Below are 72089 nucleotides of genomic sequence, written 5' to 3' on the forward strand. Positions count from 1 at the left end.
CTTTGGCCACCTTATGCAACGAGTTGACTCATTGGAAAAGACTCTGATGCTGGGAGGGATTGGGGGCAGGAGGAGAAGGGGATGACAGGATGAGATGGCTGGATGGCATCACTGACTTGATGGACGTTGAGTCTGAGTGAACTCCGGGAGTTGGTGATGGACAGGGAGGCCTGGTGTGCTGCAATTCATGGGGTCGCAAAGAGTCGGACACGACTGAGCAACTGAACTGAACTGAACAATTAGTTGACTAGTCGTGGCTCCTTATAAACTCTAAACAATGGCAAGGGTCTAATTTTCCTCATACAAATCTTGATTCCAGATGATTCAAATTAATTATTTAGTATAGATTATCTTCCACATGATTCTCATATTACCAGAAGCTTAGGACTCTGAATTGAAAGATTCCAAACCCTTGGCAACTTTTCTATTAGAACTGTAAACACATATTTGTTCCAAGTTCATTCCTTTCCCTTGCTACAATCTATATCACAGACAATTGATCTCTTCAAGGCTGTACCCTTTGCTCTGACATGGTTTGGAATTGTGTCACATCAGTAATCAGACTCCAATCATCCCAGCTCTTCGATGCTCTTGCTATTAGTGCATGTGCTCTTTGATCAAAACATTAATCAGTTCTCTCAATTCATCAGCCAACTCCTGACCTTCCTTCCTTCTTCTCTAGAGTCAGGATTCTGTGATGCATTATCTAGTCCCGTGGTACTCAAATGCTCTGTGGCCAGCAGCATGGGCATTGTCTGGGAGCTTGTTAGACATGCAGACTCTGAGGGCTCACCAGACTGGCATTTTAGAATCATCTTAACAAGATTCCTAATGATTCGTATGCAGATAAGGTGGGATTCCCTGGTGATTTAGACGGTAAAGAATCTGCCTGCAATGTAGGAGACCCAGGTTGGATCCCTGGATCTGGAAGGTCCCCTGGAGAAGAAAATGGCTACCTACTCCAGTATGCTTCCCTGGAGAATCCCATAGAGGAGCCTGGCAGGCTGCAGTCCATGGGGTCACAAAGATTTAGTGACTAAAAATAACAACTCTCTGAATTCAGTACTCCTAGTACTGAACTCAGTTATCTACAAATACAGATAGAAACCATAGGTCATAGGAGAAACTTGGACACGCTTGAAATTTGTGGAATAAGGGAAAGACTAGTTGGAAGGTGAACAGGAATATTTAAAAATATTTCCTTGTAATCAGTTGTCTCTTCCCCCATCTTCTTCACCAGACTGAGTTGTCAGGGTGGGGACGTGTCTCATGCACACAGAATCCTCCGCCAGACATCTTGCTTATAACATATATGCTTAATGAACTTGGGGAATAGAATGGTTTTAAAGCATTTCTCAGGTATGATTAAATAAAACGGCAGTCTGAAGCATATGAATTTTGCCAGCAGTTCAGATTATACCAGCAAGGGGGTGATGTTAATACCTGAATGCCAGATACTCAATCAAAATTAACCATCAACTTTCACTGTGAGCCGTTATCAGTCTTTCTCTGGTTACAGATACCTTTCTTAATACCCCAGCTCCATTAGAGAAGAGAAATTATGCAACTACTTTATAAACTGATTTATCAAGAGTCCCGCTTTTCTCTGCATAATGACTAAGTGCCTTACAAATACTTTCTCTGCCGCTTACTTGTAGAGTGATAGAACATTTGCTGCAGATTTAATGTCACCATGGTTGTGATTTGCATGTGGATGAAAAGTTAACATAATGTAGAAATGTGAAATTAAACTGGTCGACTATGAGCAGCAGTCCTGCTAAGATCCATTCATCTATCCTCATTATTTCACCTCGTGGCTTACTGTGTTTGCTGCTTTCTTCCATTACTCACAAAATTGTCAAATAAGTCCCAGAAGATTCACTGGCACATGGCTTCTTCTGGAAAACAGTGTTTGCAAAGCTTACATAATGGGACCAATGAAGCCAACATGTGAAAAAGCCCAGTGTTCTCTTGCCTTGTTAACTGACCCTCGGCTTCAGAAGGAAGAGGGTGAATCTGGATAGGAAACAGAATGAGAAAGCAAATTATCAGGGGACTGACTTGTACTTTTTCTTACTTTAAATGATGCCTGTAAGAGTCGAAAATACATGAGACTTTATGACACAGTCCACAGTGGGAACTATCTTGGGGAAAAAGAAATGACACAAAACTGGTTATTCTATTCAGAGAGTATGGGAAGCAGGGGGTCAAAGGCTTTTTCGAATGCAAAGTGTAGGAAAAAATAAACCACTGTGGCTAAGTTGGAGGAGATGAATTACTTCTTCAAGTTTTGTTTGCTCATGAGATTACAACTGTGGGTGCAACTGAAAGTGCTTATCATTGTTTTTCTTCTGGTAGGAAGATGAGCCAGGAAATGGTAAACCAGAGAACAAAGCTAGCTGCCTTACCAATTGAAATGTAATCTTGTGAAGAGGCAGGGGGAATGCTCCACACATAACTCTGGAGTCTCTGGGTGGCCTCTGCAAAGCACCATCCTCTCCACAGCCCTGTACCCACATCTCAAGATGGGTGCCCTCATCTCTACCTTCATTTGATCAAAGGAGCAAAATAAAAATAACTAAATTTAGCCTTAGTAATATAAGTCATTCAAATGATAGACAAGGGGAATGAAGGGCATTTTAATCAGAGGTACAGGGAACAAAATGTAACTTGGGGTTGGAAAAAAGTATTTTATAATTTGGCAAATTCTGGTGTGCTAAGTGACACTAAATGGCTGAGTCATGAAAGGAAGTAGTACAGTCATGCCAGGTGACTGACCAGAACTCCTTTCCAACCTCTGTACACACATTTTATAATTATGCCTCATTTAATCTCCCCCTCCATTCAAAGTGCCCTTCAGAACTGGTCAGCAGGGAAATCAATTTCTAGAATGAGACTTTTATTAACCACAGGGTGGATTCTCATACGTATGGGATCGTTAATATACTGCCCTGCTTGAAGCCTAGTAGATTCTTCTTAATTCTATTAATGATCAGATTTTAAAATGTTTTCCTCTTTATATTCATAAAGTACTTCAAATCTTGTTTGACTCAACAATGAAGAAAAAGTCAGCAGCAAGTCCTAGGGAATGAGTATAAAGAAAAAGCCATCATTTACCACTGAAAGAAAATATTTCTTAAGTTTAAACCAAAGTAAACAAGAAGCAGATGACAATGTATGGTCGTAATAAAATTTTATTGAGAAGCAGTACGATAAATCCTTTATAGAACATAGAAATACATACAATTCCAGCCCTTTCCAATAAATGGCAATGTAACATTGGCGTAGGATTCCTGAATATCCCAAATGCTTTGTTTTGTACCTGTTGGAGAGAAGCAGTTCTTCTACAGCTTAACAACACAGAAGTGGGGTGCTCTGACCTATTTAGGGTGGGCAGCACTGGAGACAGAACTCGGCATGAATAAAGGAGGACTACAGATGAGTTCAAGTGGCTGAAAGAGTAGATGAATAAATGTTCACTCTTCTCATCGTGTACTTCAAACTCAGTCAAGAGAAGGCAAGGCATTATAAAATCAGACACAAATTAACTCGAGGACATAAGAGCAAAGCATATCTCTCAATTAAGTTATACAGGGATGCTGTAATAAAAGAGAGAAAATAGCCACTTTTACCTAAAACTCTACCTACCGTGAAGGCTTTTGATGCCAAGTAATTGGAACTGACATCAAAGATGAAAAGGGAGTCAAATGACTCTAAGGATTAAAGACTGACTTCTTGATGGGACCACAGATCAATAGGATTGATGTAAATAATTGATGTGACACTCACAGAAACACACGAGAGGATAAATGAATACTGCCTGACACAGTTTTAAGGTTTTACTACCTAGTTTTTACATAGAGATAAAAGATACTACTGAGTTTTCTGGAAAGCAATTTTGAGAAGTTTTTCATTTTGTTTTGCTTTTTTAACAAGGAGAAAAATATCTGAGGGAAAAATGATATAACAGAAACAGAACTGAAATGATGCCTCTTCCTTTCAAAACTAAGAAAACTAGTATAAAATTTCAGTTTCTTCCATGCTGTTAGGTTATTAGTCTGAGTTTTATACCCTTTGCCTGAGTTTAAAATCCTATCAAACTTTCTGCGCTCATAAACATAAATAAAACAAACAATGGCACAAGTATAAAATCTTGCCTGTTTAATAACTGAAACTTAATGTCAATATTGATAAATTTGCTAATGGATGACAGTAGCTAAACTGCAATCGAAATACACATAAGAATCTTACTCAAAACGTTCTACTCCCTGCCTTGATGTCTTCCTGGAGTTAAACTAATTAAGATGTTTGGTGAAGCACTGTGATCACTGTCCTCTGGTTAGTAGAGAGTGTTTTTTGTTCTTTCTCCCTTGGTTAGTAAATACAGAAGCTGAAAGTGCAGGTAGCGTATAGTAAGACATGTAACTAAACCATACGGGCTCTGTTCTTTCAAGTTGGACACCCAGCCAAAGGCAAATTAGCTTTACGGTGAATGCTGACCCCTTTGATCTGAAATGCTCACGCTCAAGAGAACGGCAAAGCTGGCACATAGCTTACCAGCAGCACTTCAAAATCTGAGAAGCACAAGGTTGTCCTGACTAACACAAGTCACAGAGTAAGCTAATCCTGGGAACTGAGCCAGTGGACTGTGTCTTAGATCCCACTGTCATTAGCCTTTAAAGGGTCAGGCAGTTTCCAACAATATTAGCTATTTTGGTGCTACATGGAAAATAATAGGGGATTTCTACTCACAGGAATCAACATACACTCAGTGGGAATTTGGTTCGAAGTTCCAGTTAAAAATAGCATATTTTTGTGACCCAGAGAGCTGTGAAATAGGCACATTTAAAATTCTTAGACCCTGTTTTTTAAAGTGGCGAAATGTTTCAAAATCAGTGGATATACACAGAAAAGACGAAACAAGCCTGGGAAAATCAGCAATGGAAGGAGGAGGAATGGGAGCTGATAAGTCAAAACATTGGTATGGAATTTAAAGCACCAGGAATTCTTCACCTACCATATAAATAACCGATCCTGAGGGCTCAGAAACTGATGAGTGTTAAAGCCTAGAGTATGCAGAGACAAAAGCTATTTGTTCTAAGAACGATCACTGGGTAATACTGTCTCAATAAACAGCATTTCTATCAAAAGCTTAGCGATTCTGCCATATAGCATCCTGTCCTCCCTCTTTAAACAAGTAGAATGCTCTACTATCTAGTGAAAAGACCAACATCTAGATAGATAGGAAGGAAAATATCTGATGGCTTGTACCAAGCAGGCAACACTTTACAAAGCATAGTCTTTGCAAGATAAGTAGAACACAAGTTAAAGTTTAGAAGGTCAGTCAGAAAGGGTGGACTCAAATCCTGGGTCATAATATATTCACACATAGAAATCTCATTTCCTGATCTTACTAATTCCAAAGAAGGAACACATTTATATTAAGTAATTCCAAAACGTATTAGCTTATCTGGAAAAAACAAACTTTTTGTTAGTTTATCTTGAAATAACCATCAAATCATAATTTTCATATAACGACCATCCCATTTTAGAAGTTTTTGATAAAGGCGTTGGATTATAGAGCCTGAATGCTCCCTAAAAGGGGCAAATTTGAAAGTATGTTTAGGTAAAGATTGTGAATTTGAAAAATGGTGCTTAGGTCCCTAGCCCAGTTGACACTTTTCCAAATTTTGTCCCCTTTCATAATCAACCACTTAGAGAAAAGCAAAGTCATAAAACTGTTATTAAAATACTAAAGAGAAGAGGTGGAGGGCAATATCAAACAAGAAGCATGTCTTTATCTACATTTAGTTTCTTTTAAATATTTTTAGAACAGTAACAGATGATTATATTCATAAGCTTAAGTAAGAATACAATTGCCCCTAAGTTCTGAAATATATACAAATATGCCCTCAAAATACTATACATATCACCTACCTTCCCTTTAGAAGAAACTGAAGTTACTTAAGATTTCCTTGGATACTTTAAAATAAAAGTCAATAACAAAAAGGAACTGAACTAAAGACATATTCTGAAAAAACAGTCAACTAAATTACATACAGAGCCTGACTCTATTGTTGCTTTAGCCAAGGTTTGATAAGAGAGGTTCATGCAGTGAGGCGCAGAGGGGGAGCTTTCCTTTTACAGTTCAAATGCGGGGAACCTGGCTTTTGTGGGCACTAGGAGGTCAGCCAAGAAATATATTGTTCCAGCCATTCCTGAAGGAAAAGAAAGAGTCAGAAGTTATTACACCAAAAGATGGTATTTTTTATAGAGTGGCTTCATTTTGCACCATAAACAACATGACAACATAATTTATACGATTTGAATGAAGCAGGTGTCTGTTTTTATATGTTGCAGCTCATTAGAGGGGAACACTAGTAAGGTGCCCAGCCTCTCTATGCAGGTAGGAGACAGGAGGGGGAGTGGGGCCAGACTGGTTTAAGGCACGGCCCTACCATCTACCATATGTGAGCTCCTTCTTCATGGCCTGACTTCCCTGTTTGAGCCTCAGAGATCTCATCTATGACATGAGGATAATAATACATATTTCTGATGAGATGATTTATGATGACATCTACAAAATGCCTAGCATGTGCCTGGCTCCATAAACAGCAGTCATCATAATTACTACTATTGGATCCACAGTGGTCTGGGTGCTAATGGATTTTTAATACTGAGCTATCATATTAGGAAATAAAGAAGTAGTTTAAAAATAACTATAAAATTAACTTGATAAAATGCAACATATTACTAAGGAGAGAAGTGGATGCTGATATTATAAGTCAAATAAGTGATGTGTGGAAAATACCTTCAAAGAGGGAGAAGGGGGTGTCTGGTGTCCGGCATCCGTGTTCTCCATAATCTAAGCACCATTCAGCAAACTAAAAACGAGACCAAGTTAAATTATTGAAATGACTTCTTCTAGAGACTCCTAAAAGTTGACAGAGGTTGTCTCTAAGATTTACTCTGAAAAGTCAAAAACTATTCTCAAGGCAGGGAAAGGGTTTAATCCAGAGAAATGGATGGTCTAAAAAGAAACTACAAAGCATGGGAGGAATTTAATGAGCTTCTGAGTCACGTCTCCAGGGCTATCAAAGAAGAAAGGAACAAAACCACCTTACAGCTTCCAGCAAAACAACATCCCCCACCAATGCTGTTGAGTAGAATTATATCCTTTAAAAAAAACAAAAACAAACACCTAATTCAATTGAATGGTTTTTCTTAAACTGTGTCTGTTCTATAGACTTATGGTTTAAAAAAATAAATGAATTAAATCAGATTAACCAGAGCCATTTCTGCAAAGGTGTGCTGTGTTTGGCGGTCCTGAATCCTACCTTACAGGCCCTGTACAGGTACTTCGCATCCTGCGTGAGGCTGTACAGCGACAGGAAGGCGTAGGCATTCCCTGCAGTGCCGTGGCACAGCCCATACCCCTTCTTCAGCAAGCCGTACTGCCAGATCACGTCCGCACACTGATAGGCATCATTGAGATACCGTTCTTCTTTGAACACCTGCAGAGTCAAGGGACAGAGTTTAGTATAAGGGATATAAAAGACACTTCTATTGACCTTCCTTCCTGATAGGAGACAAAAGGAAATGGGAAAAGGGAGGAAGAGAAAGGGAGGTGGCTTAGTAAGAAAGGGTAAAGAATTCAGAGACACAGAGATATGTTATATTGGTGGGGAAAAATTACAATAATTTATTAGCAATTTTTGTTTTTAAATACATAACTGGACATGATCTCGTCTATATGATCTAAGTTTTATATGCATGTGTGTTTGTGTTGTTAATGTTTTTTAGTTGCTAAGTCTTTTCAGACTCTCTGTGACCCCATGGACTGCAGCCCACCAGGATCCTCTGTCCATGGGATTTCCCACATAAGAATGCTGGAGTGGGTTGCCATTTCCTTTTCCAGGGGATCTTCCCAACCCAGGGATCAAACCCATGTCTCCTGCATTGGCAGGTGGATTCTTTACCATGGAGCCATGGTGCTTGTATAACTGAATGTTACTGGCGAAGTAGCCTTATTTACTTGCAACTTGCTATTATCCTTAGTCACTTTGCAAAGGATAAACACTATTTTCTCTGTAACAATGATGCTCTTCACTATTAGAAAGTTTCTTTATACCCTGAAGAAGAAACTGTTTATAAAATTGATTATAAACACTATACTTTGTCAGAAAAATAGAGATACATCTTTACAATCTTTGTGACCTCCTAACTCTTGATTAAAGATGTGAAAAATACACGTGTGTGTGTTTGTGTGTGTATTTTTTTCCCATGCCATGTAGCTTGTGGGATCTTAGTTTCCCAACCAGGGACTGAACCCATATCCTCTGCAATAGGACACAGTCCCAACCACTGGACTGCCAGGGAATTCCTGAGAAATATTTTCTGAGTAGATATTTTTAATATCTCATTACAGTATAAAAGTAGAGCAAGACAGTTTAAAAAAATTTTTGTATTATATTTGACTTTCTGAAGGCAAAATTTGAGGGCTTATTCAGACCATAAGATGCCAGAGACTATTTAGAGTCTATAAAACTGTCATTTGTAGAACACGTACCAATGAACATCAATATCTTGGTGTACTTCCATTTTTCCCCCCTCAAATAAAAACCTTTGCTTCTTTGATTATGGCTCTGTCATAAAATACTTTTTCAGAAGTGATACTTGCATTTTAAAAATTATGGTGAAATATATGTATGAAAGTTACCATTTTATAAAGTGGACAGTTCAATGGCATTAATTACATCCCCTGTGTTGTTTCAAGATGGTTTAAGAATAGGCAGACCACTTTCTCCCCCACAAATTCATCAAAAGATTGTGTGAATGCTGAGCAACTTCCACAAAACAACTTCTGAACACTGGCGGAGGACAACAGGCAGAAAGGCAGCCCATTCTCTTGGAAAGGAGGTAGGACAAAATATAAAAGACAAAAGGAGAGACAAAAGAGCTAGGGATGGAGACCTGTCCTGGGGAGGGAGTCGTGAGGGAGAAGTTTCCATACAGTAGGAAATGCTCTCACAGGTGGGTCCATGGGGAGTTTTGGAATCTCAGAAAGCAACATAACCGGGAGAAAAGAAAAAAACAAACAAATCACAGAAAACATGACTAACTGCAACTGCGGAAAAGAACTAGCCCATGAAAGGCTCCAAGTGGAAGTGAAAGTGAAGTCGCTCAGCTGTGTCGGACTGTTTGCGACCTCGTGGACTGCAGCCCACCAGGATCCTCGTGGACTGTAGCCCACCAGGCTCCTCCGTCCATGGGATTCTCCAGGCCAGAATACTGGAGTGGGTTGCCATTTCCTTCTCCAGGGGATCTTCCCGACCCAGGGTTGAACCCAGGTCTCTCACATTGCAGGCAGACGCTTTAACATCTGAGCCACCAGGGAAGCCCAACCTAACCCCTAATGCACAGTCTGGCCTGCTCACAGAACAAAGGATTGAGGGAATACCAAAGTACAGCTAGCCCCCTGCACACTGGTCCCTCCCCGCCCAGAGGCAGAGAGGCAGGCTTGAGCCAGAGGCAAGGGCCTGCTGCAACCTCAGCCACAGAGATGGCATCTTCCACCAAACTGTGAGCAGGCTCCCAGCTGCTAACCAAATCTTCCTGAGATTCTGGATGGCTGACACCTGCCAGGAGGGTCACAGCCTGAGATCAGGTCTACAGAGGAGACATACAGCACATCTGAGATGGAGTTCTTGTGGCACACCTGGGAAACCAAGAGGCCGGGACCGGGGAGGTGATTAAGACGCATGGCCCACCTTGGACAGCGCACTCACCAAGAACCTGGTCATCTGAGCTGCCCAGATCTGGGAAAGGGCACAAAACGCAGGCCCACCCCACAGAGACTGAGCCAGAACTGTGTCTGAGTGTCTCCTGAGGAGGTATGTGGCCTGCTGCAGGGACAGGGGCTCTGGGTGCAGCAGACCTGGATACGGCAGAACTCTGGGAGGAGGTTGCCAGTAACCCCACCAAAGAACTACCAGAACTTACACAGGATTGCGGAAAGAGATTCTTGGACGGCACAAATAAAATCTTGTGCACACCAGGACCCAGGAGAAAGGAGCAGTGACCCCATAAGAAACTGACCCAGATATGCCCATGAGTGTCCAGGAGTCTCTGGCAGAGGTGTGGGTCGGTGGTGGCCTGTGGCAAGGTTGGGGGCACTGAGTGCAGCAGTGACTGCATCGGACCTTTTGAAGGAGGTCACCATTATCTTCAAAACCTCCACCATAGTTTGGCTTCAGGTCAAGCAACAGAGAGGGAACACAGCCCAGCCCACCAACAAAAGCCGGATTAAAGATTTACTAAACATGGCCCCACACATCAGGACAAGACCCAGTTTCCCCCACAGCCAGTCTCTCCCATCAGGAAGCTTCCATAAGCCTCTTATCCTTATCCATCAGAGGACAGACAGAATGAAAAGCACAATCACAGTAAACTAACCAATCTGATCACATGGACCACAGCCTGGTCTAGCTCAATGAAACTATGAGCCAGCCTGTAGGGCCACCCAAGATGGACAGGTCATGGTGGAGAGTTCTGACAAAGTGTGGTCCACTGAAGAAGGGAATGCAAACCACTTCAGTATTCTTGCCCTGAGAACCCCATGAATAGTATGAAAAGGCAAAAAGACAGGACAGTGATAGATGAACTCCCCAGGGTGGTAGATGCCCGATATGCTACTAGAGAAGAATGGAGAAATAACTCCAAAAACAATGAAGAAATGGAGCCAAAACAAACACAACACCCAGTTGTGGATGTGAAGGGTGATGGAAGCAAGGTCCAATGCTGTAAAGAGCAATATTGCATAGGAACCTTGAATGTTACGTCTATGAATCCAGGCAAATTGGAAGTGGTCAAACAGGAGATGGCAAGAGTGAACATTGACATTTTAGGAATCAATGAACTAAAATGAACTGGAATGGGTGATTTAACTCAGATGACCATTATATCTACTACGGCGGGCAAGAATCCCTTAGAAGAAATGGAGTAGCCATCACAGTCAACAAAAAGAGTCCAGAATGCAGTACTTGTTTGTAATCTCAAAAACGAGAGAATGATCTCTGTTCGTTTCCAAGGCAAACCATGCAATATAACAGTAATCCAAGTCTAGGCCCTGACCAATAATGCTGAAGAAGCTGAAGCTGAATGGTTCTATGAATACCTATTAGACCTTCTAGAACTAACACCAAAAAAAATGTCCTCTTTGTTATAGGGTCTGGAATGCAAAAGTTGGAAGTCAAGAACTACCTGGAATAACAGGCAAATTTGGCTGTGGAATACAAATAAACAGGTCGAAGGCTAACAGAGTTTTGGCAAGGGAACACACTGGTCATAGCAAACACCCTCTTCCAACAATACAAGAGAAGACTCTACACATGGACATCACCAGATGGTCCACACTGAAATCAGATTGATTGTATTCTTTGTAGCCAAAGATGGAGAAGCTCTATACAGTCAGCAAAAACAAGACTGGGAGCTGACTGTGGCTCAGATCATGAACACCTATTTGCCAAATTCAGACTGAAATTGAACAAAGTAGGGAAAACCACTAGACCATTCAGGTATGACCTAAATCAAATCCCTTACGATTATACAGTGAAAGTGACAAATAGATTCAAGGGATTAGAACTGATAGACAGAGTGCCTGAAGAACTATGGACAGAGGTTTGTGACATTGTACCAGAGGCAGTGATCAAGACCATCCCTAAGAAAAAGAAATGCAAAAAGGCAAAATGGCTGTCTGAGGAGGCATTACAAATAGCTGAGAAAAGAAGAGAAGCTAAAGGCAAAGGAGAAAAGGAAAGATATACCCATTTGAATGCAGAGTTCTAAAGAATAGCAAGGAGAGATAAGAAAGCCTTCCTCGGTGATCAATGCAAAGAAACAGAGGAAAACAATAGCATGGGAAAGACTAGAGATCTCTTCAAGAAAATTAGAGATACCAAGGGAACATTTCATGCAAAGTTGAGCACAATAAAGGACAGAAATGGTACGGACCTAACAGAAGCAGAAGATATTAAGAAGAGGTGGCAAGAATACACAGAAGAACTATACAAAAAAGATCTTCATGACCCAGATAATCACGATGGTGTGATCACTCACCTAGAGCCAGACATCCTGGAATGCGAAGTCAAGTGGGCCTTAGGAAGCATCACTATGAACAAAGCTAGTGGAAATGACAGCATTCCAGCTGAGCGATTTCAAATCCTAAAAGATGATGCTGTGAAAGTGCTGCACTCAGTATGCCAGCAAATTTTGCATATTGAGTCTCCCGATCCCAAAGAAAGGCAATGCCAAAGAATGTTCAAACTACCGCACAAATGCACTCATCTCACATGCTAGCAAAGTAATGCTCAAAATTCTCCAAGCCAGGCTTCAACAGTAATGTGAACAGTGAACTTCCAGATGTTCATGCTGGTATTAGAAAAGGCATAGGAACCAGAGATTAAATTGCCAACATCTGTTGGATCATCGAAAAAGCAAGAGAGTTCCAGAAAAACATCTACTTTTGTTTTACTGACTATGCCAAAGTCTTTGACTGTGTGGATCACAACAAGCTGGAAAATTCTTAAAGAGATGGGAATACTAGACTACCAGACCTGCTTCCTGAGAAATCTGTATGCAAGTCAAGAAGCAACAGTTAGAACTGGACATGGAGCAACAGACTGGGAACAACAGACTGGTTCCATATCGGGAAAGGAGTACATCAAGGCTGTATACTGGTACTCTGCTTATTTAACTTCTATGCAGAGTACATCATGTGAAATGCTGGGCTGGATGAAGCCCAAGCTGGAATCAAGATTGCTGGGAGAAATATCAATAACCTCAGATATGCAGATGACACCACCCTTATGGCAGAAAGTGAAGAACTAAAGAGCGTCTTGATTAAAGTCAAAGAGGAGAGTGAAAACGTTGGTTTAAAACTCAACATTCAGAAAACTAAGATCATGGCATCTTAGTTCACGAAGTGATGGTCCCATTACTTCATGGCAAATAGATGGGGAAGCAATGGAAACACCAAGAGACTTTATTTTGGGGGGCTCCAAAATCACTGCAGGTGATGACTGCAGCCATGAAATTAAAAGATGCCTGCTCCTTGGAAGAAAAGTTATGACCAACCTAGACAGCATATTAGAAAGCAGAGACATTACTTTACCAACAAAGGTCCGTCTAGTCAAAGCTACGGTTTTTCCATTAGTCATGCATGGATGTGAGAGTTGGACTATAAAGAAAGCTGAGCGCGGAAGAATTGATGCTTTTGAAGTGTGGTGTTGGAGAAGACTCTTGAGAGTCCCTTGGACTGCAAGGAGATCCAACCAGTCCATCCTAAAGGAAATCAGTCCTGAATATTCATTGGAAGGGCTGATGCTGAAGCAGAAACTCTAATACTTTGGCCCCATGATGTCAAGAACCAACTCACTGGAAAAGACCCTGATGCTAGGAAAGACTGAAGGCAGGAGGAGAAGGGGATGACAGAGGATGAGACGGTTGGATGGCATCACTGACACGATGGACATGAGTCTGAGTAGGCTCCAGGAGTTATTTATGGGCGTGCTGCAATCCATGGGTTTGCAGTTGGACATGACTAACCGACTGAACTGAACTGATGTTGTATTAATACAACCATCACCATTATCTATTTCTAAAACCTTTTCAACATCCCAAACAGAAACTCTGTACCCACGAAGTAATCATTCTCAGCCTCCTAGCCTTTGGTAACTTTTACGCTACTCTCTCACTATGAATATGTCTATTTTATATATCTCACATTACCCATCACAGCAAGTAAGTGGAGTTATACTGGATCTGCCCTTTTGTTTCTGGCGTGTTTCACTTGGCATCATGTTTTCAACGTTCATGCATGTTGTAGTATGGATCAGAAGTTAATTCTTTTTTAGGGATAAATCATATTCTGTTGCATGTAGACACCGTATCTTGCCCAACCATTTATCTGCTGATGGACACTTGGATTGTTTCCACTTTTTGGCTACTGTGAACAATGCTGCTAGGGAACGCTGGTGTACACATACCTGTTTGAAACCTCATTTTCACTTCTTTTAGGTATATACCAAGGAGTGGAATTGCTTGAGCATATGTTTAATCCTGTGTTTAATTTTTTGATGAACTGTCAAACTGCTTTTTATTGTAGCTGTACCATTTTATATTGCCACCATCAATGTCCAGGGAGAATCCTTTCTATTTTTCATTGAGCTCCTGGGATATTTATCTTGTCTTTGCCACTAACACTATAGATCTTGGCTACTCTACCCGTCAAGTGAAGTGGTTCCCTGTTCTGTGAAATAATGTGTGCTATGGTATTAAAGGATACTGTGAGAATGAATTATAACTCATATAGCCAAATGAGGTTAGGTCCAACAAATGGTTTGTCTATGTATCCTTGAAGAATTATACAGGAAACTAATTAAGGTGATAGAATTTTATACTCTGTTTGCTAACTTCTCTCTAAACATGAGAAAGCTTGTATTACCTTGTAGGCCTGAGTGAGCATGTAGATTACCCCGGGAGCACCGTGGCACCAGTGGATCAGCAGATCACGACTGTCGTCCACGCAAGGAGGGTAATTGCCTGAAGGGAATTTCAGTTGGCAGACGTAGTCTACACTGGGCTTGACCAAATTATGTAGCTTCGCATGGCTCACTTGAAGGCTGGGCTAGAAACAAAAATGAGAATTATTAGTTTTGCTGAAACAAGCAGTCCTTTTTAACGCTCCAAGTCAAAGAGTTAGTCACTCAGTCCTGTCAGGGATGGGTTTAAAAAGAGAGGAAAAGATGACCAAAATGAATTGGAAGTCATTAAATGGTTTTGGATTCCAGCTAATTTTTTCACCTACTGGCACAAACCAAAATTAGGCTATCAGTTTACATCTGGAACCTTATATACATATTATTTTCAATATTTATTTTTATCTAGATACATATAAAAATGTCCAAAGCCAATGCTTAAGAATGTGAGCTAAGAGAAGTTTCCTAAGGTCTTAGTACCTTAAGCACACTTTAAGGACCACAAAGAGATGCATTAGATAAATCAGGTACAGCTTTCATCTAAAGTAGTAGCAGTGTTTAGTTGCTAAATCATGTCCAACTCTTCGAGACCCCATGGACTGTAGCCCATCAGGCCCCTCTGTCCATGGGATTTCCCAGGCAAGAATACTGGAGTGGGCTGTCATTTCTTTCTGCAGGGAATATTCCCGACCCAGGTACTGAACCTGGGTCTCCTGCATTACAGGCAGATTCTTCACTGACTGAGCCACCAGTGAAGCCCATTTAGAGTAATGGTGGGTGATATTTCCAACAGAAGATGCTAACAAGTTGGGAGACCTAGGATCTAAATCCCCAATTGGTGTGACTCTAGATTAAGTCCTTCTGCAAAAGATTTGGAACTGATACTTATGAAGGCTTATTTAGATACAATAATGAACAGAATTACAGGATTTGGTGTCATATGGCATATGAGCCTATACTTTTGATATAATTTTTAGTTTTGGTCCTGGTCCTAATTCAGTGTACCTCATACTTCTTTTAAACAACAAATGCAGTGCTGTCTTTGCCAGGCAGGGGCCGGGCATTTGGGGTGGGAGGGAGGCAGTGCTGTGAAGTCAGGCAGGAGGCAGTGGTGGCAGGGCATGAGACGATACCGACCATAGGCTTTCATGGACACTGAACACGCACTAAGTTCTGCAGACACACTCAGATTCCACTTTACGCAAAGAACATTGTTCAAGCGCAGTTTAAAATGTGAGAGCTGAATGGCTGGATTCTCCTCAAACTTGCAGAAGTTCTCAAAATGGCCTAAAAACTACATTTCATGTTGATACTTATGCACCTATCAGAATGGACTTTGAGGATTAAAAATTAAATCATTTCAAATAGATAATAATGTACAAATGGAAAATGCAATACTTGGGTTTCCAGATTTCTTATTATAACCAAATGCATGGAAGCAGAGGGTAAGACACCTCCTGATGATCTGCTTCGAAGAAAGGTCATGAAGCCATCGTCACTGACACGTATGACTCTAATTCACCTTGGCACATCGAAGTTGTTCTTCTTTCCTGAAAACTTTGAAGAATCTGTATTTACTTCCGGAAATAGAGAGTCAGTGAGGGAAGTGTGCCAGAAAAAAGAATTTAAGCTTAAAATGTCAAAACCCCTAATTATATAACTCTGATTTGAGAAGTGCAGAATAAACTGGTCTCTTACTGCCAGTAACACTCCAAGTATGGTTATGCATTCAAAAGCAATAATAAGGTTTTATTTTTCAGCTCTGCTGTTCTTGTTTAGTTACAGGGAAATGACAGGTGTGAGGTTGATTTGGCATTATTATAGCTGCTCAACCAGCTATGAGCATTTATATCCAAGCTCTCTTGTTGAATGTATTAATGAAACATTTTTCGTTATGTTACACTGTAGTTTGGGAAATTGAGGGTGGGCACCTTTACCATCATTAAAAATCAGTATTCTTTTGCCATGAATTCTTATTCTTAAGCACAAGTGCCGATATCTCCTTCAGCAGAGCTAGACGAGCCCCTGGAAATGATGCTCTCATGAGGAGCCCTCTTCTGACCTCCCCTTCCAGGTTATGCTTGCTGTAATACTCTATTTGCCCTCGGTCTATCTGGCTTTGGCTGATGTCTGCCAACAGTATTAGCGCCAAAGAACTGTTGAACATGGCATGTGCTGTGCTTAGTTGCTCAGTCACGAACAATTCTTTACAACCCCTTGGACTACTGCCTGCCAGGCTCCTCTGTCCATGGGGATTCTCCAGGCAAGAATATTGGAGTGGGTTGCCATGCCCTCCTCCAGCGGATCTTCCCAAACCAGGGATCCAACCCAGGTCTCCCACATTGCAGGCAGATTCTTTACCATCTGAGCCACCAGGGAAACCCCAAAATACTAGAGCGGGTAGCCTATCCCTTCTCCAGGGGATCTTCCCAACCCAGGAATTGAACTGGGATCTCCTGCATTGCAGGAAGATTCTTTAGCAGTTGAGCTACCAGGGAAATCCCGGAACATGGCATATTCAGCTATTTTTCAGGTAAATTACACAAAATCCACTGAAAAGGCTCCTCAGTTTTGCTCTCTAACTGCGCTTTAGGCAGCAGATCCTTCCTTGTTTTCTACTGATTTTGTTCTTACTCCTGCAACTTCTTTCAATGGGTTGTACGTTATAATGAGGAGCAGTATTAATTCAAGGAATCTGCTGAAAGAGCAGAGCAGAGCAGAGGGCACTTCATATAGAAGAATAGGTCAAAACACTTACTCTGCACAAGTGGCATGAGGTGGGCAAGTATGGTCACCTACAAATCAAACATCATCTCAAAGCACAGCGCCTTTTACGCTAATACACTTCAAATACACTTTGGCAAGTGCTGTTGTTATTAAGTCATTGCATTGTGTCTGACTCTTTGCAACCCCATGGACTGTAGCCTGCCAGGCTCCTCTGTCCATGGGATTTCCCAGGCAAGAAACTACAGTGGGTTGTGATTTCCTTCTCCAGGGGATCTTCCTGACCCAGGGATTGAACCTGTATCTCCTGCATTCGCAGGCAGGTTCTTTACCACTGAGTCACCAGGGAAGCCCTTGGCAGGCACTACTCTTGTTTATCTAGGCCAGGTAATTACCAGAAGAGTGATGAAGCAGTTGACAGAATGAAAAAACTGAGCTGGAGCACCTGTCTTCTCACCCTAGACAGTACCATAGGAACCACATTCTAGTTTCATCGTTACCACCTCTTACCTGCATCAGGTAGTAATAAATTCCTGCCAGGCCATGAGCAGCCCCCACGTAATATTCTTGGTACCATTCATACATCAGTGGAGTCTTTCCTGTGAACCTTCTCTTTCTAGCTAGATCTTCTCCAGAAGTTAAGACAGTTTCACAAATCTACAGAGAGAAACCCAACCAGAATAAGGAAAGAATTAGAATGGAGACAAGGGATTTTTGCTAACAGGTACTGGGGAACATGACAAGTTAGACATCACCTTATGGCCATGAATGGGCACAGTTTGACTCTGTACTCAGAGAAGCACACGGGATTATTCTGGCCCTTATCTTCCTCTGAATGGCCCCTGAACTCTCAAATGGAGCAGCTGGACTTCTTACTCTGAGTCACTCCCTTCAGTGTCCCACAGCACCCCATGTGAAGCTGGTGGTGCTGGGATCATGCCTGACCTTCAGAGGTCAAGATACACCTTCCCGGCCAGCTACCTGGGATGTGCCAACAGGGAAACCAACAGTTTAGGCAGACAGGAAGTGGGGTCGTAAAAAGACGCCAGAAAGCACAAAACGTGGTACCTGCTGAATATGGCTCTGAGGAATCTTTTCCTCTCCAAAGTTCTTATTAACAAACAGGAGAGCACTGATATAGCCCATTCGTCCATAGAGCATCTCACTTGGAGCATGGGGATCAATCTTATTTAAGTGAATTAGCCTGGGAATAAAAATACATGCCTAAGACAATGTGAAAGGGATTGAATAGAGATAGTTACTTAAAAATGGTACAATTAAAACACACACATACAAATATATACAGAGAGTTATATATATACACACATATGTGGGATTATTATAATATATAAAATATAATATTTAAATATATTTACATAAAATATAATGCTTAAATATATTTACATATAACTTACAATAGTATACTCTAAATATTAAGTAAGCTGGGCCAGACCATAAAGGGGTAATCAGGGGTCAGTGATTAACCATCAACTACATTTCTTTTCTTCAGTTCACTGACAAACAAGAAATTCAAAGAATGAAGAACACATGATTATCGCTGGGACCACCTACAGTTTCCCTAGCCCCTCATGGCAGTATACCTGGAGACCAGCAATTGATATCCGAGAAGCCAAGAACTACTGGCTATTATAACATTCAGTCTGAGGAAATGACAAAAGTCAACACTCAAAGGGCCATCTGTTTCCATAAAATGCAATGCCTGCTGCACTTTCCTGGTTTACTTCTGAAATGTGTCATGTGGCCTGGCTGAAGTGTTTGTACAGCAGCCTGACCCACCACTACCAGTTACACATACAAACAGCACAAGGGGATCAGTCAGGCTCCCTGCTTCCTCGGTCTCCCAGCATCTGGTCCTTCCTTTCAGAAATAACCCTGGTTACCAATTTCTTGTATATTCCAAGAATTATTTTATGCACAGATAAGAATACATAAACTTATTTATAAACATATTTCCCCAAATGTTTCATGACTCTACTTAACAATTCATCTTGACAATCATTCCTGATCAGCACACACAGAGTAATCTTCTTTATCATAGGTGCATAGTATTCCATTGAATGATTATAACTTATTAGTTCCCTATTGATAGACTCAGTTCAGCTTCCCCCCCAAAAAAGTTATTTTTGGTTCTGGTCCTAGGCGAGATGGACTAAGCCTATACCATCCTGCCTCTCACAGCACATGTAGGTCCAGAACCTACAGAGAATGAGTGAAGCTCTTTGAAAACCCTGAAAAATAAAGAGTAGCCGGCAGAATGCGGATGACCAGAGCTTGAAGTACTGCCAAACCAGTGGTGAGTTTACCACATTTTCCCCTCTGATATTTCCCTGGCCTGAACTCAGTGCTGCTTGAAGCCTGGAAGTGTGCATCAGTGGGCTGAAAGAGTCCTGGAAGAAGCCCTTCAGTTCTGTCTCAGAAAAGAAGAGGAAAGGGAACTCTTAATAGCAGAGAGTGGTAAAACACTTCATTTTTCTGTTCACTCCCCAGGCCACAAGCAATCTCATGCTGGCAGCAGAAGTGAAGGCAACTGGAGCCCACAGGGGCCACAACTCTGAGAGAGGGACCTGTCCACACATCCTGGAGAGGCTGTAGTCCCAGGAGTGTTGAGGGCGCAGGAGGCCCTTTGCCTCACTTCTCTTTCCAGCCTCCCATCACTTGAACCTCCAGATACAGACACAATCGTGGGAAGTGTGTGGCTGAGTAGGGTAACCAAAGCCTCATTTCTTTCTGGAGAATCAAAAAAGGAAGCTCCAGGGAACCAGAAAGCAGGTGGAGTTCACAAAGGGATAAGAGCTAAGAGAAGCAGCTATACTTGTCGTCTGAACTCTGACAATGAACTTTTTTTTTCTTTTTCTCTTTTGGTGAGGGGCAGGAAATATGACAGTGAGGGAAAATGTCCATGCTATTTTACATTTTTCATCACATGAAATTTTGACAGCACATCTCAATTATCCCTAAATTATCCTACAAGTTCAATGTGAGATCATTTTAATTATTAAAATGATTTAGGTTTTGATGAAACTTGACAAAATGATTTTAGTATACCAAAAAAGCATGGAGGGAGAGAGTCAGGGGACTTCTGGAAAAGAGGAGTAATGAGAGGACATCAGTCTTACCAAAAAAAAAAATGATCTTGTCATCAGGTAGCTTATGATACTAAAGATGCTATTTAATCTCTATACTTTAAATTTCTCAACTATAAAATGAATGATGCCTTCCAATTTAAACATTTATTTTTAAAGCAGTGAAGTATAAATAATGCCTGCATATATATTATCTAACTTTAGTCTACATACTAAAAATGTTTAATAAGCATTTGAAGTAACAAAAAAATCATACCCCTAGAGTGATTGGTTATATCTCAAATATTTTATAAAGAAAGCTGAGTGCCAAAAAATTTGATGCGTTTGAACTGTGGTGTGGGAGAAAACTTGAGAGTCCCTTGGACTGCAAGGAGATCAAACCAGTCCATCCTAAAGGAAATCAGTCCTGAATATTCATTGGAAGGACTGATGCTGAAGCTGAAGCTCCAATATTTTGGCCACCTGATGCAAAGAGCTGACTCACTGGAAAAGACGCTGATGGGAGGAGACGGGGATGACAGAGCATGAGATGGTTGGATGGCATCACTGACTCAATGGACATGAGTTTGAGTAAGCTCTGGGAGTTGGTGATGGACAGGAAAGCCTGGAGTGCTGCAGTCCATGGGGTCACAAAGAGTTGGACACGAGTGAGTGAACTGAAGTATTCTAGTAAAGAATCAACATTCAGAGATACCTGGCACTTCAAATAACTTTATCAAAATTTACACCAGAGGATTTGATAACATGGGCAGAAAAGAACGTTAGGAAATATTGGTGGAGTGAGTGGTGAAGATGGGTGGGATATTTGGGAGATGGTACAGGCTCCAGCCACTGTTTGATGAGTAAGATCCAAGAAGGATCAGAGGAGGATGTGGCTTTATCTGAGCCACAGAACAGGGCAGAGGACTAACTGTGTGTGAGTCTTCTTCCTAATAAATGTTTGTACATTTGGTAGAGTTTGCTTAACTGCTTGTGCCTTCATTTACTCAGTGGTAAAATGAAGGTCATAGCTGAGAGGGTGCACAGCCCCCTACCTCTGATTTCTGGAGGCCACCAGTATCTACAAACAACAAAGACAAACAGTAAAACAAGAATCTAACAATTGCTACCACCAGGCTATACATCAGTAGATAGAGTCCTAGCTCTGAAAGGAAGGTACTTGTGAAGAGAAAACAACTCTCCTCTCCTGAACCCTCCCCAACCACCTCCACAAGACCGTGGTGGGAGGGGAACTCTTAGGATTAAAAATGAAGAAGACACACTTTAATAAGCAGAATGAATTGGTTTTTTTGTTGCTGTTTACAGCAGTTTTATTCACAATTACCAAAACTCAGAATCAACCAAGCTGTCCATCAGTAGGTGAGGTGGAAAAGCGAACTGTGGCGCATCCAGAGGAATGAGATGACTTTAGTGAGTAAGAAGGGCTGACAGTTATGAAACAATAACTGAGAAAAAGTTAGGCAAGCATCCTTAAAGTGACCTACTCCCCTATAGGAAAGAGAGGTTTGCAAGAGCTTGGCTGGTTGCAGTTACTGACAAAGTTAGAGTTTCCATATTTATACCTCAACAAATGGAGTCATCTCAATCAAATTGGTTAAACATGCAAATGCTGGCTCATGCATTTCTTTTCTATTACAAACACAGGCATTAAACTCTCAGTGGAATAATGGCTATCAGTAATAGGGACACAGTGGTCAGAGGTTGCTTTCAATTTTCTCGTAATACCTTGCTTGATTTTTTCCCTCTCCAATGCCAACAGGGTTATCTGATCTATAACCACAGGGTGGTTGTTTTCTACTTTAATACTCCCCCTCATCCCCACAAATCGCTAATAATTTTAAATAATTTAAAAACATTTATTAAGAAAAATTTTATTTTTTTTCTCACTCCAGAACTGGAAGCTCAGTAATGTTGAGAACTTAATAAATAAAATCTGTTAACTAGATACAAACTCAACTGTTGCAGTAAACAGAATAAACATCCCAGAGTTTTCATAAGAATTTATTATAAAGTATTAATATAAATGCATCAAACTATATAGAATTTAGAGATAGAAAAGCACTTTTGATTTTTGTAAAGGGTATTATTGAAAGAACTATTCAAAGAGTGAAATCACTAGCAATTTTTTAAATAAACACTGCTCTATGGAAGTTACTAAAAACAATTACTACATATTGCATTAACTCCAATGATGTTCTCATCTAAATAAAATGTGTTTGAACCACTGAATTAGAAAATACCATTCTTTTACTTGCCATTGTCATGACCTGTATCACACTAGGTATGTGCTTGGTCTCTCAGTCGTGTCCGACTCTTTGTGACCCCATGGACTGTAGCCCACCAGGCTCCTCTGTCCATGGGGATTCTCCAGGCAAGAATACTGGAGTGGCTTGCCATGCCCTTCTCCAGGGGACCTTCGCAACCCAGGGATCCAACCCAAATCTCCCACATTGCCAGCAGATTCTTTATTGTTTGAGCCACCAGGAAAGCCCGGTAGCTTCCACAAGGAACCACTAGGTGGCGATATATAATTAGCACACCAATTATTTTGCAACCAAACATTTGGTTGTTCAAAGGAGACGGCAAGTACTTATTTTCAAATACTTGATAATCAAAGTACTGTTCAGTGCATCTCATTATAATGAGTACTTAAGAAGGAAGTACTTAAGAAGGAAGTACCTCATTTTTTTATGGATTTGAATTCATTAAAACTCACTGCTGCTGCTGCTGCTGCTGCTGCTGCTGAGTCACTTCAGTCGTGTCTGACTCTGTGCGACCCCATAGACGGCAGCCCACTAGGCTCCCCCGTCCCTGGATTCTCTAGGCAGGAACACTGGAGTGGGTTGCCATTTCCTTCTCCATAAAACTCACTAGTTGCATTTATTTAACTGTGAAGAAAGCTGAGCGCCGAAGAATTGATGCTTTTGAACTGTGGTGTTGGAGAAGACTCTTGAGAGTCCCTTGAACTGCAAGGAGATCCAACCAGTCCATTCTAAAGGAGATCAGTCCTGGGTGTTCTTTGGAAGGAATGATGCTAAAGCTGAAACTCCAGTACTTTGGCCACCTCATGCGAAGAGTTGACTCAATGGAAAAGACTCTGATGCTGGGAGGGGTTGGAGGCAGGAGGAGAAGGGGACAACAGAGGATGAGATGGCTGGATGGCATCACCGACTCAATGGACCTGAGTCTGAGTGAATTCCGGGAGTTGGTGATGGACAGGGAGGCCTGGTGTGCTGTGATTCATGGGGTCGCAAAGAGTTGGACACGACTGAGCGACTGAACTGAGCTGAACTGAACACAGTGTTCATAGAGCACTATTTACAATAACCAAGACATGGAAGCCACCTCAGAGTCCAGGCATAGATGAATGGATAAAGAAGATGTAGTACATATATACAATGGAATATCACTCAGTCATAAAAAGGATGAAATGATGCCACCTGCAGCAACATGGGCGGACCTAGAGATTACCATACTAAATGAAGTTGGGCAGAGAAAGACAAACATTATATGGTATCCCTTATGTGTGGAATCTAAAAAATGATATCAACGAATTTATTTACAAAACAGAAACAGTCTCACAAACACAGTTAACAAACATATGGTTACCAAAGGGGAAAGGGTCAGGGAGGAATTAATTAGGAGTTTGGGGTTAAAATATAAACACTACTATAGATAAAATAGACAATCAACAAGGATATACTATGTAGCACAGGGAACTCATATACATACATACATATATATATGTATGTATGTGTGTGTGTGTGTGTGTGTATATATATATATATATATATTTAATCATTAAGTCGTGTCTGACTCTTTTGTAACCCCACAGACTGAAGCCCACCAGGTTCCTCTGTCCATGGGATTTCCCAGGTAAGAATACTGGAGTGGGTTGCCATTTCCTTCTCTAGGGGATCTTTCTCATCCAGAGACTGAACCTGTGTCTCCTGCTTAGCAGGCAGATTCTTTACCAATGAGCCACCTGGGAAGCCCATGTGTATATAAAATCAAGTATACGTCAATAAGTGCTTCCCTGGAGGCTCAGACAGTAAGAATCTGCCTGCAATGCTGGAGACCCAGGATTGATCCCTGGGTCAGGAAGATCCTCTGGAGAAGGGAATGGCTACCCACGCCAATATCCTCGTCTGGAAAATTCCATGGACAGAGGAGCCTGGTGGGCTGCAGTCCATGGGGTCGCAAAGAGTCGGACACAATTGAGTGACTAACACATGCTATACTTCAATAACAATTAAAAACAAAGTCAGAAAGAGACTAAAACAATTACTAAAATTAGGACTTTTAACATCATGCTTTAGATGCTATATTATTAAGACAAAATGAAGAAATGATAGCATTTATCGATCGTAATGGTTATTTTATGTGTTTTCAGAAACTCTCAAACCCAGAAGCACATCATTGCAGCTCCCTGTATTTGTTTTGCTATGTGGATATTAATAGCAACTGATCTTTAGAAGAGACAAATCATTGAAATGTCACTGAAGCAAGAATAAAGACATAAAAACAGGATAATTCTGTTCCACTACTAGCAGTATTTCCCCAGAGTGTTACTGGGAAGAGTTTTTGCCTTTTATCATCAAAAGGTTTGTAACTTTTAAAAAAGAAGTCCTTTTCTTATTCATCACTACAAAAGAGAAAGGGTATACATCTTCTGACCAGAAATCCAAAGTTCTTTGTCACTCTAAGTACTAGCTTGAAAGCATGCTGTGTGTGAGGGTAAGTCACTTAACTGGGCACAAAACAGGCAACGCTCTTTATTCGTGTAGTAGCACCAACTATCTCTGTGTAGAAGGGAGGGAGAAGACAGTATGAATCAAGCAGTGGAAGAACCAGCACTATTTGCTATCTTCCTCTCCACCTGCCTCAGCCAACTGCCGGGCAGTTTTGAACAAGCACACACACGTGTACACACATTCCTTTTGGGGAGTCACAGACCCCTCCAAGAAAAGTACAGTATATAATTTAGGAGTTTTCTATATATCCCCGGAAGCCCTAAGTTTCTCAAGATCCCAAAGCTAAGAAGCTCTACCTTAAGGAAACACTGATTTCTTTACATTTCAATTCGTCTAAGGATTAATCCCAAAGTCCCTTTGGTTTCTAAAACTCAAACCATGGTTCTGGAAGACTGCTATATTAAGAAAATATAGGAATGGTAAGCTGAAATACATGCTGGCAGTGGAGTACATGGATGGCACATGGAGAATATGAATGTCTCTGGACACAAAAGGACTGTGTGATGAGAGGAAGAAGGTTAGGCACAAAGTAAAACAAGTAAGTGGTGGTGGTTTAGTCACCAGGTTGTGTCCAACTCTTGAGACCCCATGGACTGGAGCCCACCAGGCTCCTCTGTCCATAGGATTTACCAGGCAAGAATGCTGGAGTGGGTGCCATTTCCACCTCCAGGGGATCTTCCTGATCAGGAGTCGAACGCAGGTGTCCTGCACTGCAGGCAGATTCTTTACCGACTGAGCTACCAAGGAAGCCTCCAAGTTTAATAAACAAGTGAGCAGGTTTATTATATAACTGATGTCATGTCATCAAGTAATTTTGGATTTCCTGAAGTTAAACTGAAAAGACTTTGAAACTTTTCTCTTAAAAGGGAGGAGATGTGAAAGTAATTTATAAATAATTCTGTTTCTTTTTGGTCTGCGATGAACTTCAGGAATCTAAAAATAATCAAACCTGAGGCCCAAAAGAGGTAATTTCCTATCATACGCCTGCATTCTATATTTTTAACCTTAAGTCTATAAATAAAATATTGCTGAAATGTCATAAAACAAAAAATGATATAAATAACACTTTTAATACCAAAGTATCAAGAAAAAAGAAATTTTATTCTAAGTGTTTTATAATAAGCCAATATTAATAAATGGTATTATTCCCCAAAGAGTGTTTCTTAGAACAATAGACCCTAAGATGTCCTAAGGTGGCCTAAGAGACAACTGTGGCAAATTCTGCTCCCTACAGTCACCTGAGTTTCCCCTGTGTTTAAAAGCTACTAAAGACTCTCAGCAGCCAGTAAATGCATGTAACTTTAATTAGTATTTCCACACTGCATCTGAATACACAAATCTTGTTTTCATTTAATGCCTCATAACATTCGTCACTTATGAAACTATTACTGTTTGGCTGTACATATTTTGAGATAGGTTGACATTATATGTAGAATTTCAGTTCAGTTGCTTAGTCGTTTCCGACTCTTTGTGACCCCATGGACTGCAGCATACCAGGCCTCCCTGTCCATCACCAACTCCTGGAGGTTACTCAAACTCATGTCCATTGAGTCGGTGATGCCATCCAACCATCTCAACCTCTGTTGTCCCTTTTTCCTCCTGCCTTCAATCTTTGCCAGCATCAGGGTCTTTTCTAATGAGTCAGTTCTTCGCATCAGGTGGCCGAAGTATTGGGGCTTCAGCTTCAGCATCAGTCCTTCCAATGAGTATTCAGGACTGACTTCCTTTAGGATGGACTGGTTAGATCTCCTTGCAGTCCAACGGACTCTCAAGAGTCTTTTCCAACACCACAGTTCAAAAGCATTAATTCTTCAGTGCTCAGCTTTCTTTATAGTCCAACTCTCACATCCATACATGACCACAGGAAAAACCATAGCTTTGACTAGATGTACCTTTGTTGGCAAAGTAATGTCTCTGCTTTTGAATATGCTCTCTAGGTTGGTCATAACTTTTCTTCCAAGGAGCAGGCGTCTTTTAATTTCATGGCTGCAGTCACTGTTTTCAGTGATTTTGGAGCCCCCCAAAATAAAGTCTGTCACTGTTTCCATTGTTTCCCCATCTACTTCCCATGAAGTGATGGGACCAGATGCCATGATCTTAGTTTTCTGAATGTTGAGCTTTAAGCCAACTTTTTCACTCTCCTCTTTCACTTTCATCAAGAGGCTCTTTAGCTCTTCTTTGCTGTCTGCCATAAGGGTGGTGTCATCTGCATATCTGAGGTTATTGATATTTCTCCTGGCAATCTGATTCCAGCTTGTGCTTCATCTAGCCCAGCATTTCTCATGATGTACTCTGCATATAAGTTATATAAGCAGGCTGACAATATACAGCCTTGACGTACTCCTTTCCTGATTTGGAACCAGTCTGTTGTTCTATGTCCAGTTCTAACTGCTGCTTCTTGACCTGCGTACAGATTTCTCAGGAGGCAGGTCGGGTGCTCTGGTATTTCCATCTGTTTAAGAATTTTCCACAGTTTGTTGTGATCCACACAGTCAAAGGCTTTGGCATAGTCAATAAAGCAGAAGTAGATGTTCTTCCGCAACTCTCTTGCTTTTTCGATGATCCAACAGACATTGGCAAATTTGATCTCTCGTTCCTCTGCCTTTTCTAAATCCAGCTTGAACATCTGGAAGTTCATGGTTCACATAGTGTTGAAGCCTGGGTTGGAGAATTTTGAGCATTACTTTGCTAGCATGTGAGATGAGTGCAATCGTGTGGTAGTTTGAGCATTATTTGGCATTGCTTTTTTTTGGGATTGGAATGAAAACTGACCTTTTCCAGTCCTATAGCCACTGCTGAGTTTTCAAGGCTACTACAATTTATTTTTATGAAACTTAAGAATGATTTATTGAATGAGACTTTCTTGCAAACCTCTAAAGCAGAGGGATCCTCAGCAAATAAAACCAGAAATACTAATGCTATTCTAACAATAATTTATAGGAATGAAGAGTGGGAATCAAAACCCATGGTCAATTTGGAGATGATCACTCATTAAAATCTTGGATCCACTTGAAAAATGGGCTAAACCTTTACCAAAGAAGATATACAAATGGTGCACTGGGATGACCCTGAGGGATGAGATGGGGAGGGATGTGGGAAGGGGCTTCAGGATGGGGGACACATATATACCCATGGCTGATTCATGTCAGTGTTTGGCAAAAACCACTTCAATACTGTAAAGTAATTAGCCTCCAATTTAAAATTATTAAAAAAAATGGCATGTAAGTATATGAAAAGATGCCCCTCAACATATGTCATCACAGAAATGCAAATTAAGACAATGAGATACCAATACACATCTATTTAAATGGCCAAAATTTGGAACACTGACAACACCAAATGCTGACAAAGATGGTGGGAATGCAAAATGGTACAGCCCTCTGGAAGACAGTTTTTTCCAAAACGAAACATAGTCTTATCATCAGTTCAGTTCAGTCACTCCGACTCTTTGCGACCCCATGAATTGCAGCACGCCAGGCCTCCCTGTCCATCACCAACTCCCAGAGTTCACCCAGACTCATGTCCATCGAGTCAGTGATGCCATCCAGCCATCTCATCCTATGTCGTCCCCTTCTCCTCCTGCCCCCAATCCCTCCCAGCATCAGAGTCTTTTCCAATGAGTCAACTCTTCGCATGAGGTGGCCAAAGTACTGGAGTTTCAGCATTAGCATCATGCCTTCCAAAGAAATCCCAGGGTTGATCTCCTTCAGAATGGGCTGGTTGGATCTCCTTGCAGTCCAAGGGACTCTCAAGAGTCTTCTCCAACACCACAGTTCAAAACCATCAATTCTTCGGTGCTCAGCCTTCTTCACAGTCCAACTCTCACATCCATACATGACCACTGGAAGAACCATAGCCTTGACTAGATGGACCTTTGCTGCACAATCCAGCAATTATGATCCTTGGTATTTCACCGCAAAGAGCTGGAAATATACGTCCACACAAAAACTTGAATATGGATGTTTTTCACAGCTTTGTTTATAGCTGGTAAAACTTGAAAGAAACCAAAGTGTTCTTCAATAGGTGAATGAATACATAAACTATGGTACCTTTAGACAGTGGAATATTATTCAGTGCTACAAATAAGAGCTATCAAGCCATGAACAGACATGGAGAAGTCTAAATGCATACTAATGAAAGGAGCCAATCTGAAAACGCTATATACTATACGATTCCAACTCTAACACTCTGGAAAAGGCAAAACCATGGAGATGGTAAAAAGAACAATAGGAAGAAGGGAGGAGAGGTTAATAGGCACAGCACAGAGGATTTCAAGGGCAGTGAAACTACTCTGTATGATACTGTACGATGTATACATGTCATTATACACTTACCCAATCCCATAAAACGTACAAAGCCAAGAGTAAACTACACTTTGGGTGATATGGTGTGTCAACACAGGTTCATCACCTGTGGCTAGTGTGCTCTGCGGAGGATGTCAATAATGGTGGGGGGTGCGGTGGTGCTATGCATGTACAGAGCAGAGGATGTATGGGAAGTTTCTGTACCTTCCTCTCAGTTTTGCTGTGAACAGAAAACTGCTCTGAAAAGTCAGGTCTGTTAAACAACAAAACAAAACAAAAACCTTTGCTGGAATTGCAACTCTCTCTGTGTTAGAATATTTAGGGGGAGCCTTGGGCTTCCCTGGTAGCTCAGCTGGTAAAGAATCCGCCTGCAACGCAGGAGATCCTGGTTCGATTCCTGGGTTGGGAAGACCCCTGGAGAAGGGATAGGCTACCCACGCCAGTATTCTTGGGCTTCCCTGGTGGCTCAGCTGGTAAAGAATCCGCCTGCAATGTGAGAGACCTGGGTTCGATCCCTGGGTTGGGAAGATCCCCTGGAGAAGGGAGAGGCTACCCACTCCAGTACTCTGGCCTGGAGAATTCCATGGACTACAGTCCATGGGGTCTCAAAGAGTCACACATGACTGAGCGACTTTCACTTTAACGGTATGGCATGCAGAGTTGCACGGCAGACAGACTTCTTAGTAGAATTCTGAAAGTGTTCAATAAACTTTACTAAAGCAAAAACTGTAGTTTGTTGGTATAAAAGTTTCATAATTTTTCATTATTCACAAGCTTCTCCGGGCTGCCCTGATTTATACTAAAATGAAACTGGATTTGCAAGTTGTTATTTCTGTAAGAAGAGCCATTTTGGCTGTGATCCGTTGGGAGGCCTCTCCCAGCCCACTACAGCACATGCACCACATTTCTTCCAATTACTGATCCTGGATAGGACCCTGGACTAGTAATCACATGACTAGGCTTTTGATCTCATTTATGTTAAGGAACTGATGTTTGATCTGGAACATGTCGGTGTCGTTACATTTGGCTTATTACAAAGATTGTTTCTTAACTACAATTCAGGAATAATGTGGGAATTGATCAAATGACAGCAGTTAAGATTTACTGCTGAGAGAAAAGTACATTCAATAAAATGTTTTTCTGCTCACACACACAGAGTTACGGCAAAATGTCTAGACAGTAGTTCTCAAAAAGAAACCTGATTACCGGGTGATGCACTCTTCCGCCTGCTTCTCATTGTTCATCTTGTGATGCACCACAGCAGCCACTGCCAGGGGGCCCCCGTCCCCGCAGAGGAAGGTTATGGAATGCTTGCTCAAAGAGTTCAGACTTTGCTTTACGTAGCCATGTGCCATCTGTAGGTAGTTAGGGTCCCCGAACACGTCGTAGAGGTGTAAGTAAAGCACAGCAATACCTGAAAAGCAAAAAGAAGATCATGTACAGATAAGGAAAGAGCAGCTGACTGTATTATTCTGGGGTACCGTCTACTCAGCAGTGTTGATTTTTGATAAGCTAACAGCAAATATATATTATCTGGAAATTCAGATGACCTTAGTTCTAGACTCAACTTTATTACTCAGCAGCTCTAAGAACAGTAGGAAAATACTCACTTTTTCTCAGTTTCCTCATCAATTCAAAATTAAAATAGGAACTCTAAACCCAAGTTTACTATGAATCCTGGTTACACTCCAGCTATTGTGTTCGTTTTCTGAGAGTCCTCCTATTCTATTTATTTATTTTTGGCCGTCGTGGGTCTTCACTGCCGCAGGGGCTTTTCTGTAGTCGCGTTGAGCGGGGGCTGCTCTCTGGTTGCAGTGCTCTGGCTTCTCACGGTGGTGGCTCTTGTGCTGTGGAGCATGGACTTCAGGGCACTTGAGTTCCAGTAGTTGCGGCACATGGGCTCAGTAGCTGTGGCTCCGGGGCTATGGAGCGCAGGCTCAAGAGTTGTGGTGCATGGGCTTAGTTGCCCCATGGCACGTGGGATCTTCCCAGATCAGGGTTGAAACCTGCGTCTCCTGCAATGGCAGGTGGATTCTTTAACACTGAGTCACCAGGGAAGCCCCTGATGTATTGTTTTTGATAGCAAAATTATACGTCACCAATTTTTGGTATAATAAATCATCACCTATCTATTTTACAAATAATAATTTCCTTAATAATAAACAAGAAACGTTTGTTCTTATGAGCTGAAAAAATTCAAAGACTGGGGAATGAAAAACTCAATTTTTCTTTGTATAGAAGATCATTTTTTGCATGAGAAGGTAGGTAGAGTAATAACCAAATCCTCCAACCCAGTACCGTTCCAGGCAGGGATTATATGAAAACTATTAAGTTATTTGAGATCTAAGAAAATAAATTCAGTTTCTCAATTTTTTTTTTAACCCTGTTGAAGACCCAGACACTTTAGGAACTATACTAGAAAAGCTGCCAATAACTTTTGCTTTGGGCTTTGATTTGCTTCTTATCCTGCTCTTGAAGGCTGTTATATGTAACTGAGGCCTTGAGTGCATGTCCTCATTCCAAATGCCTGTCACAGTAGATAGAGCCTTTTCTCGGAAGCCGACTGGTTTCAGGGCAGACTCAGAGAGGTGGGGTAGAGAGCCTGCCTGCCTGCAGCATTTCCAGAAACTCATTTCTTCCCTTAAAGTACATTTTCCATCTCATTTACCATTTTTAGACGATACAGAGCCTCTGTTTAAATCTAAATTAATAGAGCCAATCTCTTCATGGATTTTGGGGCTGTAAAAATGCCGTCTGCAAAATTACTTTTCACTGTACTGAGGATAATTTTAAATTTAGATAGTTTTCTCATTTTGCATGGGTAACCTCCAAAGCTTTGTGCTACAGACAATTCAATTTCGCATGTATATTAAGGCCAAATTTTCATTTCCTGCCAAAGTTAATAACCTTGTCTGCTCTTTCAAAGTGGCCTGGTGTTAGTAATTCCACAAGCTGCTGATCAGACATACCAATACTTAAGGTTTGTAGACGTAAGTGTACAAAACCATGCATGTGGGTTAGAAAACAAAAATTCTCCTTTTCACAAATGATCAACGTCAAGAGCTTCTTCTAGAATTAGGTTCTTAATAGGCTTCATCTCCATCCATACCAGGCGTCTGCAGACAATCTGTTTAAACTGTTACTCTTTGATTTTGCCCTCCTGTTCCCATCACTGCCTGAACTCCCTTAATTAAGTTATGCAGGCACCAAAGCCAGATAATGACATGACTGAGATCTGAGAAAATAAAAAGTGATTAAATACAAGCCCAATGATTGTTTTCCTTTTCAGACCTTTGTCTCTCATCAACAATTCCTTTTGGACTGAACATTTAACAAACAAAACTCATTAAAGGTATGTTCAATTTTAAAATCTAATGCATTTCTCGTGAAAAAACGTAATCATTTACAAGTCTCATGATACTTCACTTAGATGGAAATTTTTTTTATTTCTTTTTGATCAGCAGAAAATTACCTTTCCACAGCTTCAGCTTCTGTTTCTGTGTTTTCATTCTGGGTCTCTGTGTCCACATATTTTGATTAACCAATCTTCTGCAGGTTTATCGTTTACACTAACTACCTTCTTCCCTGCTATGAGACACTCAAGGTGAAAAGGGTTTCGAGTAAGGAGTGCTACTGCCAATTAGAAAAATCTACCTGGCCAAGCTTATTATAAATCAGTCTGTGTGTGTGTGGTAGTCATCAGTCGTGTCAGACTCTTTGAGACCCCGTGGACTGTAGCTCACCAGGCTCCTCTGTCCATGGGGACTCTCCAGGAAAGAATACTGGAGTGGACTGCTATTTCCTTCTTCAGGGGATCTTCCCTGACCCAGGGATTGAACCCAGGTCTCCTACATTGCAGGCAGATTTCTTTACCATCTGCGTTACCAGGGAAGCATAAATCAGTCTAGGTCAGGAAAATAAGGCAAGATGCATTAAATCAAAGACATTTAATGTCCCATCAATATTTTACACCCCAGGGAGCCTAATAATAGAAAAAATGAGGGAACTGTCTGTGACCAAACATCTTGAACTTGATTATAATCTTGTAAACCTTTGACAACAGTCATGTATACATCATCATCTTTGCATAATACTGAAAGCTGACTGATAACTGACAAGGTGGGAAATAAAAGATATAACCTCAATGCTCTCAGAGTAAACTCGAGTACTTACATTTCCTCACAACCCTGGCCTCAATCCAGGCTTCTAAACTCTCTTTTCAAATGGAATTCTTAAATCAAAATGTGTTCTTCATGGAAAAAGTAAAACAGTACTGCAACGCTTAATATACATTTGCAGTCTCTTGCCCTACTTCTATTCCTGCCTCCCAGAAGCAACCACTTTCAATAATTTTAGTTATTTCCTGTAGTATCTGCCTCCAAATTTCCGATAATATGCTATGTGCTTTCTCTTGATTTTTCTTCATCAAATACTTCTGATTCACATTTCACTCCAGAAAATAAGGATTTAACTCTTGCAATAGAGACAGCTAAGTGGAACCCCGAAATTTATCTCCCTTTTCTGTAAACAATAATGCCTTGGATTTTAGCTAGGCACACGGTTACCAGGAACAATCTGGGTAAGAACGTGTGCATGGGTAAGTTCTGACCAATGAGACAGAGTGCAAATAATAGGGGTAACTTCAGAAAATGTTCTTGAAGGGAGCAGACCGGCTGTTTCTTTTTTCCTGGTTGGAATGTAGAGGTGATGGTGTACCTAGAGTAGCCATTTCAGACCATGAAGTGGTAGTTCTGTGATGAGGATGGTAAAACATCAAGATCAAAGAAGTTTAGAACCCAGAGGGCTGTGAAGGTGCCACACCATGACTATCTTACACAAGACAGAAATTCTGTTGTGTTAAAGCCACTGTTATTTTAGGTGTATTCCCTTTACGCGAGCAAGCCTAATCCTAAAGAACATAGCTCTCTTCAAAGCTCAGGAAGTAGGCAGAAGGTAGACCACACAGGGTCTTGTAAACCAGTTAAGGATTTGGGGTTTTATTTGAAAAGCAACATTTAAGAGCACAACTAAATTTGCGTTTTTTATATTTCACTGCAGAGGGAGGTGGGAAGGATGTTCAAGTGGGAGGGACATGGGTAAACCTATGGCTGATGCATGTTGATGTTTGGTAGAAACCAATGTAATACTATAAAGCAATTATCCTTCAGTTAAAAATAAACAAATATTTTATACAAAAAAAAATTCACTGCAATTGCACTGTAAGATTTGGAAAAGAATATATGGAACAGTGGATGCAGGAGGAGCAGTTAGGAGGATCGCTGAGGAGTACAAGTGAGAGGCAGAGTGGCTGTAGTGGAGATGAAGTAAGACTGAATGGGAAAGATACCTGTCCGGAAGGTACAAGTCAACAGAACCTGTTGGGGAATGACTGAGAGGGAAATATCAAGATGACTCCCAGATGCCTAACTTCAGTGGCTGGATGGGCGATGGTGCAAGGGGAGGGCCACTTAGGAGGGAAGACTACAGCTATATCCATTCATAAACTCACCCCCAAATATAATTCCAATTCCTATCGGACATTTAATGTAATGAGAAAAAATGTTTTTTAGTGGTTTCTAGAATAACACCCATCAGAACTGGTCATGAGGCTCAATGCAGGATGATACATGGAGTTTAAACTTTTTAATGTTTTCATCAATCACAGAATATGTTACATAATCAAGACTATCCTTGGGTTCAAATTTAAGCAGCAGATAAAATGTCCTTCTCTACTGTTTGGTAAGCAAATGGTAGAATAATTAAGATTTCCTTCCTTTTTCTACCCTTTCACCGAAAAGGTAGAATTTTCTAGAAGAAAATTCTGGACCAGAAAAGACTGAAATGAGATTTAAAATCTGTTTGCAGTTAATTGTAAAAATATGCTCCAGATTGCTTTAGACTTTAGAATTATGTTTTTAAGAAAAAGGAAAGACTGCCCCACCTTTTATGAATCTGGATGAAGTTTTCATTGATATAAAATTTAAGTTAAAATATTCTTCTATTATTTTAGTTGGTCCACTCCATGATAACCACTGTCACTAAACTATGAAAACTAATGCTTTTTGGTCTTAATTTGACTATCTGGTTAGGAAACATACTGACCTATTTTAAAAGAGAAAATAATCCACATGAAACTATACACTGAGATTATTAGTAAAGCAAAATCGAATCCATTATTTTCCCATTAATCTTCAAGTCATTAAAGGTGACTTTATAAGAAGTATTGGGGATAATATTCTAATTCTGTTAAGTAATGAGTACTTTTCTTCAGGAACAAGAGACCATTCCTACTCTGGATGGTGTCTTTATTTCCCAAAGAGTACAGGAAAGTTGTTATTGGGCTGCCAACTCTAGTTTACATGTAAAATCAGACACATTTAAGTAATATCAGTAAAAATGAATCAATAAAGTGTCCTTTAGAAGCAAGCATGGTAAGTCAGTAATTGTTTTAGAAATCGCATGTTAATTCTGTAGTTATCCATAGCCTCGGATGCTGACTTGGTGGAGAAGGAACAGACAGGTGGACACAGTACCCTCTTCTACCACAGAGATAAAAAATCATCATCAGGAAGTAGGTATGGGAAGAGTGTGGACTGAAAGGGAAGCTTCATTTGTGGGAAGCCTGAAACAGAGCAAATGCAGAGAGTGCTCCCAGCACGTGGAATCATCTAAGCAAATCCATGTGGACAAGAAGACTAGGGGATGACCTGGCTAGTAAGACTGGACTCCTTGGGGGTTCAAATTGTTAAAAACTAGACACAGAAATTTAGATTTAATGCTAATCTAACAGAGTCAGACACGACTGAAGTGACTTAGCAGCAATTGTCAATTTATGTGAAGAAGAAGTATTCAAAAACAGTATTTTTCAAAGATAAATTTAGCTATATGTGTTAGTCTAGGTCCTGCAAGATGGGACTGAACATGTAGGACTTCACTAGGGACATACATAACATGAAGGGGACTGCAGGGCATCATGCCAGCAACTGCATGCTGCTTCCACGTGTGGCCCCTGGACCACAAGAGGTGGCCTCACCTAACCAGAAAGAAGTTGAGAGGTCTAACCCTCCTGGAAACCAAGAAGGAGAGGGACAACCACATATGAATGAGCACTGGAAGTGTCTGACACAGGGCGTGGCAGGAAAGTGGCAGAAAGAGGAAGCCGAATCTTGGACAGGTCAGTTCTGAGATGCTCATTAGACATCTCAGTGGAGATATCAAGTAGGCAGCAGGATGCATGGGTCTGAGTTTAGGGAAGAGAGGTTGGACAAATGTCCTCCAGAAAATAAAAAAAAGAACCTACATATCTCCTGTGATCTCAGAGGCCAGTAGAAACCCAGATACCTATTACTTTGATCTAATAACTTGTGGAATCTGTCTGGTTGCTCAAAACTACAGTGTTCACTATGACAGACTGCAACCATAAGTATCTACAGAAACCTAAGGTAGTTAAAATTAACAAATTTAAAATTCAGTTTCCCAGTCACACTGGCCACATTTCCAACACTTGGAAATGTAATTAACATATGGCTAGTGTAATTAACACATGGCTAGTGGCTGCTGAATGGACAGCAAAGAAAGAGATTCATCACTGCAGAAAGGTTCAAGGACATTACTGCATTAGGGACAGATGTCCTTCTTTATATAAAAAGTTCAGATATCTGGCACTGCTCACAGATCATCCCAGGAATCTCTTGGCTTTAAACTGTTGAAAACTAATTTACTTGAAAGACAAAAAACAAATAAAACTTTGTTGTAACAGAATCCATCCTGGCTTTCAGTATAGATGCTCTGAACCAGATTTTTTTCTATTCTGTTTCCTTCTGTAGCTACAACTCTGGCAAGGGAGGGTGAATTGTTTAGGGACACTTCTAAATCTGCAATTTCCTTACTCAGCTACTTATCCCCAGCAGCACTATAAATATAGCCAGCTGTTGAGAGGTAATTAATAGGAAGCCTTTGAATTTCTGAGGGATCATTAGTCCTATTCATCTTGACCAATCAAGACCTTGATGCATCTCAAATGTCTATGGAGATGATAAAAATCTCCACAGATGTATGAAGCTCTCAAAGCACTTCTCTGTAATTCTGCATTTGAGATTATTCCCTAACATTATTTATTTATTTTACAACCAGCCTACACTGATATAAAAACCTCTGCCATGGTACTTCAGTTCTGCAAGTTATTTCCTCATAGGTTAGGTGCTTTTGAAGACTCTTCTTCATGTATGCTCTGGTGGGAAAAATCACGTTCAGATTATGGATACTGCTGCAACCACTGGAGATGTTCTGTCAACGGCCAAGAACGGGTCTTAATAGTTTCGAGTGATACAGAGACAAGGACTTCCTAAAGGAGGGGGGATGGGTTGCTTTACCCTAAGTTTCAAACAAACTGTTCCCTAGGTGAAATTTTTAAAGCTCATCAATTTTTTTTCATTCAGATTAATAGAAATATGAGAAATGCAAGTTTTCTCTAAATAACCCCATATAGTATGTTCACCTGCTTTCTAAGCAGGCTGGTATTTTCTAATGCAGTATTTTTAATAATTATCTTAACCTTGTGTGTGTTTTGCGTGTGTGTGTTTCCATTTCCTCAACAAAATGACAATGTCTTTAGTTCAGGGTTCCCAGTCCCTGAAGTTATTCTCCACAAAGCCTGGATGTGAACACTGCACTGACTAGTACATCCAGCCTGTCTTCAGATTAAAGCTGGGCATAGTGCTGGCTTTCCAAATACTCCAGTACTTTTAATACAGGTAATCTGAGGAGGAAACTAGCTGTGACTTTAAATCCTTAATTTAAAAATATTGACCCAAATGAAGAGGTGGAATTGTAAATTAAAAAAGGCAAATGAGCTGAAGAGGTGTCTTCTTTTCTCCATTATCTATTTCCAGAGCTAAACAGGAAAAGGGATTAAAATTTTTAAAAAGGGGGATATTATACTTTCCTCCTTCCTTCCCTTAGTGCCTTGCAGTGTACTGCTTCCTAACTGTCAAATTAGGAAGTGCTCCTATTCTGTTATTCAGACTACCATGAAAAGTGAAAGTGTTAGTCACTCAGTTGTATCCGACTCTTTGTGACCCCATGCACTGCAGCCTGCTAGGCTCCTCTATCCATGGGATTCTCCAGGCAAGAATACTGGGGTGGGTTGCCATTCCCTTCTCCAGGGGGTCTTCCTGACCCAGGGATAGAATGGGGTCTCCCACATTGCAGGAAGATTCTTTACCGTTTGAGCCACCCAGTAGGCCTTAGACTACCGTGTGTGTGTGTGTTAGTTGCTCAGTCGTGTCCGACTCCTTGCAACCCCATAGACGGCAGCCCACCAGGCCCCTCTGCCCATGGGATTCTCCAGGTAAGAACACTGGAGTGGGTTGCCGTTTCCTTCTCCAAAAGGAACTATAGAAAGAAAGAAAGTGAAGTCACTCAGTTGTGTCCGACTCTTTGCAACCCCATGGACTGTATGTAGCCTACCAGGCTCCTCCATCTATGGAATTTTCCAGGCAATAGGTAATAAATCCTTTAACACAATAGTTATTAAGAGTAACTTAATTCAGGTTCATGAATCACTGCTTGAGATCGAAGCCTATCTATGCTACTTCCTAGCTGTGTGATCTTACCCCACTTACTAAACCTCTCTGTGCCTGAGCATCTTTATGTATTAAATAACAGTAGCTACTCCATATATGTGTGTGTGCGTGCTAAGTTGATTCAGTCATGTCCGACTCTTTGTGACTCCATGGACTATAGCCTGCTAGGCTCCTCTGTCCATGGGATTCTCCATGCAAGAATACTAGAGTGGGTTGCTATGCCTCCTCCAGGGGATCTTCCAGACCCAGGGATTGAACCTGTGTCTCTTACATCTCCTGCACTGGCAGGCAGGTTCTTTAACACTAGCATTATCTGGGAAGCCCAGCTACTCCATAGTTACTGTAAATCATTCTGATAAGTACAATAGTCTCCAGCACCCAGTAACTACTCAATAAATGCCCAACCCCCCAATAGTCTGTGATTCTGAGTGCTGAATGAGTTGCTTTGTCTCATCACTGATGCCTGATCTAAAGGGACATAAATACAGACGGAACCATATTCTTCTTCCTCCTCCTATCTCCTGCCTCTCTCCTCTCTCACTGGCTCCTCTGAGGAGGGTTAGCAAAGTGTTCCCTGCACATGTTCTGAAAATCTTCCCCGCATCAGGCCATCTCTCTTCTCCTCAATCCTGTTTTCATGTTGTCATCCACTCTTTGGCTGTCCAGAGGCTCTTTAAGTCTAGGGAGTTCTCAGCTGGCATGGTGGTAAAGAATCCACCTGACAATGCAGGAGATGCAGGTGACTTGGGTTTTGATCCCTGGGTCAGGAAGATCCTCTGGAGCAGGAAATGGCAACACACTCCAGTATTCTTGCCTGGAGAACCCCTTGGTCAGAGGAGCTAGGTGGGCTATAGTCCACTGGGTCGCAAGACCTGGACACAACTGAGCACGCATGCACACGAGAGCAGGTAAGTGTAAACTGGGGGCGAGAAGGAGGAAGCCCGCCTCATGGCCAGGTCTAAGCGATATGCTCTGTATCCAACTCTTGACACGTATAGAGTGAGTATTATGTATGAGCCCTGTCTCATTGCTGAGTTCACTTCTCAACTGCATCAGAGGTTGAAGGGAATGGGATGTGATTAACTCTTCACATCCTTGAGACATGAAATGAGTTGGATTCTCACACTTTCCCCATTCTGCCTAGTTCTGTTATTGTTTTTAGTTTACACAGATGGTAGCTAGAGTAGTAAAAGAGGTTATTTCCCTTTCATTCATCCATTCATTCATTCAACAAATATTTATTAAGCACCAACTATGGACCTGGCATTGTGTTAACTGCTAAAGTTAATGGAATGAAATTGACAAGACATGCCACCTGGTATTGTGGGTAAAAATCAAATGCTTAGATGTATGTCTTCTTTCTTTACCTGCTGTCAGTTCTTCTGACCTACCTACAAACACTTACATCCTGCTCTGTGCTTCACCCAAGCACACTGGTGATATCTAAACCCTACAGCTGTTTCAAGCCTGTGTGTCAGCCATTTATTAATAAGATCACTGACAGCACAATGACATCAGCACCTTATAAATTGTAGGCAAAAAGAAAGCAGGCAACATTCATGGTGCATTCATCTATCTAGTGATCATTGTGAAGGGCCCTCACAGACCCAGTGGAGATCCACGCCACTGATTCCTTCCATTTGTCCTCACAGTGCTGGGTGGGAGGCACAGATGCCTCTCATGATGGCGAAGGACACTTGGTCAAGGCTCAAATTAGACACTGAAATGCTGGCTCTGATGAAGAGCTAGTTAGAAGAATATCAAATTGCAAAGAAAAGACACCTGGCCAGAGCAATTCCTTTCAAATATCTGGCATCAGCAGAAACTAAGACCCACATGCTAAAACTGTAGCTCAGAGGCTATACATTTGGCAGCTCAGAGGAACAGCATCTTGAAACACTTTAATAACTTGCATTTAGAGCGTGAGTTAATATTACTTTAGGGATTATGCTGCACATCCTCTTATTTAAAATGTTATCTAACACTTGAAAAGAGGAAATATATGCCAATCTTAGCCTCATTAACTTTGCGAGTTGGTACAGAAGATTGGGTCATGTCTTTTAGAACTAAAGCTGCTAGAGTCCTGTGTGTATTTTTTAAGTGTGAGTCGATCATTATTTTCCTTGGGAATTATCATAGTTGAGAGTGGGAAAAAATGAAACTAAATGAGGGCTAGCACTTCTCCTCATTCCCTCTTAAGACACTAGAGATCAGCCGTCCCCTGGGCTTACTTTTCTTACTTTGTTATCTGCAAGGGAAGCAATCTTTCCTACTAAACGCTAATTTCTAACGTGAGAGAACTTTATCTGCTCACTTAATCCTTTGTAATAACAGTACCTCAGCAGTGCTTCATGTTTTCCACTTTATAAAGCACTTTACAATCTTCTCCCTCCTAGAACAAATCTACTTGGAGCAAAACCCAGATGGCAGGGGGAGTCATGTCCTCTGGTGAGTCCCCATAGATTCCTGGACATCACCCATGTGCGTACTTGCTCAGTCCTGTATGACTCTTTGGGACCCTAGACTGTAGCCCACCAGGTTCCCCTGTCCATGGGATTTCCCAGGCAAGAATACTGGAGTGGGTTGCCATTTCCTTCTTCCTGACCCAGGGACTGAACCCGTGTCTCCTGCACCTCTTGCAGTGGCAGGCAGATTCTTCCCTACTGAGACACATGGGAAGCCCACTGTCAAGGAAGTCCCTATTCATTTTAAAAATGCGAGCAAGTTATTAGATGAATTTTTTTTAAGTTAACTCATTTACCCATAATTTACTTAAAAGTTATTGATACCTTGTCTTCTGTTAGTGCTTCAGGATAGTTCAAAAAACAAGCTACTGGACAGAAATAGATTAACCCTTGCTGGGTCTTTGATCTGGAGTTATCTCTGAAAAATAACCTTTGAAAACAATCACAATTTGTGATTAAGTATATTTACTAGTATAGGAATTTCCTGGCGGTCCAGTGGTTAGGATCCCATGATTCCACTGCAGGGGGCATGGGTTCAGTCCCTGGCAGGGGCATCACCTACCATCACTTAATAGCTGGACTTCAGATTTGATCTTAAGGGGTTTCCATGCCTGCTATTTTTCTACACTATCTGCTGTGTGCATGGGCACATTGAAAGGTTCTTGACAGGGCACCTAAAGATCTAAATGGCTTCCCTTGCCTCCCAAGCTGGGAGTGTATAGCAAAGAACTCTTAAAACTCTATTGGGTAAGGAATAAAGCTAAAAATGAACAACTCAGTGCTTACTGCTGGTGTTTGTCATACATCAATATCATGATGCAGTATACTTCAGTGTATTCGATTTTACAGAGGAGGATTTCAGTGAAAAGAACTGAGGCTGTTCATTTCAAATATCGCTTATTAACAGTTCCAAGAGCTACTGATTGCTTTCAGACTATGGGTAATGTTTTACACAAGAGGATCCTCAACAAGCCTTTTCAAATACAAGCAATTATAAGGAAAAGCTTCTGTTTTGGCCCAGTTAATTTTCTATCCTGAAGCCATGCTCTGAATATATTAATTTAGGATTAGAAAGGGGAAGAACGCTCTAAGGAACAAAGCCGAAGATTACACTTTTCTAGCTGCAAATGCCCATAAATCTTTCTAGGGTTTTTACTCTATGTCCAGTCTCAAATAACTTTTTCCTATAGACATTTTAATAGTAGTTATTCTTGCCTTTCTAACAAGCCATGATTCCCTCAATCTTTCCAAATTCCTGTCATGTTTTTGCAGGGCTTATTCTGATTTTTTCTAAAACACTTATAACTGACTAGTCATTAGACATTTCTAAAAAGTTGGTATGGTTCACATTACTTCATTTCCTAGCTTACGTGTTGGTCTTCTTCACTTTTTTACCTATCAAATGTATGGAGTAAACCCAAATGTAGGAGTGGAGAGTAAACTCCAACCTTCGCCCTGCCTCCCACCACCACACACACACACACACATACACACACACACACACTCTCAGGGACTAAAGAGCAGGGCTCTATCTTTGTCACTAACTAGCTGTGTAACCTTGAACAAGGTACTCAGCCTCCCTTTGATTCAGTTTTCTCATCTGCAAAATCAGGGTATGAATAGTATGCATGCCATGGAGTTGTTTTGAGATGTAGACGCGTTATTTAATGCAAAGCACTAGTGTGGAGACTGGCATATAACATCAGTGACTGGCATACGTGCACACACACACCAGCTCCTGTCATTCAAATGTAAATCCTATTAGCATTTTATTAACAAGAATCAAATTTTAATTTTTCCTCTTATCTTTCCACAGTCAAATAATCATGAAATTACATACTGATGATCCTCATTCCTTTAGAAGCCAAAATTCATTCAATCAATGTATTTTATTATTAAAGTATTGAATTGTTTTTTGAACATTAATGTATAGTAATAATGTGTTAACTCTCAATTACTGACTGAAAAAATTGATTATTCATAACACTTCATTCCTGAATAAACAAAAAAGAGACCAGAGGGATTTGTGGTAAAAATTGCTTCATTTGCCAATAAGAGATAGTTATGGGATTTTAAAATTATTCTTTCTTTTCTACTTAAGGATCAAAGCATATTATCTCTCTGCGGTGTATAAAAAAAGATAAACGCCAAAGAATACAGCTTGTAAAACTGCACTATGACAACCCACAGGGATAAATAAAAGCTTCAGAGATGATATCTGAATCCTATTAAAAGTTTATGTTAATCACTCGCATCACCATATTATATCCTCTGCTTTTATTTAAAAATAAAAGCCAAGGTCATTTTAGCTGTAAAAGAGTTTGTAAAGTGTATGTTAAGTACTTTCTAAAGCAATGACCTGCTTCTTTTGAGTGTCAATTTAAACTTGTATTTTCTCCCTTACCAGTAAAGCAGTATCGTGTTTTCTAAAGCACATACAACACACAGAGGTACTCGAGCAGAAAAGTAATCGATCACTATTAGTCTCAGTTTTTGTTGGAAAATTAAAAAATGATGCGAATCCCGTTTTTCAGTTTTAAGTTCATATGTAACATTAAAAACATATGGGTGCTTTTTCTCTTCAGTGAAACTCTTTCAAGATCAAGCTGAACAACTGAGACAAATCTAGGCACAGCATGAATCAAGTACCGTGAAGTTGGGCAGCCTAGCCCTGTGGTTTTCTTTGGAGTCAAGAACCAGAAACACAGATACATGACTACAGGGTGTACTGTGGATTGATAAATGTTACAAACAAATTAAGGACTTCATAACCCTGTGACAAGCCAGTGAGACTTTGAGAGGAAGTGGAAAGGAGAGGCAGAGAGCTATTTACTCAGGCTGAGAAACCACTAATGTTTCACAGTGTTTAGAGCCTGCTGGAGCCCCATTTCTAAGTTTAAGCTACACTTGGCTCTAGAAAAATAATTTATGATTTGGCATTTCTAGAATACTTCCTTTCTATTGCAGGCTTTATGAAAAGACTATTACTTACAGAAATTAAGGAACTTAATTTGTGAGTAAGTGAGTAAGAAATTTGTAAGAAATTTTCAATCAAAATCCAAATATTAATCTCCCTAGAAATACAGAGTAGGCAAAATATTGCTTAGTATATTTCAAACATTTATCAGTTCAGTTCAGAAGTTCAGTCTGAGAAACAGTCGGACTCTTCGTGACTCCATGGACTGCAGCATGCCAGGCTTCCCCGTCCATTGCCAACCCTCGGAGCTTACTCAAACTCATGTTAATGATAAATTTATCCTTATAAAAATTCTCCCAAATTAGACAGCCAGGTTAGAGAGCCTTTTGCAGATAGAAAAATTGTGGCTTACTGTCTACATGCCTTGTGCAAACATAGGAACAAAAAAGGATCCTTTTTCATGTTGTACAGAACTTATAGGAGAGAGTGCTAGGTCTTACCCCAAATCCACGCTCCTCTTTCTTTCAGTAACAGACCCCAGCTTAAACTACATTCACCATCCTTCCTTGTTAAGGGTATGACCATGTGACTAAGTTCTACCCAATGGAAAGAACGTAGAATTGAAATGCTGAGTAGGACTTCCTGGAAGTCTTTATTTTAAAGGAAAGAAATGCATTTTTTCTTTGCCTTTTTCCTCCCTGCAGCCTTGAAAAGCTGATATAATGGCTGGATATTCAGTTGCTATTTGGTCAAAGGAGAGAAGCTAGTGCTGAGGGATGTTGTAGCTATTGCTGAGTCGCTAAGTGGTGTCTGACTCTCTGAAATCCAAAAAAGGGCCATGCCAGAGGATTGGCTGAGGGATGATGGAGAGAAAGAAATGAGCCTGGGTTCCTTCTGACATCCTGAGGCCAGCACCATAGCTCTGGACCACCTCCCTCTGGCTTTCTTTTACATCTTTTTTGTTTTGTTCAGTTGCTAAGTCATGTCTGACTCTTTGCTACCCCATAGACTGTAGCATGCCAGGCTTCCCTGTCCTTCACTATTTTCCTGAGTTTGCTCAAACTCATGTCCATTGAGTTGGTGATGCTATCTAACCATCTCAACCTTTACTTCCCTCTTCTCCTCTTGCCCTCCATCTTTCCCAGAATCAGGGTCTTTTCCAATGAGTTGGCTCTTCGCATCAGGTGGCCAAAGTATTAGAGCTTCAGCATCAGTCCTTTCAATGAATATTCAGGGTTGATTTCCTTTAGGATTGATTGGTTTGATCTACTTGCTGTCCAAGGGACTCTCAAGAGTCTTCTCCAGCACTACAGCTCAAAAGCATCAATTCTTTGGCACTCAGCTTTCTTTATGATGCAACTCTCACATCTGCACTTGACTACTGGAAAAGCCATAGCTTTGACTACACAGACCTTTCTCAGCAAAGCGATGACTCTTCTTTTACATCAGAGGAAAAAAAATGTTATGATGCTTGAGCCACTGTAATTTTGATTATTTTGGGTATATGAAACTGAACCCAATCCTATTCCAAAAACAATCCTATCCAAATCAGCACAGAAAGCAGACCGTATTTCTACTGGGGAATGAAACTTAACAAAATAAGATAGAAATTTAAGGTTCTAATTGTAACAATCATAGTTTCTCAAATAAACTACATATTATATGAAAAGAGTTTCACTGTATGTGATAATAAATATTTAATAGATGTGAATGCTGAAGAAGGAAATAAAGTTTTAAAAAATTTCTATAATTAGTGTTTCCCAAAGGAATGTTATTTTGGAAAAATTAACAAGAGCAAATAATAATGTTTATAGAAATATGACCCTAAATTTGGTGAACAAGGTTAAAAATACATAATCCTCTTTTCCTCAAAAGAGTTACTTTTTGAAAGATAATGAGGCACAAAAGTAGCATACAAAGCCACCCATTATTATGTAAACACTGCTTTGAGACAGAACACAAAGTGTTTTTATTGTGTTAAGATGGTCATGAATGTATTTTTGCTAATAAAATTGCAACTATGAATAGATGATACTTGATAAGATATAATATGATATGATATTCTGTGGTTGAATCAGCTTTAGTTTCTCTCCCAACAAATTTTATGTTATTCAGATGGAACATTTGCATAGGAAAACATTTTACTTAGGAAAACACTGGAGGAGACAATGCATTCTATGTGGGAACAATGGCTTTAAAACAGTGCTTTATCAGGAGGCATTAGGAACCTTGCCTTGAAAGCCATTATCAAATTTATCTAGAAAACCCTATGCTGTATCATCAAATAACCAGCGACTGAAGCAATCCTTACCTGCTTACTATGCCGATTTACCCCTGCTTTCAGGAGACAGCAATGAATATCAGATACTGAAGGATAAGAGAGTTGAAAGACACAGGCAATTCAAAGAAAATGATGCCAAAAACTCCATATTGCCAGAAAAATTTTAAACAAACCTGCATTCTACTTTGGAGTAACTTTTTCTTTTTTCTATTTTCAAGGAAATTTTAATTTCCTTTGATTCTCAACCAGCTCTGCCAATAGTGAAGATTTTCCTTATGTTGTCAAACGATCAATTCAAACTTGAAATCAATCACCACTTCTTTTGCTCCTAAAGCAAGGTACCTTATGATATATAATAATATAAGCTCACCTGAAGGAGGTGAGTTACAGATTTATGTCATTCTTTTAACGATCAGTTATGGAATGAAATCCAACCATCTGTCTCAGTTGTCCTGTTCTGTTCAAATCTTCATAATTTTAAATAAAGAAGAGTAATACTAATCAATAAGATTCATTTACCAATGACTATACTCCTGGAACACAGTATAGCTACTCGATAAATGGCAGCTGTTGCTATAATGTCTCTCTTGAAACAAAATACTTTCATTTTATTCTCATCTTAACATTTGTGTTAAGCTTCTAAATCCACAAAAATTATAACACTATACTATAAAAGGGAGGGTCCAAAATGTAGCTCAGATAGTAAAGAATTTGCCTGCAATGCAGGAGACCCAGGTTCGACCTCTGGTTTGGGAAGATCCTCTGGAGAAGGGAATGGCAATCCCTCCAGTATTCTTGCCTGGAAAATCCTATGGACAGAGGAGCCTGGCAGGCCATAGTCTATGGGGTCTCAAAGAGTCAGACATAACTGAGCAACTAATAATAACACTATCTAGACCACTCCTTTTATTTTATAAAATACTGACTTTAAATGTCCCCGAGATATTAAAATTTTACTGATTTTCTCTGCCTTCCCATACTCAGGAGAAGGAACAGAATCACTTGCCATAACAGAGGATTACTAAGAGACTGCTATTATTAACAGTAAATTCCTCTCCTAGAAAAGCTCTCAAAGTATGCTCTGAGAAAGACCATCACCATCTGCATCAGGACCATGGAGGCTTGTAAACTGCAGATTCCTGGGTCCTGCTCAAGACTACTGAAGCAGAATCTTGCCGTGAGGCCTAAGAACCTGCATTTTTATGATAAGCACCATTGCCTTAAAATCAAATCCAAACTCCTTAAGCTAAAAACCTATTCCTCCTTATCTGCTTTTCAGAATAACTGGGAAACACTAAGTCTCCAAGCTGTGTTTCCTTTAAGATTAGAAAGCTGTCTTCCTGCTCTCGGCATTTGTAAGCTAGCTGCAGTTCAACTTTCCTTCTTTGGTTTCCCTCTTTCTCACTTTTTTGACATCTATGTACAGTTTCCTCCCAAACTTTCTCAACCTCTCAATGACCAGCAAAACAGTGAATGTACATCAATGAGCAATGACTATATTGGAGGATTAGTTCATGGAATCTATACTCTATCCTGAGTTCCTGTATGGACACCTATTCCATGGTAACTTAAAAAAAAAAATGACAATTTTGGACATGTTTTAGTTTCCATGGGTAAATTCTCCTGTTTCATGCACTGCATTTTGGGAATCTTCCCAACTCTTCTAAGTGAAATTCTGTTTCTGAATTAACTATGTAACACTGAACATCAATTTTTCACCCAAGTACGAAAGCCATCCAAATTTGTGTCAGGCATGAATTCTACAAATATGCTTACTCTGCTCTAAATTCTGGACACCGTTAAAGATCCAGAAGATACCAGGTTAGGCTGAGAGCATAGCATTCTCGCCAGAAGCAATTACGCCTATGCAGATGCAGGAAGCACTTAAGGGTGTACCATTCAGCCAGGCAGCTCTCCTCTCCTATGCTTGTGCCAGCGCCCAGTCAGCACTTCATACCTGCCCAGCCAGTGTAAACAGTGCTATCCCGAGGGTCTGCTGACTTCAGGCCTCTCTCCATTTGCTGAAGAAGCTCTCGAATCTTATTGTTCAAGCGTTGTGAAAACTCAGGAGTCAGCTGTAGATAGTAAAGGGAAAACAAGTATCAAACAATATATGCCACTTGGTGTCCTAGACTATAGGCTGTTAGAAATAGGAGGGTGCTTCATTTCCTTTCAAGCTGCAGTTTTTTTGCCTGAGAGAATGGGACAATTACTTTATTTTTAAACAACAAGGATGAATTAACAAAATGTAAAAGTACTACTGTATTTTCTTACTCAAGTGAGGAAATATTTTTGATGTAACTTAAATGTTTTACATAAAAATTTTAATCAAATATTAGACTGCCAGTGATAAACAGGATCACAGTAATTTCCATTTACTAGGAATCATCTATTATCTAAATCAATATTTCTTTTTATAATAAAAACGATTTTATTTAACTAAGCATAAAACAGAAGATATTTGCTGTTTTCAAGCAACTGGATTTTCAGTATTCAGATGCAATGTTAATTCCCTAAAGAAATACTAATTGCTTCTGTTGTTTAAAAAATGATGATAATTATTTATAAAAAAATCCATTTAGAAAAAAATGTATAAACATTTAAAAAAAAACTGTAGAAGTAGCATAAAAAAAGCTAAATAAATTCACAGATATTAGGAGCCTTCAGCAGAGTGGAAAGAACATTGGATCAAGACACAAAAACCCATGCCCAGCACAGTGCCTGGCAGGCTACGGGCCTCACAAATATCGCTCAGTGAATGAGCCAGGCCACATCCTTGTCTGCTATTAGCTGAGTGCCTGTGCTCAACCTGTAACTTCTTTATGCTTCAGCTGCCTTGTAAAGTCAGGATAATAACACCTGACTACCAATGTCAAAGGTGCACTGAGGACCAAATGAGACCGTGGGTCTCATACCCTTTGCCTTCAGGGATTCAAATGCTGACATTTTTACCATTTTAAGCAATCCAATGGTCTATAAAAATATTTTGGATATAGACTGAAAACACACTAAGACTGGGATGTGGAGTTGGTGATATCCATATAAAGGACCATAGGTGAAGGGCAAATGGTGAGGGTTACCAAAAAGTTATGTTATTTGTTCTAATAACTGGAAAACATTTAGAAAGTTCTGGATACATTGAATCATGAAGTGTCTTAAAAGGTCAGTTTAATATATACCTCTATTTTTAGTAATCTGCTCTGATTCTCAGATTTGGATTTCACCAAGCAGTAAAATAGTGAAATAATGTTGGGGAACATTACAAAGGTACAAACATTTCATCACATAAGGATGGTAAAAACATATGTAACAATGACCTGCAGGCATCATAACCTCATTTTTTTTAAAAAGGGCATTTTTAAAAAATGTAGGAAGGCAGTAGGAAAAAAATGTAGGAAAGGCAGTATCAGAATTATTACTGGTAATAAAAGACATTAAATTTTACTGGTAACTTAAGGCAAATCATCTAATAAGGCAAATCAGATGATCAACCATATCTGGGTTATTTATTATAAAGCATCACTATGATCCCTTATTTCACACTCTGAAGAAGAAACCACATTGTTCGACGGATACACTCCCATCATTTAACAATGTCTGCCAAGACGTTAAGATTTCAACAAGCCTTAAAAATACATTTAGTAAGATAAAATATACTTCAGTATTAATATAAAAGGCCTATAAATCTTGACTAGATAGAAGAGTGCATCTACATAAGAACATGTCATATTCTGTTCGTAGATCATGGATAATTTATCATCTCGCCTGACCTTACTGTAAGCGACAAAGAATAATGAGAATGCCTCAGCCTCAAGAAGGGACATTACCTTCTATTTGGCACATAATTGCATTTAATAAAAGCGACCTGCCTAAGAATATTGATTGCTTGTGGCAGACCAAAAAATTATTCAAATCTAGCAATAATATGAAGAGTTTCTAAAAGCCCATTTTCAATAGATGCCAGAAAACAGAGCAGTTTCTTATTGAAATATTCGCATTAACAAGTTAAGGAGGACAGATCTCCAGGGTCTGTTCCTTAGTGTTCAACATTAAACAATTTTAGAAGTGGGAGGAGGATTGTCCAAAAACCATGTGACAGGCAATAAATTACACTATTATTTTGGGGCCAGAGTTCAAATTTATGAGTATTGTTTTTTTTCTCCCTTAGATACAGACTTAAATTTGTAATTAGCATTTACTTTATAAACATCCTAAACAGCGAGCTACGTTCCATTGAAGGGTTCTGTCATTAGGATCTATATTCAACTGTTCTCTTTGCCAAGAAACATGAAGCTTCAATCTTCCTCCAAAAAGACAAGACAAGACAAGACAAATGGTTCAGCTTCAAGATCTGCAGAGCTAGTCAGAACACAGGTCCAAAAAGCCAAACGGAAGCCATCTGGCTTCAAGGTAATGATTAGAAGCTTTGTTTCAGCAGTTAATTCTGGTCTTAAAAGAATATTGATTCCAGCTCCATATACACTTAGGCAGCCCTCTATCTTACAACTCTCTGCCATCTCTTTCATTCCTCCTACTTGCACTATTCAAGTTAAACTACAATGCTAAGTTTTTTAAGGAAAGAATCAACAGAATTACTGAAAGTTCACTTGGCAGATATGGAATCTCTAAGGCCCTTCAATCACAAGCAAAATGCTTTTTGTATGGCTGATGAGCCTAGAAGAAATTAGCTGGTAAAATCTGAAAATGTGTGCACATTTAAAGAGATCACTCTTCCCACTTAACACTTAAGATTTCTCGAGTAGGTGTATATTCTCTTAACAATTATGTTCACAGGCATGAGAAAACACAGGCCTCTGGAATCTCAAACCCAGGTTCTCTTTGTAACCTTACAGTGACTTGTGAGGTGCCCATCAGTTTAGCTGACCACTTTCATGTATTCATTTATTTATTTATTTTCCAGTTGTGGGGTTGAGTGGAAATGGGACAAAGATTTCAGGCCTCTGTCCCAAACCTCTCTTAGCAGCTGCAGTTTAAAGATGTCTTCATTGCATTCTGGTTTACTCTCGTCCTCATCCTGCCGGTACTCCAGTTCAATTATAAAACAGTAACACTGCGCATGTGAAAAGCCAGCAGGATTTCTCACCTCTCTTAAAAAACAAACCAAAATGATAAAAAAAAAAAAAAAAGGCAAGATCACACAGTAAATTGCAGAGCTGCCAATTTTTATAATTTAAATATCAATGACTGAAGTTATTTCAATGATCAATTTCTATTACAAATATTATCAACAACTTCTTATATAAGTTCAACATGTTAGAGCTCAAACTATTTTCATAAGTACTTTATATATTTAAAGTATTTTATATGTTTATACTGAAATTATGTATTTTTAAAAAAGGGATGGTCATCCCTTTCTTTCAGGCAAAATCGAACTTCTTTCCAAACACTGGGGTTTGGAGGTAGGGATGGAGGCAGATATTTCCCAAACTCACCCTCCCAGCAGAATCAAAGTAGCCTTCGGCCAGGGATTTGTTATAATCAGCATAAGGATTCGGGAAGGCCCTTTGCGCCATGATGCCAGAAACGAGCCTGCAGAACAGGGGAAAAAGAGAATCTACGTTGAGATACGGGTCAAGGCCGCGTTGCGAAGGCGGAGGCCAGCGCCCGGGGAACACCTTCCTTCCAGTCCCTCGGCCACTGCGCGGTCCTGGCGGTTCGAGTGGACCCCTGGCCCCCGGCGGCCCAGCCGTCAGGGTGTGGCACCTCCGCAAAAGGGCTGCCAGGGCTCCCAACCCACCGCGACGAAGGGGCTCCGTTTTGCACCCCACGTTCGCACTCTTGGGATTTCAAGCAACTGCTCGTGCAAGGTCCCAAAGCCCTTGTACGGCCTCTGGCCACTCACCCCGCCGCCTCCGGACAAAAACTGAAGCAACGCTTTCACTGCCCACTTCCTGCCAGCTGGACCAATCAGAGCCTTCGCCAATCCGGAGGCCCGCCCCTGTCTCATTTTCAGTTTGTTAAAGAGACAGAAGTGTTGTTTCTAAAGGGTGGGGCAGGTGATTTAATTCCCGGAGAGCTGGAGAAGGAACATATCTTAGAGTAATGTGCAACTGTGGGCCATGTTTCCTACCCTTATTCTCCTTTAAATTAAAAAAAAATCAAGTAAGCTAATTCAAGTCCAGATGATTCGTAAGAATTCTTTTTTTTTTTTTTTTAATTTAGAGAAGAAAACTGAGTTCTGAACACATTCATAGTCCTACTGCTAGGACTGAAGGACTGAATAAAATTGAGGAGGATTATGTCTCTCCAGAGATTTGCCAAGCTTTTTTTTTTTTTCTTAAACAAACAAAAAATGTAATAAAACACCATCATCACTCTTAGTGACAAAGATCTTTGGAGATAATTTATGATAATTTAACCTCAAAGGCACTCAGTCATTGTGAGTGGCCAATGGCCAGGGATCACATGGCAGCTGCTGAAACTTCAAGGAAAATAACATGAAAGCACAAATCACAACTCTTAAGAACTTTAATCTGCTCCTTTAGTTTAAATTAGACCATAATACTGTATATCCACCGCTTTAAAAAGATAACAGTGTCCGATAGAGCAAGACATAACATTCAATTCATAACATTCAATTTCAATGTTTAACAGTCTCTAGTATTTGAAAAATTTTGCTTTCATTTAAATCACACCTGGTACACATTAGGTCCATTCTGTTGCTCAGAGAATTTTGAATTTCAGTTCAATGATCAAAAATAGTCATTTTCTCTTCTCTTTCCTTCCTTATGTTTCAGTGAAGGTCCCTAGCCCCAAACCTCTTGTGGAAGCTCAATCCCCAGCCCACCCCCACCTTGGCCTAAGCTTGTTCCTCTGTGGCTGTCATCCCAAAGTCTCCTTCTGCCCTTGCTCTGGCTCAGTTTGTTCTTTTGAACCACTGCCCTACTAGGATACTTGTTAGCTCCTTCATCAAATTCATGAAAATTTAGTAGAAGCCCTCAGTGAATCTTAAATTGGAACTCCTCTTATTATAATAGATGAGTATGTGGAGGAGCAACTTGTAAGAGGAAAGAAATGGAATGAGAGCCATTTTCAGTTGTTTTTCTTTAATTATTTAAGGCTCACTACCAGTTTATCCTATTCACAGTCTTTGAGAGATTAAAATCAGAGTGATATTTATGTATACTCATGACTACTAGAGGAGTCGGGCTTCCCAGGTAGCTCAGCGGTAAAGAATACACCTGCCAATGCAGGAGACTAGGAATCTATCTCTGGGTCGGGAAGAGTCCCCTGGAGAAGGAAATGGCAACCCACCAGTATTCTTGCCTGGGAAATCCCATGGACAGAGGAGCCTCGTGAGCCCCAGTGCATGGGGTTGCAAAAGAGTCAGACACAACTTAGCTGCTGAGAAGAAGGAAGGCATCAAAGAACAGTAGATTGTGCTTGAGCAGAAATGAAAGAAGAGTGGAAGGAGGATGCAGGGAGAGAAAGTAGAAGAGGAAGGTGGGAAAGAAGAAAGAAACATTTTAGTCAGCTTGAAAGGTAGCCTCTCAACCAAAGAAAGGAGTAGATAATGTGAGACAGTGTAGGGGCCCTCATGCTCACATTATTGACATTTTGGAAGGGATGACTCTTTGTTGTGGAAGCTATCCTGTTCACTGTAGTGTACTTAGCAGCATCCCTGTCCCCTGCCCATTAGACGACAGTAGTACCTTGTCACTGAGTAGTGATACTAACAATGTTTTCAGACTTTGCCAAATGCCAAGTATCCCTGGGGAAAGAGAAGTACAAAATTGACCCTGGTTGTAAACCACTGAAACTCATGAAAGATGATATTCTATTTCAATTTTTCCCTTAATTCCCTTTTCTCACTCATTTTTCTCCTTCAGGAGGCAATCACAACATTATATTTACTTTAGATAATATTTGGAAAATATGTCAGGGGTTGTGTACGTATGCATTTTTAATAAGTGGGGTAGTGCTATAAATAACAACTTGTGTTTTATATCTATTCACGTTGCTCTATGTATACTTGGTTGTTTTAGATACCTGTATCAGTTCAGTTCAGTCATTTAGTCCTGTCCGACTCTTTGCGAACCCATGAACTGCAGCACGCCAGGCCTCCCTGTCCATCACCAACTCCTGGAGTTCACTCAGACTCACGTCCATTGAGTCGGTGAGGCCATCCAGCCATCTCATCCTATGTCGTCCCCTTCTCCTCCTGCCCCCAATCCCTCCCAGCATCAGAGTCTTTACCAATGACTCAACTCTTCGCATGAAGTGGCCAAAGTATTGGAGTTTCAGCTTTAGCATCAGTCCTTTCAAAGAACACCCAGGACTGATCTCCTTCAGAATGGACTGGTTGGATCTCCTTGCAGTCCAAGGGACTCTCAAGAGTCTTCTCCAACACCACAGTTCAAAAGCATCAATTCTTCGGCGCTCAGCTTTCTTCACAGTCCAACTCGCACATCCATACGTGACCAGTGGAAAAACCATAGCCTTGACTAGACGGACCTTTGTTGGCAAAGTAATGTCTCTGCTTCTGAATATGCTGTCTAGGTTGGTCATAACTTTCCTTCCAAGGAGTAAGCATCTATTAATTTCATGACTGCAATCGCCATCTGCAGTGATTTTGGAGCCCCCCAAAATAAAGTCAACCACTGTTTCCACTGTTTCCCCATCTATTTGCCATGAAGTGATGAGACCGGATGCCATGATCTTTGTTTTCTGAATGTTGAGCTTTAAAGCCAACTTTTTCACTCTCCTCTTTCACTTTCATCAAGAGGCTTTTTAGTTCCTCTTCACTTTCTGCCATAAGGGTGGTGTCATCTGCATATCTGAGGTTATTGATATTTCTCCTGGGAATCTTGATTCCAGCTTGTGTTTCTTCCAGCCCAGCGTTTCTCATGATGTTCTCTGCATATAAGTTAAACAAGCAGGGTGACAATATACAGCCTTGACATACTCCTTTCCCTATTTGAAACCAGTCTGTTGTTCCATGCCCAGTTCTAACTGTTGCTTCCTGACCTGCATACAGGTTTTTTATGACATGTCTCCAACTCATCTTACTTATCCTTTCCCTCAAGGATAAGCATTGATTCTAACTTCCGTATCGCAAATAATACAGCCAGGAATATCCAAGCACTTGTGCTTAAAAGGATCTGGTTGTGATTTTTTTCTGAGATATGTACCGTAAATGGATTTCTAGATCATAGGATGTCTTCATACTTAATTTTCCCAGTACTGTTAGATTGCTCTCCAGAACTAATGGACAAGTTTATATTCCCTCCAACAGTATCTAATAGCTTCTGACATTCCCATGTCCTCTCCAAGACTTGGTATTATCTAGTATTCTGTTTTTAGCAATTCCAATGGGCAATGTGGAATTTCCTTGATTGTTAAACTTTCAGGATTTTTATTGCTAATAGTGTTGAGTTCTTTGTATACTTGTTAGACAATCTGACCTTTCCCTAAGATTTACCTACCTACATATTTTACCCATTTTTCTTTGGGCATTGTATTATTTTCTTGTTGATTTACAGCAGCTGTTTTTTGTTTTTGTTTTGTTTTTTTTTGGATGGAGGGAGAGTTTATTCCAGTTATTAATCTCCTTTGGCTTTAGATGTTACAGATATCTTCTCATCTGTTAACTTTTTCTAAGATTTTCTCCATTGAATCAAAATTCTTCATTTGAATGAAGGCAAACCAATTCAACTTTAACACTGTAATTTCAGGATTAACTTCATGCTCAAAAAGTCTTTATCCATTCTTAAGTTTCAAAGGTGACTTACATTTTATTTTATTAGCTTTTTACTTTTTTTTTTTTTAGTTTTTTACTTTTATGTTTAGGTCTTTAATCTCTCTGGAGTTAAGTTATGAATATAGTGTAAAGCCTGGATCCAAAATTATTTTGGAAGGGTATAGATTTGTTTTGAAAGTTCAGATATAGTCAAAGCAGGACAAGTCCTCTCTTTGTTAATCAGAAAAAAACCAAAGATTGGAATGACTAGAAATCAAATAGAACTCATGTGTCTTGTTTTAGAAGCAACCCAAAGAATTTCTCCTTGATTCTGACTCAGAAGAAAAGTGATTGACACTGACATACTGTATAACCTTCTGGGGTGGCCATAACAGAGTACAATCAGACAGGTTGGTTTAAACAACAGGAATTATCATCTCAGAGTTCTGAGATTGGAAATCCAAGACAATGTTCCAGCAGGCTTGATCTCTCCTGAATCCTCTCTCCTTCCGTGCACATGGTTGTTTTCTCCTGTGTCTTAACGTGGTCTTCTCTCTGTAAGTGTCTGCGAACAAATCTTCTCTTGTTATAAGAACACCAGTCATACTGGATTAGGACCCACCCCATGACCTCATTTCACGTTAATTATCTCCTTGAAAAGCCTACATCTCCAAATTTAGCCATGTGCTTAGGTACTGGGATTCAGGAATTCAACAAATGAATTTGGGGAAACACAATTCAACCCATAATGGTGCTTATGTTTTCATATATGGCAATGGTGTCTGCTCACACAGACCACAGCCTTGTCTAACTCAGTGAAACTAAGCCATGCTGTGTGGCGCCACCCAAGACAGGCGGGTCATGGTGGAGAGGTCTGACAGAATGTGGTCCACTGGAGAAGGGAATGGTAAACCGCTTCAGTATTCTTGCCTTGAGAACCCCATGAATAGTATGAAAAGGCAAAATGATAGGATACTGAAAGAGGAACTCCCCAGTTCGGTAGGTGCCCAATATGCTACTGGAGATCAGTGGAGGAATAACTCCAGAAAGAATGAAGGGATGGAGCCAAAGCAAAAACAATACCCAGCTGTGCATGTGACTGGTGATAGAAGCAAGGTCTGATGCTGTAAAGAGCAATATTGCATAGGAACCTGGAGTATTAGGTCCATTAATCAAGGCAAATTGGAAGTAGTCAAAAGGAGATGGCAAGAGTGAACATTGACATTCTAGGAATCAGTGGACTAAAATGGACTGGAAGGGGTGAATTTAACTCAGATGATCATTATATATACTACTGTGGGCAGGAATCCCTTAGAAGAAATGGAATAGCCATCATGGTCAACAAAAGAGTTTGAAATGCAGTACTTGGATGCAATCTCAAAAATGACAGGATGATTTCTGTTCCAAGGCGGACCATTCAATATCACAGCAATCCAAGTCTATGCCCCAACCAGTAATGCCGAAGAAGCTGAAGTTGAACAGTTCTATGAAGACCTACAAGACCTTTTAGAACTAACACCCAAAAAAGATGTCCTTTTCATTATAGGGAACTGAAATGCAAAAGTAGGAAGTCAAGAAACACCTGAGGTAACAGGCAAATTTAGCCTTGGAATATGGAATGAAGCAGGGCAAAGGCTAATAGAGTTTTGACAAGAGAACGCACTGGTCATAGCAACACCCTCTTCCAACAACACAAGAGAAGACTCTACACATGGACATCACCAGACGGTCAACACCGAAATCAGATTGATTATATTCTTTGCAGCCAAAGATGGAGAAGCTCTATATAGTCAGCAAAAACAAGACTGGGAGCTGACTGTGGCTCAGATCATGAACTCCTTATTGCCAAATTCAGACTTAAATTGAAGAAAGTAGGGAAAACCATTAGACCATTCAGGTATGAGCTAAATCAAATTCCTTATGATTATACAGTGGCAGTGAGAAATAGATTTAAAGGACTAGATCTGATAGATAGAGTGCCTGATGAACTATGGACGGAGGTTCGTGACATTGTACAGAAGACAAGGATCAAGACCATCCCCATGGAAAAGAAATGCAAAAAAGCAAAATGCCTGTCTGGGGAGGCCTTACAAATAGCTGTGAAAAGAAGAGAAGCGAAAAGCAAAGGAGAAAAGGAAAGATATAAGCATCTGAATGCAGAGTTCCAAAGAACAGCAAGAAGAGATAAGAAAGCCTTCCTCAGTGATCAGTGCAAAGAAATAGAGGAAAACAACAGAATGAGAAAGACTAGAGATGTCTTCAAGAAAATTAGAGATACCAAGGGAACATTTCATGCAAAGATGGGCTTGATAAAGGACAGAAATGGTATGGACCTAACAGAAGCAGAAGATATTAAGAAGAACTGGCAAGAATACACGGAAGAACTGTGCAAAAAAGATCTTCACAACCCAGATAATCACAATGGTGTGATCACTCACCTAGAGCCAGACATCCTGGAATGTGAAGTCAAGTGGGCCTTAGGAAGCATCACTAGGAACAAAGCTAGTAGGGGTGATGGAATTCCATTTGAGCTATTTCAAACCCTGAAAGATGATGCTGTGAAAGTGCTGCACTCAATATGTCAGCAAATTTGGAAAACTCTGCAATGGCCACAGGACTGGAAAAGGTCAGTTTTCATTCCAATCCCAAAGAAAGGCAATGCCAAACAGTGCTCAAACTACTGCACAATTGCACTCATCTCACATGCTAGTAAAGTAATGCTTACAATTCTCCAAGCCAGGCATCAGCAATACGTGAACCGTGAACTTCCAGATGTTCAAGCTGGTTTTAGAAAAGGCAGAGGAACCAGAGATCAAATTGCCAACATCTGCTGGATCACCGAAAAAGCAAGAGAGTTCCAGAAAAACATCAATTTCTGCTTTATTGACTATGCCAAAGCCTTTGACTGTGTGGATCACAATAAACTGTGGAAAATTCTGAAGGAGATGGGAATACCAGACCACCTGACCTGCCTCTTGAGAAACCTATATGCAGGTCAGGAAGCAACAGTTAGAACTGGACATGGAACAACAGACTGGTTCCAATTGGAAAAGGTGTGCGTCAAGGCTGTATATTGTCACCCTGCTTTTTAAACTTATATGTAGAGAACATCATGAGAAACGCTGGGCTGGAAGAAACACAAGCTGGAATCAAGATTGCCGGGAGAAATATCAATAACCTCAGATATGCAGATGACACCACCCTTATGGCAGAAAGTGAAGAGGAACTAAAAAACCTCTTGATGAAAGTGAAAGAGGAGAGTGAAAAAGTTGGCTTTAAAGCTCAACATTCAGAAAACAAAGATCATGGCATCCGGTTCCATCACTTCATAGGAAATAGATGGGAAACAGTGGAAACAGTGTCAGACTTTATTTTTTGGAGCTCCAAAATCACTGCAGATGGTGATTGCAGCCATGAAATTAAAAGACGTTTACTCCTTGGAAGGAAAGTTATGACCAACCTAGATGGCATATTCAAAAGCAGAGATATTACTTTGCCAACAAAGGTCCGTCTAGTCAAGGCTATGGTTTTTCCTGTGGTCATGTATGGATGTGAGAGTTGGACTGTGAAGAAAGCTGAGCACCAAAGAATTGATGCTTTTGAACTGTGGTGTTGGAGAAGACTCTTGAGAGTCCCTTGGACTGCAAGGAGATCCAATTAGTCAAAGGAGATCAGTCCTGGGTATTCTTTGGAAGGACTGATGCTGAAGCTGAAGCTCCAATACTTTGGCCACCTCACGTTAAGAGCTGACATTGAAAAAGACCTTGATGGTAGGAGGGATTGGGGGCAGGAGGAAAAGGGGACGACAGAGGATGAAATGGCTGGATGGCATCACCAACTCGATGGACATGAGTTTGGGTGAACTCCGGGAGTTGGTGATGGACAGGGAGGCCTGGTGTGCTGCAATTCATGGGTTTGCAAAGAGTTGGACATGACTGAGTGACTGGACTGAACTGACTGGTGTCTGCATACATCTGTGGTTAATACCGGAATGATTCAAGGACCATACACTTTTGATAAATTTAGATTTTTTAAAAAATCATTATAGTGTTCTTTCTCTTAATTTGTGAATCTGTTTTGTGTGGACCCTTAGGGAACAGTTATTGTATTATTTCCTTTAAAAAAGAATACCTCTAGAAATCTGGGAAGTTATATTATTGAGAAAACATGTATCATCAGCCAGCTCCTTAGTTGTCTTCTAAGATCTTAATTTCAAAATGCTATGATGTGTATTAGGGTGAACACTAAGTTACAGTTATAAAGAGGCTTAAAAACACAATCACTGACAGAACTAGAAATATATTTTTCTCTTACCTGAGAGTAGCTTAGCTCATTGTAGCCATTTATCATCTTAGGTTCCTTCTTGTTTTTTCCACCATTAATGAGCTATCCTCACCTGCAGGATCCATGCTGGCCATAGGCATCTCTTCCAGGTTGTGGGAAAGTCAGGAAAACAGAGAAGTACCCATCCGATGCCTTCACCCTCAGCAGGAAGCGGAACCAATCACTTCCCACAGTATTCCATCTGTGAGTATCCAGGCACATGGCTACCTCCAGCTGCCTGGGTGGTTGTGGGATAAAGTCCTTTGCTGAGCTGCTAAATGCCCACCTAGAATAAAAGAAAGGGAAGACTCTCTGTGGTGGACAGTTGATCTTCAATGCAGAATGGAAATTCTAGTTATTGATACTCTGTGTCTCCCATCAAAGGGGCAACATGCTTAAATTTCTGTGGTGTTCCCTTTTCCTCTGACCTCCTAGCAACCACATCATCTGTGTTTCCTGCTGCATATTCCCTTGAACTTTCTGGGTCATTGACTGGGTCACTGACTTATGATAGAAGACAAATTGTAAGATTCCATATCTTTTTTTTTCTAGAAGATTCTCCCCTCTCAAAACAAAACAGGTTGAAACATATGCACAAAATCAGGCAAATGGCTATGAATTTTTTTTTTTTACTTTTCTCCTAAGTATCATCTGTTCTGTGGAGAGTAACCTATTTTCATTTCAGCTCAAAGAAGTTTAAAGCAAGCATTATCTAAGTTGGAGTTTAATATCACTATGCTATTGGTTTAACATCCATCTGGGACTGTGTAATATTAAAACAATTTTCTATTTTATTTACAGTACAGAATCCATGGATTGACAGGAACTATATTGCCAGAGGAGGAAACAAGAACATAAACAGTCATATACCACATGCGCTACGGTACACTTTTAATTTCCCAGAGATAGTATTTCCTAAGGTAGCATTTCCTCCCTCCCTTGTCAGGAGTGTTGTTAGTGTGCTGTCAGATTCTTTTCTCTAAATGTACCTGCTGGGTGAGAACTGCTATTATGTGAGACAGATGTGCTGGGGTTTCCTTGTGAGATTAAAGACTATGTATAGAAAGTTGATAAAAAAGTACAAACATTTAAACTGTCTTTTCCTCTCTACACTTCACATTTGAGAAGGGATCTTGATCAACAGTGTTAGTTCATGTCTTTACAAGCAAAATAAAAAAGAGGTTTTCTCTGTTATTGTTGAATCCCTACTGGTTGTTAAAATTATGCAGATCTCCATTTTTCTATATGCTTAATATGCATAAGGAAGGTAGAAATCAGCAGCCTTCTGATGACAATGAATCATTAATCAGGCGGTTTATATTTGCTTCCATCCCCACTCAAGCATGTAAAACTCACCTATAAATGAAATGATTTATTACCAAAGCCTTGGAAAATGTTGTCCCATTTCAAGGTGTTCTTTTGGCATCTCTGGCACTCCTGCTTCCCAACAGAGAGACACTCTGGTTCATACAGTCCTTCATTTTAAGCTCCAGAATTGCCTCACAGCAGGTACTTTTCAATCATCTAAAAGAGAAACTTCACAATTTCCCGACTTGCCTGGTAGCCACGTTACTTGTACTTCGTCTTTCCTTTGTATTTGCCATAAGAGGTGACAGTTCAGATGGATCGGGGAGTAACTATGTGAGTAGATTAGTTTATAAAAAGAGATGGGAGAAACTGCTACTTCAGGGTATATGAACTTTGCTGTACAACTTACAGATTTAGAAGGAAACTTCCAGAATTCAGCGGGGTGCACCTGGAACGATCACAACATTGTTAATCAGCTATAATCCAATATAAAATAAAAAGTAAACAACAATTCAGCTGATTTGCCCTGCCACTGCCACGTGGGGTTATCTGGAACTGACCACATTGCTGGTCAACCAGTGGCTTTGGTCCAGAGAAGAGTGCAGTCCGGGGATGGGCTGGCTCCTTCACCACTGTCACAACATCTGGGTTGAACCTTGAAGCCTAGATCCAAACCTGCTCTTTGGAAGTGGCTGAGAAAGCCAGGGGCAAATTCTCAGGCAGGTTTCCTGACCCCTGAGGGACAGGACTTGGAGCCTAAGGAGTTACTTTTCCCCCAGGTAATTGCAAATTCTAGAGCAATTGATACAATTATGTCACCTTGCTGCTGCTGCTGCTGCTAAGTCACTTCAGTTGTGTCTGACTCTGGAACTTATTAAAAATGCAGCTTTTCTCACTTTACTGCCAGAGACTGATTCTGCCAGACTGATTCCTTTCTCAAACTTCTGCCAGAGACAGGAGTTTGGGGTTGAATCTGCATTTAAAAAAAATGAGTTCTTGATAGATTCTCTTGCAGACTAAAATTTGAAAAATGCTGGAAAGAAAGAGGGAGGAAGAATAGAAAAACTATGGTTCTAAATGGTAACAATTAGACTGAAATTTTGTGAGTTATCATATTCTCCAATTTATATTCGATATATCATAACACTAAAGTATTTACTGAGGCTATTGTTAAAAAATAGAAAAACAACACCCACTAACTCCCTTAAAAAATAAAACAGAAAGGAAAAAGAAATGTCCGTTCATTTTAACCTAATACAAACTGCACTTAGAGGGAGCTATTTCACCCTAGAACCTTCCAGATCATAACTTCTTTTGACAGCCAATTAGGATTTTAAACATCTTTGATGGTGTTAGTGGTAAAGAATCTTCCTGCTAATGCAGTAGACACAGGTTTGATCCCTGGGTCAAGATGATTTCCTGGAGGAGGAAATGGCAACCCACTCCAGTATTCTTGCCTGGAGGATCCCATGGATAGAGGAGCCTGGTGGGCTACAGTCCATGGGGTCACAAAGAGTCAGATATAACTGAGCAACTGAGTACACACACGTATTGCCAGAAGTTCTTTCTTAGATCTAACCTACATATTTCTCAACCAGAAGTTTAAGCATGTCTTGAGCAAGATGGAGAACAACTTGTCAGGACAAGTCTTTTTGAAACTTTAGCTTGTTTTTCTTCAGGCAGCATTTTACATAATTGCGTTTTACACCTTTTCATATCGGGGCTAACTAAGAGCTCTTTAATAAAGCCCTGACTCATCAAGCTGGGAACCAGGCAGGTAGTGCTGAAGGGAGCAGGAGGTTGCTGCCACTCATAAACCTGCTGGAGCATTTGGTGTTGCTGATAGGGCTATAAAAAGGCCAAGGAAGAGAGACTGGTCCACAGTCCCATTCTAATAATAATATCTACTGTATACAAAACCTTTATACTGTGTGCTGGGAACTTTACTGGGCTTCCCTGGCAGCTCAGAAGGTAAAGTATCTGCCTGCAATGCAGGAGACCTGGCTTTGATCCCTGGATCAGGAAGATACCCTGGAGAAAGGAATGGCGACCCGGTATTCTTGGGGCTTCCCTTGAGTTTCCTTTGATACTTGGAACAGTCTTGTGAGTTGTCACTACTATTAATGTCCCGCTTTTGCAGATGAGGGAGATGAAACTTACAAAGTGAAGACACTTTCCCAAGGCCATCATGGAGCAAGGGTGTGGTCCTAGACCTTTCAAATGGAGAACCACTATGCTCCCACATGATCCCTGTCCTTGGACTTGGGCAGCTCTAGCCCTCAGCGCTTCCACCCTTGCCCTCTGCTGACATTAGGGCTCCAGTGCTGCCCCTCAGCTACTCATTATCCCTGCCATTCCTTAAAAATTCCTATTTATTCTTCCTGCTCCAAATCTGTTTTTCTCTTGCTTTGAATTTGTTGTTCAGTTGCTCAGTCATCTCTGACTCTTTGTGACCTCATGGATTGTAGCATGCCAGGCTTCCCTCTCCTTTACCATCTCCTGGAGCTTGCTCAAATTCATGTCCATTGAGTTCATGATGCCATCCAACCATCTCATCCTCTGTCATCCCCTTCTCCTCCTGCCTTTTATCTTTCCCAGCATCAGGGTCTTTTCTAATGAGCTGGCTTTTCATATCAGGTGGCCACAGTATTGGCGCTTCAGCTTTAGCATCAGTCCTTCCAATGAATATTCAGGGTTGATTTCCTTTAGGATTGACTGGTTGGATCTCCTTGCTGTCCAAGGGATTCGAGTCTTCTCCAATACCACAGTTAGAAAGCATCAATTCTTTGGTACTCAGCCTTTTTTATGTTTCAACTCTCATATCCATACATGGCTATTGGAAAAACCTACTGCTTTTTAATATGCTGTCTAGGTTTGTCACAGCTTTACTTCCAAGGAGCAAATGTCTTAATTTCATGGCTGCAGTCACCATCTGCAGTGGTTTTGGAGCCCAAGAAACTAAAGTCTGTCACTGTTTCCATTGTTCCCCCATCCATTTGCCATGAAGTGATGGGACCGGATGCCATGATCTTCGTTTTTTGAATGTTGAGTTTCAAACCAGTTTTTTCACTCCCTTCTTTCACCTTCTTTAGGAGGCTCTTTATTTCCTCTTTGCTTTATGCCATAAGGGTGGTGTTATCTGCATATCTGAGGTTATTAATATTTCTCCTGGCAATCTTGATTCCAGCTTGTGCTACATCAAGCCTGGCATTTCACATGATGTACTCTGCATATAAGTTAAATAAGCAGGGTGACAATATACAACCTTGATGTACTTCTTTCCCAATTTTGAACCAGTCTGCTGTTCCATGTCCTGTTCTAACTGTTGCTTCTTGACCTGCATACAGGTTTCTTAGAAGGAAGGTAAGGTGCTTTGAATATTTGAGTTCAAATAAACTGATGCAGATGTACATGGTGGGAGGTAAAATTTTACACTTGCCTGCAAAAATCACATTTTATCTGTTTCCGTGTAGTTGATTTGTACTCAGCCTGCCTGGGGGTAGGGGGTGGGGACTGGTAAAGGGCTGGACCTCTATAATGCTTCCAAATTATATTCTCTGATACATTTGGGTTGGCTCTTTTGTTTATTCATTCACCTCTTTACTTTTCAAATAGGTGTTTCAAGTAGATGTTTTTGGAACATCTATTGTTTCCTAGGTTTTGGGAATAGAAAACTAACCGGTGTGGTGTTTTACCTAAAGTATCAGTCTAGTAAGAAGATGAACAAGTAAAGAGACGAGTGCAATCTGCATATAGGTTATCCTGTAAGATGTGCAGGCACCTATGGGAACTCATAGGAGAGGCACCTAACCCCACCTGGGGCAGCCTTGGAGGTTTCCTGGCAGGTGATACCTGAACTGAGTCTGGAAGGAAGTGTAACAATGAGCTAAATAAAAATCAGCAGGGGTGATCATTTCAGTCTAGAATGGTTGCATTTCCTATACTATATACATATGGAATTGTACCATATGTACTCTGCCTTTTTTTTTTCACCCAAAATAATTGTTTTAAGATTTATCCACATTGAACATATCAATATCTTTTTTTTTATGTTCAGTTTTATTCTAGTCTGTGGATATACCACAATTTGCTTCTTCATTCATCTCCTCATTTCAGTTCAGTTGCTCAGTTGTGTCCAACTCTTTGCGACCCCATGAACCCCAGCACGCCAGGCCTCTCTGTCCATCAGCAACTCCTGGAGCCCGTCCAAATCCATGTCCATCCAGTCGGTGATGCCATCCAACCATCTCATCCTCTGTCATCCCCTTCTCCTCCTGCCCTCAATCTTTCCCAGCATCAGGGTCTTTTCCAATGAGTCAGGTAGCCAAAGTATTGAAGTTTCAGCTTCAACATCAGTCCTTCCAATGAACATCCAAGACTGGTCTCCTTTGGGATGGACTGGTTGGATCTCCTTGCAGTCCAAGGGACTCTCAAGAGTCTTCTCCAACACCACAGTTCAAAAGCATCAATTCTTTGGCACTCAGCTTTCTTTATAGTACAACTCTCACATCCATACATGAGCACTGGAAAAACCATAGCCTTGACTAGATGGACCTTTGTTGGCAAAGTAATGTCTCTGCTTTTGAATATGCTACCTAGGTTGGTCATAACTTTCCTTCCAAGGAGTAAGCATCTTTTAATTTCATGCTGCAATCACCATCTGCAGTGATTTTGGAGCCCAGAAAAATAAAGTCTGTCACTGTTTCCACTGTTTCCCCATCGATTTCCCATGAAGTGATGGGACCAGATGCCATGATCTTCATTTTCTGTATGTTGAGCTTTAAGCCAACTTTTTAACTCTCCTCTTAAACTTTCATCAAGAGGCTCTTTAGTTCTTCTTCACTTTCTGCCATAAGGGTGGTATCATCTGCATATCTGAGGTTATCAATATTTCTCCCAGCAATCTTCATTCCAGCTTGTGTTTCTTCCAGCCCAGCATTTCTCATGATGTACTCTGCATATAAGCCTTGATGTACTCCTTTTCCAATTGGAACCAATCAGTTGTTCCATGTCCAATTCTAACTGTTGTTTCCTGACCTGCATACAGGTTTCTCAAGAGGCAGGTCAGGTGGTTTGGTATTCCCATCTCTTTAAGAATCTTCCACAGTTTATTGTGATCCACACAGTCAAAGGCTTTGGTATAGTCAATAAAGCAGAAGTAGACGTTTTTCTGCAACTCTCTTGCCTTTTCGATGATCCAACAGACATTGGCAAATTTGATCCCTGGTTCCTCTACCTTTTCTAAAACCAGCTTGAACATCTGGAAGTTCACTGTTCATGTATTGCTGAAGCCTGGCTTGGAGAATTTTAAGCATTACTTTACTAGCATGTGAGATGAGTGTAATTCTTCATGAACATTTATTTGGGCTATTTCCAGTTATTTGCTATTTACAAATGAAGGTGCTAGGGGCATGTACAAGTCTTTATAAGAGTACACTCTTTTTGTTTCTCTTGGCTTAAAACTTAAGAATGGAATGACTGTGTAGAATGTAAGTGAAAGTGAAAGTTGCTCAGTCTTTGTGACCCCATGGACTATATAGTCCATGGAATTTTCCAGGCCAGAATACTGGAGTGGTAGCCTTCCCCTGGAGAAGGGAATCTTCCAAACCCAGGGATTGAACCCAGGTCTTCCACATTGCAGGTGGATTTAGCAGCTGAGCCACAAGGGAAGCTGAAGAATCCTGGAGTGGGTAGCTTATCCCTTCTCCAGCAGATCTTCCTGACCAAGAATTGAACCAAGGTCTCCTGCATTGCAGGCAGATTCTTTTCCAACTGAGCTATCAGGGAAGCCCAGTATGTGTTTGATGTTTAGAAATGAATTAACTGTGTACTAAAATGACTGTACCATTTCACATTGCCACCATCTGTGTATGAGCGTTCCAGTTCCTCCACATATTCACTGACACATGGTGTATTCAGTCCCTTTAGTTTTAGCCATCCTAGTGGGTTTGTAGTAGTTTCTCATTATTGTTTTAATTTTCATTCCTCTAGTTACTAACACTATTGAACGTCTTTTCATATGCTTTTCTGCAAACCATGTACCTTTTTTTGATGATGTGTCTATTCAAATCCTTTGCCCCTCTTTTTATTAGGGTGTTTATTTTCTTAGTAGTTTTGAGACTTCTTTATATATTTTGGACACATGTCCTTTATCAGATATGTGATTTGCAAATGTTTTCTCCAAAGCTGTGACTTGTCTTTTCTTTTTCTTAACAGTGTCTTTGAAGAACATCTAATGACTGGTTATTTGCATGCATGCTAAATTGATTCAGTCATGTCCTATTCTTTGCGATTCTGTGGCTTTTAGCTGGCCAGGCTCCTCTGTTCATGGAATTCTCCAGGCAAGAATACTGGAGTGGGTTGGCTTACCCTTCTCCATGTGATCTTCCCAACCCAGGGATTGAACCTGTGTATCTTCCATCTCCTGCATTGGCAGGCAGGTTCTTTACCGCTTGTGATACCTGAAAAATTGACTGGTTATTTGGGGGAGCACAAATGCCCAGAACCCTTGCTTTAATCTGGGATGACCCTGAAGTGACCTCTTAGATCCAGAGCTACCAATGGGATGAGTGGGGGCTTCTATTGTGACTACATTATGGGTCAGCTTCTCCATCTGCTCAATCTGCCTTCTCTCTTCTTCACAGCCCTTATTCCAAAGGATACCTTACAATAACCTCCTACATGCAAGTTTTTCTCTGAGTCAGTTTCCAGGAACCACGCCTAAAGCAGGACCTGTGTCTGCTTTTGCTTGCTATAAATCTTTACTCTGTAATGGAATCCTACCCTTTTGTTGTTGCTTAGTCACTAAGTCACGTCTGACTCTTCGTGTCCCCCTGGACTGCAGCACACACACAAAAATGTACATTGAAGAACATTTTGGTCCCTAGTTACAATTTCTGGAAATCAAGTCTTACACAAGAATATTCATAACCTTCTCCTACATTCTTATTTCCTTAAAGAATCTATACATTACTTTAACAGAAGGATCTACTGAACCATGTGCCACTCTACTTGCCTCTCATGTGGCTCTAGCTGTAGTGCCCCTTCCTCCAAACCTCCTTCCTGCCAGACTATTGTCACTTTTCTGACCACAGCCATTTAGGTCTTCAGTAGTGGGATTTATGTTCTGGTGTCCTACAACTAGCCATGTTGCAAATCATGCATGGATTTTATGATACAACAGATTCAATCTGAGTCATCAGAATCTTGTGGCAGCTTCGTAATTCATACATGGGAGTGGCTCAGGAAGCTGTGTGATGTGGTGAAGCACAGAATGAGGTTGTCTGAACCTGCATTTGCAAAACCCTTTACCGAGGAAAGAAAAAGCATCAATTGTTTGTAAGAAGAAATGAGAGATGAGGGAGGTGGTGGAAATTATACTAATGTTCCTCCAAGCCACGTCTTGACACTGGCATTCTTTGAATGACTTGCTCTCTTTATGTTTCTTTTGTGTGTGTGTGTTCAGATGTATCCAACTGTTTGTGACCCCATGGGCTGTAGCCTGCCAGGCTTCACTGTCCATGGGATTTTTCAAGCAAGAATACCAGACTGGGCTGCCATTACCTGCTCCAGGGGATCTTTCCAATCCAGGGATCAAACCTGCGTCTCCTGCATTGCAGGGAGATTATTTACCACTGATACCATCAGGGAAGTCAAGTTTATCTTGGATTTTGTTTATTACATTTTGATGCACCGCCCCCACCCTCCCACTCCTTTTATAAAAGCTAAGTTTGGTTTCTGTTTTTTTAGTTTTCTTTCCCCCACAATTTGTATTTCCTCGTTCAAGTGTTTGGATAGTAAATTTACCTTTACACATGTCTTTGCTCCCAGCCATATGTATCAATTTGCAAAAAGCCAAATAGAGAATAGTTTAGCATCAGTGAAATGTCAAGAATATGCCCCGAAGGCACCAATGCAATACTGGAGTTTCAAGTTTTAAGAATGGAATTAGGCCAGTAAATCAGTTTTCTTGCCTGTGTCAGGGGCCGTAGGGATATGTCCTAGTTCTTTAAAAAAAAAAAAAAAAAAAGAAAGAAAAAGCAACTGAAACTTACTCAGTATAACTCATGGGTCTGTACTGGGGACCTGTGGGAACCTTTGGACTTGAAACTAATTGAATCTACATTGAAATAGCCTTTTTCTTTCTTTATTAAATATCTGATTTGCTCGACAACTTTTTACTTTGGCTTGCTTGCATTATTCTTTTTTTGCTGCACAAATTGGCTGTTCTCCAAGGTTGAAAGAGAAGAGAGAAACAGAAAAGAGAAAATCGGGACGGAATCTTACTGTTGGTTAGATCGTAGGCAGAACCTTTCCTTTCATGTTGGAGTAAAAGATACACCTCCTCTGGTTTAAATGGGAGATCAACTAGTTGTCAATAGATAGTGGTATTATAATGTCTCTACTGCCATAGTGGAAGCAAGAACATTCTTTCTGTTTGAAAAGTGAAGAAGGATGACAAAATATGTCTGGGCCCATCATTCTCATTCAGACCCTTACCATAAAATCCCTGCTTCTCATTGCAGACTGAATTGCTCATGACATTTTTTTTTTCCAGGGCTTGACAGATTGTGGTTTTTCTAGCAGTCTCATTATTAGCCTGCTGTCTGTTTTGTCTGTACACTTCTCCTGCCCTGATGTGGTCCTGATTGGTTTGTGCCCATTGGTACCATTGCCTTAAATATTAAGGGCACACTGTGAGCAGAGATAAACCAGTTAGTGACTGCACAAATTCTACCCACCTTTCAGACAATAACTGAAAGATCTCTTTCGGGAAATTAATGTTTCCTTTGGGAACTGGGGGTTAAAAGCTCATGTTTACATCTGTTCCTACATCCTCTTTCTGACTCAAACCAGTCAATCCTTAAGGAAATCAAGCTTGAATATTCATGGGAAGGGCTGATGCTGAAGCTGAAGCTCCAATACTTTGGCCACCTGATGCAAAGAACTGACTCATTAGAAAAGACCCTGATGCTGGGAAAGATTGAAGCCAGGAGGAGAAGGTTATGACAGAGGATGAGATGGTTGTGCTAGCAGATAAGTATGGACATGAGTTTGGACATAAGTTTGAGCAAACTCCAAGAGATGGTGAAAAACAGGAAGCCTGGTGTGCTGCAGTTCGTGGGGTAGCAGAGTCTGACATGACTTAGTGACTGAACAACAACAATAGCAACAACATAGTGATTAATTTTTTATTTATAATTGCAATTAATAGCTAGAAAAATAACAAAAAGTTTAATTTTCTATGTTCTATAGGGGAAAAAAGTGAATAAATTTGCCCAAGTAGATTTACTGAGATTTTCCTAGCAGACCTGAAAGAAATCTTTGTGGACTACAGATTCATATTTTCATGAATATCCCTCTAATCTTTACTTTCATACAAATCTTTGAAATTCAAGATATAATAGATTATTAATAAATATTAATATTTGTTCATTAGACAGCTTAGCAAGAAAATTATTATTTTAGCATTTGAATGTGAGCTAGACTTCAAATGTATAGATGATGAGTAAATTTGGGGGAGGCCTGGATCACTGCAAACAGCCCCAGAAGGAACTCTTTAGTTTGATTTACCTTTTAGGACTGAAGAATATTTAGCCCAGGATTTAAAGGGGAAGTGGTCCTCCCTTCACTCTTTATACCTAGGATTGGTTTGACTTGAGGGGTAAGGTATTCAACCGTGGCTGAATTTGCTTTAAATTTCTGGCTAGAGAACTTTCAGAGGACAGAGTGCATCTCCTGTTGGGTGCAGTATGGATGGGTGTGTTGGCACTGCATCACCCCTGACACATGTCAGGAATAAACACTTTTCCCTGCACACTGACTCTACATGAGTGGATCAACCCAGAAAGAAGGCTGCTCCACTTTTCATGTGAAAAGAAGCGTGAAAGGAAGAGAAACTTCCCTTCCCTAGCCTACTTATCTGCTAGCACTTTGACATTTTCCAATGTGGAGGTCATGGGAGCAAGTGAATAAACATTAGATAAGGAGCCATCAAAGATATGGAAATCTAGTTTAAGCCAAATATCATAAAATGGGGAGACAGAGCCATAAACCAGTTATAGGACCTTGATCATACTAGCTTTTCC

At 40.5% G+C, this 72089-nt stretch overlaps 1 protein-coding gene across 3 annotated transcripts; it reads right to left on the reverse strand.

The window, feature by feature from the left end:
* Nucleotides 1–3176: 3176 nt before the first annotated feature.
* LANCL1 (LanC like 1) lies at nt 3177–52609 on the reverse strand. 3 transcript variants are annotated; one of them, XM_027566552.1, is made up of 10 exons: nt 52534–52609; nt 52124–52220; nt 48628–48745; nt 30630–30837; nt 18330–18465; nt 17772–17918; nt 14504–14686; nt 7338–7514; nt 6812–6884; nt 3177–6218 (listed from the first exon to the last, which is right to left on the reverse strand). In XM_027566552.1, exons 2-10 carry the CDS (start codon nt 52202–52204, stop codon nt 6142–6144), a joined length of 1200 nt encoding a protein of 399 aa, XP_027422353.1. In that variant the 5' UTR covers nt 52205–52220; nt 52534–52609; the 3' UTR covers nt 3177–6141. The 3 variants fall into 3 exon arrangements, with proteins under 3 accessions (XP_027422353.1, XP_027422334.1, XP_027422345.1); XM_027566533.1 differs by having other exon boundaries at nt 52429–52545; XM_027566544.1 differs by lacking the exon at nt 52534–52609 and having other exon boundaries at nt 52124–52422.
* Nucleotides 52610–72089: the final 19480 nt, after the last annotated feature.

The sequence above is a fragment of the Bos indicus x Bos taurus genome, chromosome 2 (genome assembly GCF_003369695.1).
Source record: "Bos indicus x Bos taurus breed Angus x Brahman F1 hybrid chromosome 2, Bos_hybrid_MaternalHap_v2.0, whole genome shotgun sequence".
In the NCBI taxonomy this organism is placed as follows: domain Eukaryota; kingdom Metazoa; phylum Chordata; class Mammalia; order Artiodactyla; family Bovidae; genus Bos; species Bos indicus x Bos taurus.

Bases quoted from the DNA above. Each gene is read 5' to 3' on its own strand.
- LANCL1 (XM_027566552.1), bottom strand. From the start codon at position 52,204: ATGGCGCAAAGGGCCTTCCCGAATCCTTATGCTGATTATAACAAATCC. The intron at 30,838-48,627 runs GTATGAAGTGCT...TTTGCTTTTCAG, and splicing joins TGTTTACACTGGCTGGGCAG to GTATTGCTGTGCTTTACTTA. The intron at 6,885-7,337 runs GTAGGATTCAGG...TCTCGTTTTTAG, and splicing joins ACCTGTACAGGGCCTGTAAG to TTTGCTGAATGGTGCTTAGA.